This window comes from Amphibalanus amphitrite, unplaced genomic scaffold, assembly GCF_019059575.1.
Source record: "Amphibalanus amphitrite isolate SeventyFive unplaced genomic scaffold, NRLGWU_Aamphi_draft 000374F_arrow, whole genome shotgun sequence".
NCBI classification, from domain to species: Eukaryota; Metazoa; Arthropoda; class Thecostraca; order Balanomorpha; family Balanidae; genus Amphibalanus; species Amphibalanus amphitrite.
In genome coordinates, this window is record NW_024881868.1 from 539232 (window position 1) to 600523 (window position 61292).

General features: G+C 48.1%; 2 protein-coding genes across 20 annotated transcripts; one reads left to right on the plus strand and one right to left on the minus strand.

Moving 5' to 3' along the window:
• Positions 1 to 16873: 16873 nt before the first annotated feature.
• On the minus strand, positions 16874 to 29323 carry LOC122389834. Of its 13 annotated transcripts, none has more exons than XM_043382251.1 (4): positions 25765 to 25806; positions 20389 to 20559; positions 19466 to 19636; positions 16874 to 18850 (listed from the first exon to the last, which is right to left on the minus strand). In XM_043382251.1, the coding sequence occupies exons 2-4, from the start codon at positions 20541 to 20543 to the stop codon at positions 17026 to 17028; spliced, it is 2151 nt and encodes a 716-aa protein (XP_043238186.1). In that variant the 5' UTR covers positions 20544 to 20559; positions 25765 to 25806; the 3' UTR covers positions 16874 to 17025. The 13 variants fall into 13 exon arrangements, with proteins under 13 accessions (XP_043238186.1, XP_043238179.1, XP_043238189.1 ...); XM_043382244.1 differs by having other exon boundaries at positions 25737 to 25777; XM_043382254.1 differs by lacking the exon at positions 20389 to 20559 and adding an exon at positions 20249 to 20325 and having other exon boundaries at positions 25737 to 25771.
• Positions 26287 to 39803, plus strand: LOC122389836 (phosphatidylserine synthase-like). Of its 7 annotated transcripts, none has more exons than XM_043382262.1 (10): positions 26287 to 26306; positions 33602 to 33780; positions 34215 to 34401; positions 35269 to 35343; positions 35662 to 35823; positions 36171 to 36322; positions 36705 to 36959; positions 37114 to 37342; positions 37599 to 37722; positions 38161 to 39803. In XM_043382262.1, exons 2-10 carry the CDS (start codon positions 33611 to 33613, stop codon positions 38265 to 38267), a joined length of 1461 nt encoding a protein of 486 aa, XP_043238197.1. In that variant the 5' UTR covers positions 26287 to 26306; positions 33602 to 33610; the 3' UTR covers positions 38268 to 39803. The 7 variants fall into 7 exon arrangements, with proteins under 7 accessions (XP_043238197.1, XP_043238194.1, XP_043238196.1 ...); XM_043382259.1 differs by lacking the exon at positions 26287 to 26306 and adding an exon at positions 29499 to 29721; XM_043382261.1 differs by lacking the exon at positions 26287 to 26306 and adding an exon at positions 29718 to 29853.
• Positions 39804 to 61292: the final 21489 nt, after the last annotated feature.

A 61292-nucleotide genomic window follows, 5' to 3' on the forward strand; every position in this document is an offset into this window, starting at 1 on the left:
CAGGGACGCAGCAGGCGGGCCGGGTCCGGCCGCAGCCGCTCCACGAACTCGCCGGAGCTGATGTTGCCGGCGCGCAGCTCCTCCAGACTGGCGTTGTAGACGGCGGCGGCCGGCCAGAGAGGACACACAGTCAGCGCCGGCGTTGGGGAGGCCGTCCACAGAGTGTCGGTGGCCACCGGCTCGGAGGCATACAGCACCAGTTCTTGATAGCAGAGCCACAGCAGCACGGCCGAGGACACCAGCTTCAGACCGAGGACGGCGGCGGCGGCGACTGACTGCAGCGCGGCGCGCCACGAGCAGGACAGTGACCGCCGTACGGGGTCCTCCTCGGCCGGAGGTGGGGCCCGTCGGCCGTCACCGGACGTGGGCCGCAATACCACGCGTATCAACATCAGCGCCGACCGAATGAGACGAGAAAGACTAACGCAATCGAAACCGAACGGACCAACGTCGGGTTGTCTGTGATACAGACAGCAGCTTCTTGAACGTCTGCTAATCTGTAATTCTGAAAATATCTATTAACAAATCATCAGTGATCTGAGGGTTATCTCCTAAGAAAATTATGATGTCACAACTTCTCAATGGGTGTCCGGTCCAGTATTCCACCAAGAACAGAGGCTTTACTCTTCTCTCTTCAGCAGCGGGGTGAAGTCTAGTGCTGAGAGAGTGACCGAGCGAAGAAACCAGTATAGACCGCTGCTGACACCGGGCCCGCCCACTGGCGAGTGAACAACTCCGCCCGCAGCTCGCCGTCGCGTGCTGCTACACGGCTCATAAGTGCAGCCTTGCCGCATGCCGTATTCACATTACGTCATCCATACGAAGTTCTATGACCTCGATCCATACAATCTAGCGAGACAGCCATTCACCCATCGGTGGTACTCGAACCAACCTCAATAGGTAGGCCATACCACTGACCACGAGTCTCTGGTAACGAAGACCGTGCATGGTGCCTAGTCCTACCGTTCATAATCAGGATATCGGTGGAGGCTCACTGCCAATGAGCGTACCGCTACCAAACGCCGACACGAGCGCGCTTCAATGGGCACGCACACACTCGTCCATTAGGTATCACTTAACCATTCACTAGGCATTCCCTACATGCTGTGGCGCATGACCAGCTTCGATCAGCGGCTTACATAGAGGACTGAGGTGCTCAAAGATCAGAATGCTAGGCTCACTTCTTTTGGTAAATGTCGTGAATGAGACACCGGCAAAGCGCATGTTATTGGTTGTGCGTGGTCTGTTATTTGGATTGACACATTACGGCATCCTTCATTCAACATCGCCTCCACTATTAGGTACCAATTACCAGCACGGTCTAACCTTCCCTCGTCTTTTTGATGCGCCGTGCCGAAGTCCTCCTTTTCCGCCAGTCCTCGTCCTCGAAGTCCTCGAAGTCCGCCACAGGTATAGTGAGCAAAATGCTGATGCAAATTATGGCTACTACGGACTGAGCGATAAGAACAATAAACCCTAAAACCAATGGCATGTATATCTATGAACGCGGTAATGTGGTGGCCACGACTGTGATAAAGCCAGGGATGGTTGCTTTCCTGTTTTATATTTGAAGCAGGATTAACCAAACAGTGAAAAATGCATCTACCCATCAAAAAGCTCAAGAAAAAAATACTTCTCACCATGGCAATATCATGGATTAGATCGTATAATCTCTTTAAAGTATCGCGTCTCAAAAGTATCGCTATCACTCCCTGGTTTGACAGCCCCTAGCTTTTGAGGGTTGGCCGGCTGGCCGGCCCGTACCAATTTCACGGTTTCACGGGCCGGCCAGGCGGTCAACACTCAAAGCAAGGACATTCAAACCAGGGAACGATAATGATACTGTTACGATTACTTGAACTTTATTGAACTGAATTTAAACACGAAGGTAGCACTGTAACCGCTTACTAATGCTCAAAACTCTCGGCCACACAAGCCGGCCGCCCGCCGCCACACAGGTCCGTCGCGAGAAGGACAAACAGCGCCTCTGGCGGCCGGCCGACAAATTACGATCAGCTGATCGACAAAACTGGGTCACCGGATCGGCGCGCGACGGCCGATCGTCAACAGCGGCAGCTGATCCACAACATCCTCCCCTTCAAAAAGTACGGACACCTAGGTCACAGGTGCACACCCGAGGGCCTAACCTGGCGAATACGGTTGCGGGCGTCGCACTGGGCGGCCATAGCGGCTAACAGCAGTTGGCGGACGGATGGGAGTTCCGTCCGGCTCCGAATCCGAACTATCCGAGTCCGACAGAGCACATTCACTTTCAGCGCTACTCGGCGAGTCCACACGACCGGAAACTTCATCGGAGCGGACCGCCAGCAATGGCCCGACAGCGGTCCGACCTAACAGCGGAATACAGGCACCGAGGTCCGGTTCCTCGTCAGACACACTGACAGTGACAGGAACCGTCACACATGTCGCCCGTTCTGAATCGTCCCGCACAGAACTTTCTACTTTCTTCAGGTTACTACCATGCACAAGCACCTGCTTTCGTCCCCGCTTAATCCTATAATCAGGTCGCTGCACTTTGACGACTACATATGGTCCAGTAAAACGAGCGGACAGTTTCCTGCTCTTACCACGCTTCACTGCCTGCACTTTTAGCATCACCGTATCGCCTACTTCAATGTCACTCGTTCCAGCCACAGACGAGCGCGACTGGCTGTCCTGCAGTGACTGATGGGCCTGGTCGCGGTCCACCTCGAGACGGCGCTTCAGGTCACTCACATAATTCGCGTAAGTGTCACACTGCAGCTTATCTGCGTCATCAATGATCTCACTCACAACGGGCACACGCGGGTAAACACCATAAACCAACTCGAACGGCGAATATCCTGTCGTGGTGTGCTGTGAGAACCGATAGGCTGACACACACACACTGACCCACCGGTCCCAATCAGCCTGGTTCTCACTCACATAATGGGTGAGCATATCGCACAGAGTGCGGTTGAACCGCTCGGTTTGACCATTCGTTTGTGGATGGTACGACGTGCATCGTAGCTTCTGGATCCCCAATAGCTCACAAATCCGCTTAACTAGCGCGCTTTCGAAGTTCGTGCCCTGATCTGTCAAAATGCTTTTCGGCACTCCAAAACGAGCAAAGAGCTCCACGAAACAGTCGGCCACGGTCGTGGCCTTCTGGTCAGGAATACAATAGGTCTCCACCCACTTCGTGAACAAGTCCGACACGACTAGAACGTACCTGTTCCCAGCATCTGAACAAGGTAGTGGTCCAAGAATATCTGCCGACCACTGGGAGAACGGCTCCCCTACGACAGGTACACTACCTACACCTTCTCGGTGAGAACGGTTCGGCCTTTTCACCCGCGCGCATCCGAGACATGCACGGCAGTAGTCGCGCACGGTCACTTTCAGGTTATGCCAGTAGTAATGACGCGTGATCTGACTCATCGTACGCTTCAACCCGAAATGCGCCGCCATTGGCACATCGTGAGCAAGACGTATCACGTGACTCTGCATGCTTAACGGCACGATTATCTGCGGCTCACGGTCTGAAATGGTCTGTCGGTACACGAGGCCATCACGAACAAACAGGCTGTCTCTATCACGCATATAGAACGCACCGACGTCACCAAGTCTCGCATCGTTCGTGCTCCCAGTCCGTAGGCAGTCCATGACAACTGACAGCACCGGGTCCTCCAGCGTCGCCTGCTGCAGCTCTGGCAGGCTGAGCCGGCTAGACGTCGCCTCCGCCCCGACAGCAGCTTCGTCAGCCGCCGAGCTTTTCAGCTCCACAGCTCGGACCGTCGCCGGCACGTCACCTTCGGCCAGCTCACACGAGTCACCATTTGGCACGCAGCCAACACTGACACTGGACAGTCCTTGTTTTGGCACACAGCCAGCACGGTCACCAGACAGTCCCTGTTTTGGCACACAGCCAGCATCACCAGACAGTCCTTGTTTTGGCACACAGCCAGCATCAGCAGACAGTCCTTGTTTTGGCACACAGCCAGCACTGTCACCATCACCACAGTCTCTGGACAGTGCGTCCGCGTGGGGAATCGCAGTCCCCGGTCGGTGAACCACCGTAAAGTCATACTGGGACAACTCCATGACCCAGCGAGCCAGCCGACCAGACGGATCCTTTAGGCTCCAGAGCCACTTGAGCGCCTGGTGGTCCGTCACGACGACGAACTCAGTCCCGAGGACGTACCATCGGAACCTGGTCACGGCCCGAATCACAGCGAGCAGCTCGTGCTCAGTCGTCGTGTAGCGCGACTGACAGTCCGTCCATTTTCCCGAAGCGAAGGCGACTGCATACTCGCCATCACCATCACACTGGCTCAGAGTCGCGCCCCAGCCGCGCGAGCACGCATCGGTCGTGATCCGAAACGGCTGCTCCGGGTCCGGCGGCCGGACCACAGGGAAGGCAGCCACCGCCTTCCGGAGATCCTGGAAGCTCCGCTCTGCTGCCTCCGTCCACTCGAACGAGTGCCGGCGAGTCAGATCAGTCAGACCCACCGCACGCACACTGAAGTGAGGAATCAGGTGACGGAAGTAGCCCGCCATCCCCACGAATCGCAGCACCTCCTTCACGCTGCTCGGCCTCTTGTAGGCCGTGATCGCAGCCACGTTGTCGTACGCCGGCCGGATACACCCCTCAGAGATCACGTGAGACAGAAACGTGACCTCAGACTGTGCGAAGCGGCACTTCTGGGGGTTCAGGCGGATCCCGCTCCGCTCGAGCCGCTCGAACACCTCCCTCAGAACAGCGACATGCTGCTCTAGAGTCTCCGTGAAGATGAGTACGTCGTCCAGATACACGACCACTGACTGGTGCAGCAGGTCCTTCAGCACCGTCGTCATCATCCGCTGGTACGTTGCCGGTCCATTGCACATACCAAAGGCCAGGACTTGGTAGCAGAATTGCCCCTGATCGGTGACGAAGGCTGTCTTCTCTTGTGCCGATTCGTCCAGTTTCACTTGCCAGTACGCAGCCTTCTGATCGAGCTGCGAGAAGACACGGCATTTGGAACCGATCGACGCCAGCAGCGACTCTATCCTAGGTAGAGGAAAAGGGTCTTTCACGGTGCAGCGGTTCAGCTCCCTGAAGTCAGTACATACTCGAAAGCTCTTGCTTCCCTTCTTCTTTACAAGAAGCACCGGGCTCGCGTACGGGCTGGCACACTCCCGTATCACGCCCATTGACAGCATGTCCGCGATCTGCTGGTTGGCAGTCTCTCGCAGAGCCGGCGGAATCGGGTACGGCTTCTTTTTCCGCGGCTCCTCCATCAGCTCTATGCGATGTTCGACAGCTGTGACTCGTCCGAGCTGCCCTGGCGAGCTGAACACGTCCGACTGGTCCAGCACCGCTTTCAGCTTCTCCTGATCCACTGTTGACAGGTGAGACAGGTCAGCCTGTGTCTTCACCTGGTCCAGGAACGGCATCACCTCCTCGTCCAGACTGTCCTCGAAGTCCTCCACCGCACCATCTGTCACCACACACCGGCACACGGTGGCGGCCGGCTCTCTAACCTCCTGTCCAAAACATGAGAGCACACCGGTACTGAAGTTGACAGCCACTTCAGCCGCCTTTAGAAAGTCTGTGCCGAGTAGCACACAGTCACTGCACTCGGCGACCAGGACCTCCATGGTCACCTCACCTGCAGTGCCTGGCACATGCAGAACCACATCTGCAGCTCCGTGAACATGGAGACTTTCCTGTCCAGCTCCCACCACAGCCTTTCGGCTGTGTCGCAGCTGCAGCTGACACCTGTCGGCCGTCGATCGCGACAGAAGCGTCCGCTCGCTGCCGCTGTCCACGACTGCATCCTGCACTAGCCGTCCATTCACCGTCACGTCCAGCTTCAACGTCGAACCGACAACCACTCGCCTGTTGGCCGTCACAGCTCCTGGTCCTGCACCACTGGTGCCAGCACCACCACTGGTGCCACCACTGGCACTCCCCATGGCACCACCTCGGTTACCACCACTGGCACAGTATCGACTGATGTGCCCCACACCTCCGCACTTATAGCACTTGATGCCCTTCGAGCCGCCTGACCGGCTCCCTCCTTTGCACTGTTTGGCAATATGTCCCATCTGGCCACACGAATAACACTTTCGACTCACAGATCTTCCAGTCTCCTGGCAGCGCCTCGCTGCTGACCTCTGCTTGCCATGGAGCAGAGTCATGTGAGTCACCAGCTGGTCCAGCGAGGACAGGTCGCCCTCTCCCAGCTTGTGCGACCAGACCTCTGGCGCACCCTTAATCGCCTGTACGATGGTCATGCGGTCCAGAGACTCGGCTGTCAGCTCTGGCATGACCTGCTGAATCTGACTCTTCAGCGCCTCTACGTACTCCCGCGGAGTCTCGCCTGGCTGCAGACGACGCTGGTCCAGCCCTTGAAGGATCTGCCCCTTCATCACCTCCGGCGTCAGGAGATGCAGCACCTTTTGTTCAGCAGCACTGACTGTAGCCTCCCGTTCAGCAGCCTGTACTTCTGCCTCAACCCGGTCGGCCACCCAGGCCGCCCGCCTGCACGAGCCAAGGGCATAACAGATCAAGTCCAGGGCCACCACGCCCGACAGGTTTTTCAAGCTCGCATAACGCCGAAACTGCTTGAAGAAACGCCGTGGTTCGGCGTACTCGAACACGGGGAGGGGCAGGCTCAGTGCCCCAGTCGCCCCGGCACTCGTGTCCACCGAGTTATCCATCACCGGTCCCGTATCACACAGATTATCCGTCCGGTATCCGTTCACTCAGTTTGTTTACATCATCACACTGGGCGCCGCCATGACACACCTGACCGGTGGCGCCACCCGCGGAATAGTCCCGAAGCTTCCCTGTGACGTCACGTCCGGCTAACGCTCTTCCCGCTGCCGGCCGACGCCATCTTCGATGATCTTCGGCACACTGATCGGTTTCGCTCACGCCGACTGCGGCACGCGGCGCCGGTTATAATCCCACCGCTGAATGTTACGATTACTTGAACTTTATTGAACTGAATTTAAACACGAAGGTAGCACTGTAACCGCTTACTAATGCTCAAAACTCTCGGCCACACAAGCCGGCCGCCCGCCGCCACACAGGTCCGTCGCGAGAAGGACAAACAGCGCCTCTGGCGGCCGGCCGACAAATTACGATCAGCTGATCGACAAAACTGGGTCACCGGATCGGCGCGCGACGGCCGATCGTCAACAGCGGCAGCTGATCCACAACAATACTTTCCGAGACGTAAGGCGCGACACTTCCAAGAGACTAATATTATCTAATCTATGGTTTCATCAATTGTAGTATACTTCGCAGTACTTATCTGACCAAGAAAGTAAACAAACGAAGGGAAGCATTTTTCAATATCAAAAACATTGAAGTGCAAAACATACAACGAAAACATCAAAAGACAGGTCATGTTCCATACAGGGGTGGGCAGATAAATTGGGACAAATTTCAACTTCCTCTAAAACGACAATTTTTTTAGTTATAAAGATAATTTTTTAACATAAATATAGGCTAATGAATACTTTTCCATGTTATGCAGGTTGCGTTGTAATTTTGAGTCGGCTGGTCACGTCCGTGAAGTTAGCGTCGTATTCCGCGACGGATTCAGCGTCGAGTCCGAATTTCAACTAAACCCAACCTATCCGATGCAGTTTGGGACGCTGATTCCGAATATCGTATTCATTTCAAATTTCAAGGTCATCTTCAAGGTCAAATCACGGATTGAAATTGAGACCCCGATTTTTCCTACACCGATCGTCCGATCCGATTTCTGAAGGTCGCATTCGAAAGCTAGGGTCAGAATCTCGAATTCCCTAATATATACCTTATTAAAAATATTTGACCTTCAAGGTCAAATCACGGATTGAAATTTTGAGTCCCCCTATTTTTTCTACACCGATCGTCCGATCCAATTTCTGATGGTCGCATTCGATAGCTAGGGTCAAAATCTCGAGTTCCCTAATATATACCTTATTAAAAATATTTGACCTTAAAGGTCAAATCACGGATTGAAACTTTGAGTCCCCCTATTTTTTCTACACCGATCGTCCGATCCAATTTCTGATGGTCGCAATCGATAGCTAGGGTCAGAAACTCGAGTTCCCTAATATATATCTTATTAAAAATATTTGACCTTAAAGGTCAAATCACGGAATGAATTTTTGAGTCCCCCAATTTTTTCAACACCGATCGTCCGATCCGATTTCTGATAGTCACATTCTATAGCTAGGGTCAGAATCTCGAGTTCCCTAATATATACCTTATTAAAAATATTTGACCTTAAAGGTCAAATCACGGATATTCAACCTTAAAGGTCAAATCACGGATTGAAATTTTGAGTCCCCCGATTTTTTCTACACCGATCGTCCGATCCAATTTCTGATGGTCGCATTCGATAGCTAGGGTCAAAATCTCGAGTTCACTAATATATACCTTATTAAAAATATTTGACCTTAAAGGTCAAATCACGGATTGAAATTTTGAGTCCCCCTATTTTTTCTACACCGATCGTCCGATCCAATATCTGATGGTCGCAATCGATAGCTAGGGTCAGAAACTCGAGTTCCCTAATATATACCTTATTAAAAATATTTGACCTTAAAGGTCAAATCACGGATTGAATTTTTGAGTCCCCCAATTTTTTCAACACCGATCGTCCGATCCGATTTCTGATGGTCGCATTCGATAGCTAGGGTCAGAATCTCGAGTTCCCTAATATATACCTTATTAAAAATATTTGACCTTAAAGGTCAAATCACGGATATTCAACCTTAAAGGTCAAATCACGGATTGAAATTTTGAGTCCCCCGATTTTTTCTACACCGATCGTCCGATCCAATTTCTGATGGTCGCATTCGATAGTTAGGGTCAAAATCTCGAGTTCCCTAATATATACCTTATTAAAAATATTTGACCTTAAAGGTCAAATCACGGATTGAAATTTTGAGTCCCCCTATTTTTTCTACACCGATCGTCCGATCCAATTTCTGATGGTCGCAATCGATAGCTAGGGTCAGAAACTCGAGTTCCCTAATATATACCTTATTAAAAATAGTTGACCTTAAATGTCAAATCACGGAATGAATTTTTGAGTCCCCCAATTTTTTCAACACCGATCGTCCGATCCGATTTCTGATGGTCGCATTCTATAGCTAGGGTCAGAATCTCGAGTTCCCTAATATATACCTTATTAAAAATATTTGACCTTAAAGGTCAAATCACGGATTGAAATTTTGAGTCCCCCTATTTTTTCTACACCGATCGTCCGATCCAATTTCTGATGGTCGCAATCGATAGCTAGGGTCAGAAACTCGAGTTCCCTATTATATACCTTATTAAAAATATTTGACCTTAAAGGTCAAATCACGGATTGAATTTTTGAGTCCCCCAATTTTTTCAACACCGATCGTCCGATCCGATTTCTGATGGTCGCATTCTATAGCTAGGGTCAGAATCTCGAGTTCCCTAATATATACCTTATTAAAAATATTTGACCTTAAAGGTCAAATCACGGATATTCAACCTTAAAGGTCAAATCATGGATTGAAATTTTGAGTCCCCCGATTTTTTCTACACCGATCGTCCGATCCAATTTCTGATGGTCGCATTCGATAGCTAGGGTCAAAATCTCGAGTTCCCTAATATATACCTTATTAAAAATATTTGACCTTAAAGGTCAAATCACGGATTGAAATTTTGAGTCCCCCTATTTTTTCTACACCGATCGTCCGATCCAATTACTGATGGTCGCAATCGATAGCTAGGGTCAGAAACTCGAGTTCCCTAATATAAACTTTATTAAAAATATTTGACCTTAAAGGTCAAATCACGGATTGAATTTTTGAGTCCCCAATTTTTTCAACACCGATCGTCCGATCCAATTTCTGATGGTCGCATTCTATAGCTAGGGTGAGAATCTCGAGTTCCCTAATATATACCTTATTAAAAATATTTGACCTTAAAGGTCAAATCACGGATTGAAGTTTTGAGTCCCCCTATTTTTTCTACACCGATCGTCCGATCCGATTTCTGATGGTCGCATTCTATAGCTAGAGTCAGAATCTCGAGTTCCCTAATATATACCTTATTAAAAATATTTGACCTTAAAGGTCAAATCACGGATATTCAACCTTAAAGGTCAAATCACGGATTAAAATTTTGAGTCCCCCGATTTTTTCTACACCGATCGTCCGATCCAATTTCTGATGGTCGCATTCGATAGCTAGTGTCAAAATCTCGAGTTCCCTAATATATACCTTATTAAAAATATTTGACCTTAAAGGTCAAATCACGGATTGAAATTTTGAGTCCCCCTATTTTTTCTACACCGATCGTCCGATCCCATTTCTGATGGTCGCAATCGATAGCTAGGGTCAGAAACTCGAGTTCCCTAATATATACCTTATTAAAAATATTTGACCTTAAAGGTCAAATCACGGATTGAGTTTTTGAGTCCCCCAATTTTTTCAACACCGATCGTCCGATCCGATTTCTGATGGTCGCATTCTATAGCTGGGGTCAGAATCTCGAGTTCCCTAATATATACCTTATTAAAAATATTTGACCTTAAAGGTCAAATCGGACGATCGGTGTAGAAAAAATAGGGGGACTCAAAATTTCAATCCGTGATTTGACCTTTAAGGTCAAATATTTTTAATAAGGTATATATTAGGGAACTCGAGATTTTGACCCTAGCTATCGAATGCGACCATCAGAAATTGGATCGGACGATCGGTGTAGAAAAAATAAGGGGACTCAAAATTTCAATCCGTGATTTGACCTTTAAGGTCAAATATTTTTAATAAGGTATATATATATTAGGGAACTCGAGATTTTGACCCTAGCTATCGAATGCGACCATCAGAAATTGGATCGGACGATCGGTGTAGAAAAAATCGGGGGACTCAAAATTTCAATCCTTGATTTGACCTTAAAGGTTGAATATCCGTGATTTGACCTTTAAGGTCCAATATTTTTAATAAGGTATATATTAGGGAACTCGAGATTCTGACCCTAGCTATCGAATGCGACCATCAGAAATCGGATCGGACGATCGGTGTTGAAAAAATTGGGGGACTCAAAAATTCAATCCGTGATTTGACCTTTAAGGTCAAATATTTTTAATAAGGTAAATATTAGGGAACTCGAGTTTCTGACCCTAGCTATCGATTGCGACCATCAGAAATTGGATCGAACGATCGGTGTAGAAAAAATAGGGGGACTCAAAATTTCAATCCGTGATTTGACCTTTAAGGTCAAATATTTTTAATAAGGTATATATTAGGGAACTCGAGATTTTGACCCTAGCTATCGAATGCGACCATCAGAAATTGGATCGGACGATCGGTGTAGAAAAAATCGGGGGACTCAAAATTTCAATCCGTGATTTGACCTTTAACGTTGAATATCCGTGATTTGACCTTTAAGGTCAAATATTTTTAATAAGGTATATATTAGGGAACTCGAGATTCTGACCCTAGCTATAGAATGCGACCATCAGAAATCGGATCGGACGATCGGTGTTGAAAAAATTGGGGACTCAAAAATTCAATCCGTGATTTGACCTTTAAGGTCAAATATTTTTAATAAGGTATATATTAGGGAACTCGAGTTTCTGACCCTAGCTATCGATTGCGACCATCAGAAATTGGATCGGACGATCGGTGTAGAAAAAATAGGGGACTCAAAATTTCAATCCGTGATTTGACCTTTAAGGTCAAATATTTTTAATAAGGTATATATTAGGGAACTCGAGATTTTGACCCTAGCTATCGAATGCGACCATCAGAAATTGGATCGGACGATCGGTGTAGAAAAAATCGGGGGACTCAAAATTTCAATCCGTGATTTGACCTTTAAGGTTGAATATCCGTGATTTGACCTTTGAGGTCAAATATTTTTAATAAGGTATATATTAGGGAACTCGAGATTCTGACCCTAGCTATAGAATGCGACCATCAGAAATCGGATCGGACGATCGGTGTTGAAAAAATTGGGGGACTCAAAAATTCAATCCGTGATTTGACCTTTAAGGTCAAATATTTTTAATAAGGTATATATTAGGGAACTCGAGTTTCTGACCCTAGCTATCGATTGCGACCATCAGAAATTGGATCGGACGATCGGTGTAGAAAAAATAGGGGGACTCAAAATTTCAATCCGTGATTTGACCTTTAAGGTCAAATATTTTTAATAAGGTATATATTAGGGAACTCGAGATTCTGACCCTAGCTATAGAATGCGACCATCAGAAATCGGATCGGACGATCGGTGTTGAAAAAATTGGGGGACTCAAAAATTCAATCCGTGATTTGACCTTTAAGGTCAAATATTTTTAATAAGGTATATATTAGGCAACTCGAGTTTCTGACCCTAGCTATCGATTGCGACCATCAGAAATTGGATCGGACGATCGGTGTAGAAAAAATAGGGGGACTCAAAATTTCAATCTGTGATTTGACCTTTAAGGTCAAATATTTTTAATAAGGTATATATTAGTGAACTCGAGATTCTGACCCTAGCTATCGAATGCGACCATCAGAAATTGGATCGGACGATCGGTGTAGAAAAAATAGGGGGACTCAAAATTTCAATCCGTGATTTGACCTTGAAGGTCAAATATTTTTAATAAGGTATATATTAGGGAATTCGAGATTCTGACCCTAGCTTTCGAATGCGACCTTCAGAAATCGGATCGGACGATCGGTGTAGGAAAAATCGGGGTCTCAATTTCAATCCGTGATTTGACCTTGAAGATGACCTTGAAATTTGAAATGAATACGATATTCGGAATCAGCGTCCCAAACTGCATCGGATAGGTTGGGTTTAGTTGAAATTCGGACTCGACGCTGAATCCGTCGCGGAATACGACGCTAACTTCACGGACGTCGGCTGGTCACAGAACGTGGGCTTAAAGGGACCCTCCCACCTTCAAAAAAGTTAATGAATTGGCATAAAAGTGATGTAGCGTGAATCACAAAGAGCGAAAATGAACATCTACCAAATTTTACCGGAAAATATTCACCCGTTTTCGAGATATAAGACTTTTATTTTTGTTTACTTTTTGGGAAATCCGCTGTCTCTATGACGTCACATAAAGGTTTTCTTTACGTCGGCATTTGGAAGCAATAGTTTGGTATCAAAGTGCGACAAATATTGCGCGAATGATGCGTTTATCTTATCAAGGTCAATATATGATGGCCAATAAAGGATTCCAGGACAATTCTTATGGCATTTCTTCGTATCGCAATTCTTCGTCTGCAAATCTTCGTCAGGGCATTTATCCGTACCTATCGCATTACTTTGTCTCGCACCAGGGTATATGAAAATCGGCTCGCATTTCTTCTTCAACGCAAATATATGCAAGAGTAAGCATTGAGGGACAAATAAATGCACCGACGAAGATTTATAGACGAAGAAATGCGGACGAAAAATTGTGCTACGAAGAAATGTCATGCGAGGATTCGTTCTGGTACCATGACATTTATGTGATTTCAAAGTCAAGGTTCACAGCTGAACTGCTAAATCAAGCCAAGAATCCAAACTATCAAAAAACTATAAATATTTGTTTGTCTGTCACAGAGGTCTCAAGCAATATAAGGTTGACATATGTTGAATCAAAAATCTACTGCCACAACTCACATCTCCTGCCTTAGTTTATCATTGTTGTTTTAACTTGCTTTCAAGAGAAACAGAAGCCAGTATCTGATATCACTTCAGATGATTGTTTCAAGATCTGAGTTCAAATGGAAATAAAAGCAAGATCAAGATGAAACAGGGATTATTGCTGTTAAAGTAGTTTGGCCATGATACAACAAGCACATATATCATTAGCCAAATCAAATACTGGTTGGTTTGTCAAGATGTTTGTTGTCTGTCGTCTGTCGAGCTGCTATGAACACTGAACGCTCTCACTCTTACTTTAAAGAGAGTAGTTTAAGTTGAATGGTAGTGAGCTGTAATTAGACAAAGCAGCTATTCAGTGCTCACATCAAGCCAGGCTAGGAAATGGCATCAACTGTGGTGGGAGGAAGCAGGTTCGGCAGCCCTATGTTGTAAACTTCTATTATGTCTTGTGTTTGATCAACTGATGTTTTCTGCTCTGTTTTGTGCAGTGATAGTAGCAGGTAACTGCATGCTTGTCAAATTATGTGAATAAACGAATTCATAACATTGCATTTTTCTCCCCATGCAAGGAACAAGTAAGATGTTGTAGAAAATGTAATAGAGGGCTGCATTGCTGATTTTGCACTTTATCAGAGCTTTATTTAGAATTGCTTTCCTGAAAGCTACACACAGGCCACAGTGCTGAAATTCACAATGTCATTGTCATAGCTTTTGGCAGAAAAAAGAAAAGACTTACCTAGGTAAAATTGGCTGAAAGTATGGCAGAGCAGGTCTTGATGCGTATGCCCATCCGTGTGCTTGCCGAAGCCGAACTGACTGCAACACATTTAACTCTGACCCACCATGGTGGCTGGCATATCCTGAACTTTCACCACTCTAAACAAGACAACTTTCAGCCCTCAGCATTGTATTAAAACACTGTACAAAACACTCAAAATTTGTTTCAGTGCCATCCACGGACAACATCAGTCGCCATTCACCAGGCCAGTAAAAACAGAATAGATAATAGGTTCAAACCCATGTAGTCAGAGTTACTAGGTCTGCACCTCAAAACAAAATCCAGGTGACATTCACCACGCCAGTAAAAAACAGGTACTTAGGTAACGTAACAGCTTCAAATCTGGTAACATGTTGGTCGGACTTTACACTACCATATTTACATGGAATAATATGATACCAAACAATAGTGCAACCATTCTGGACAACAAAAGTGTATGATAAAATTAATTTAGAATACTCTGGCAGCATGATTTACGAGCACAGGCAGGTGTTACCTACCAGCCTTCTCAATGCTCGTAAAACCAACATTGTAGTTTTGATTTTACCTTACATGATAACACACTTGGCTGCAATGGCACATTTAATTTAATACTGTGAAAAGACCAGTTATAACCACTTCACAAGCACAATTGCACCTCATGCCGACATCCTTTTCCAAAGACAGTCAGCAGCGTCTTTCGTCAAAACTGGAAGATAAATCCCCTTTCAACTGTTAACATCAAAAATATTTCTTCATGGTGTGACTGTGATCTCCATATGGAAACCTTGCAGGAAAAGAATTAATGTCAATTGTCAGCTCTTCAAATTTCTTTGGACTTTAACTTGCAGTACCATATCCAGTTTGCTTTGATATTTTGTTTTTTATTCCATGTTGAAGTTGAACACCAAGCTCCAGATATAGCAGGCAGCTTGATCATCTTCGGCCTTGGTATAATATCAGTCCAAGTTCCAGTGGTGGGTATCTTCTAATATTCAAATTAAAATGAAAAGCAATAGGCTTTCTCAGCGCCGACGACGGATTTCACGTTGATAAAAAAGGGAGCTCAAGGTCAGCAAAACTCGGGTTCAAGGAATGGCGGGCGTTGAAATGACTGCTGACGTCATCAACAAACCGCTAATGGTTAAGAGATAGGGACTAAGCTGGTCCCACCCTGCAAGTAAAGGGAAGAAATTTCTTGAACACCATAAAGCTGCGGGGGTTGCGACCAGGATAAATGGTGGTTTCTGAGCCTGGCCGCAAACTTGGCTATCTCAACTCAAAACTAATGTTAAGGTGGGATGGTCCCTTTAAGCAAGCCACTATCAACTTAGTTCGCGCGCACATGCATGCCAATACTCTAATTATGCTCTATCAAATGGCTGAAAGTAGTGTGTATCGAACAGACGTAAACGTTGGAGGAAGAGAAGATATTGACTCATCCTTACATACCTATTGCATTGACACCGGCCGCTCCCCCGGTTTTCCAGGGGGGCTAAAAGGCAAAATTCAGTTAAATCAGAGGATCCTCGCGAAAACAGTGGCGCGAGCTTACAACGAAGGTAGCCGCGCCATCAGAAAGCGATATACCAGCACCTCAAACATGCACTCTTAGGCATTGATGCATATCAACCTGTTAACATGGATGTTGAAGCAGCTGTGACGTTGAAAAGATTGTTTCCTCTTGAAGGGCTTGGAGAAGTGAGCAAGCACGTGCAGGTCATTTCTGACGATAGTATCCCCATAATCGAACATATGAACAACCGCAAACACCATGTAACATCGCAACCAGCCCAGAAGACGTGATCTTAGTTCCAAAAAAAAACATGCAGCAGACATCGGTGATGGCATTCCACTCGGTGACTTCTGACGGTCACGTGGGGCCCCCTTATTTTACGGAATCGGGAGGGGGTTCGCCATTACAGGGTACCTAACCATTACTCCGGCAGTTCGAACCAACAAGATGGAAGAAGGCAACATCCTGCATGGGGTGATGCTCTTCGAGGAGTCAGCTCCCCGACATACAGTAAATTAAATACAAAATCTCCTGAAACGGAGGATCCCGCAAACTGTACCCAAGGGAAAATGCCCTCTTCCTCATTAAACCTCAGCCCACACAAGTTCTGGTTGCTGGGGCGTTTTTGCGGGTGAGTCTAACGAACGTCCCCATGTGACTGTGGCGAGTCTCAGCAGCGCCAGTCGGCTACAATTACGAGCCATTTCAGACGGGAGATCTCGCCGCGCGTGCGGCCAGTCCAGACACCGATAAGGACTGATGCAGGTGCACCACGGTGACCATATTTGGTGATAAATGTGTAAAATTGGTGTGACAATATATGATCCAAATTTGAAATGCCTATGTTTACAAATTTCTAAGCTACGGCGTTCTGAATGGAAATATGCATTTTGTCCCAATTTATCTGCCCAACCCTGTATTCCACCGCATGACAATGGCTATTACGTTGAATATCGATCCCCTAACTGAACTATGCGCTAGACATCTATCGCATCAAACCAAATTAAGGTGATGGCAAACACTTTATATCGGCAGCAACAGCAGCACCCATATCAAGTTGCACTCAACAGGAATAAACGAGCAATACAAAAGATGGAGCGAGATTCCAACTTCAAAAGTCACCGACCAATCTCTTCCGAGAAGTCGATCGCCTGCTTATCTGACGTGTTTGTGTTTCGACTTCTCTTTGGCGCGCTTCTTTTCTGACTTTTCTTTCACGTGCTTCTTCTTCGGCTTGTCTTTCCCGTGTTTCTTTTGCAACTTGTCTTTGCCGAGTTTGGATTTCGACTTACGAAGCGACGCCGACTGCCCACTCCCCGGCTCCGGAGATCGTCGCGACACCGTCCAGTGCTCTCGCGGCGACCAGGCACCCGGAAAGTAGCGCTCTCTGTTGGTCTCATGGTGCCGCGAGGCTCCAGGTGGCGAGAAGTCCTCTACATCCGTCCGACTCCACTCCTCATCCGAAGAATAGCTTACGTCTCCATGGACCGCGTGCTGACCGCCTTCCCACGGCCCTCGCTTCCCCCTTGTCCAGCTGGGGTCCGGGGATGACCTTGCGCCTCGCTGGCGACGTCCCCTGCCTCCACGTCCCCTCCCGCGGCCTCGGACTCTGTTCCGGAGCGGCGAGGTCATCGTGACGTAACTCTCGTTTCCGGACGAGTCCGATCGCTGCTCGGCGTCACTTGCGAACTGATCGACAGTCACCCGCTGATTGAGGTCGCCCCAGCAGGGACGACGCAGGATCGCTGGCGGTGCCTCCGGCTCGATTAAGTCCTCAGTTCGTGCGCGTTTGATGGGCGATCTACTGATCCCGCCACTGCCACCACCGCGTCTCGCCCTAGCCACCGGCCTGTTCGTGTCAGTGCTCTCTGGCTGCGCGATGGTGCCGTCCGCCAAACCCTCGGGGGACTGAGCACGTTTCTTGCGAGACCTACGCCGGTCAAAGTTCAGGTGCTTGATCTCCGCCAGTTCCTGGTAGCGTTCTGAGACCTCCGGCAGCAGACCACAGGCCGCCATACTCCTCACAGAGAACATCGACGGCAGTGGTAGCTTCAGAGTGCCCGTCACATACTGGTACGTGTTGTGACTGCATAGCTTGCGCAGCGATATGGCGTGAAGATAGTCCTCGAGACCCCAGGGCACCGACTTGCCGTTGTCACGCCAGAAAGCCAGCTGTGCTCCACTGAACAACTTAACAAGCTGCTTTATGAGACGCTGCTGCTTGTCCGGGCGAGTTTTTTTAGTGCGCATCTGGATCTCCCCCTCCGTCTTTTCAAGAGCTCGCCTTAGTAGGGCGTTACGTAGCTTCAGCATGTCTCTGCGCAGATCGAAAATCATGCGAGTTGCCTCCGTGAGAGTGGAGGGCAGAGTGAGTAGCTGGTTCATCGTTGGCAGGTCGCCGAGTTCCGGTACTACATCCTCGGAACGTAGCACCAGCAGCTCATTGGCGTCCTTAGCACAGGAGTCATCCTTCGGTCCTTCGGTGACACAGGTTCGGTCGCTACATCCGACTGTCCCTTCATTTGACGTACCATTCTTCGCTTCATTAGCAGTGTTTGGTGTTGCGGCTTCAGCAGCCTTCAGCCCCTCAAGTACCTTGAGACGTTTGACCACCGTTTCAGCTAATAAATGACCGCGGTTCAAAACCTTTTTAACGCGCAGAAGCTCGCCGTAAGTGTTGACACTGTGGAAAAGATTGGCTGGCTTGTGTACAGCTGCAGTGACCGGTGCGCCAGAGCCGTGTTTCGACAGCGGTGGTGGTACGCGCGCGGTGTTCCCGGACACTGGCTCACGGGGAGCGTTCTCCGACAGCGGTCGTGGTGAGAGTAAGGCATTCTCCAGCAGCGATACTGGTGCACCAGCAGCCCTCTCTCGCAGCGACACTGGTACGCTTGTAGTGCTCTTTGGCGGCGACACCGGTGTGTGAGCAGTGTTTTCTGGCCGCGGTAGTGGTACGCATGTCGTCCCCTTTGGCAGCTTCCTGAAAATTACACTGAAGTTAAGACACATAAACTGTTGTAGTAACAGGCGAACAATTGTCTACCAGCCACATGCGTCGACTCATTATTCGTTTGAGATATTACAAACAAACAAAAATGTAAATTGTTAAAAAAAAAACTGCAAGAAAATGTCAATGCATTAGGTGCCAACTATCAAAACCACTAAGGCTGAAACAGACCCTTTTGTCAGTCAGGAACAGCGAATTTTTAGATAGGAATCACATGCGCCTCCGACTTGACTAAAACCGACCTACGTAAATGCGAATGGGACAACATTCCTTAACAAAATAAATGTTAAATTCAGAAACCACACCACCAACATAGCACCGGAAAATCTACCTGACCTGACTTGGGTTATTCACCTGACCTGAAACATCAATAAATGGCCTAAGACCTTGAAATTGGGTACCATTGGCCCTCTCTCTCGTGACGAACAATGCATTTTGCTGAGTTCTAGCTTGATCATGGACCGAGTGACTAGGGGACACGATCGACTCCCCCCCCCCCCCCACATACGTTAGCTGATGTGAAAATGCCAATGCAGGCGAGGATTGGACACCATGCTGAGAGAGCAGTAGTTTCTGAAGAAAACATACCTCGGGCCACGTTGGTTCATTCCGTGCTCAAAAACCTTCATATTTGGGAACGTCTCCTTCCTCAATCGAGCCATTCTTTTCTCCACATAAATCTTTGTTCTCAGCTTTTCATCAGCTGTGGTGCGAACTGGACAGACCCTTGCCTCCTTTGGAAACCCTTTCCTGTAGCTCCTGAAATCAAAATCCCTTGTTACGCACATTAGGTACTTATGAAAATTCAAATAGGTAGTGTGTTAATCACCATGCCTTTCACTGTCTTTGATTCCCTAACAGAAAATATGTTCACTAAAAATGATGGAGTCAGGAATTTTATTGATGTACGGCTGGTTACAAAAGCAACATAAGAAAAAATAATAAAATAGTCATTTGAGGTACAGTGAATCAACTATTGTGAACTGTTGTTTACATCTTATTGCTCAGTGCTATCAAAGGGGTTGCAAAACAAAGGACAGCATGCTTTACTGAACTAATTAGAATCTCAAGATCAAATAAAGGATGGGTATGATCCCTGACTCTCCTACAGTAAAAATGCTTCAACGTATTTATCCACAAAATAAAAATAAAACAGGTGGTAATAAGTAGAATCTAACAATAAACAAACACAAGACGTTGAATGAGGCATCTGTGATGGTAGTGACTATTGGTTATTGGTTAAGTAGAAGCGGAAGTCGGGAGGATGGCCCGTGTCGGTCTGAGGCCGGGCTGGATCGCGAGATCGGGCCTCTGCGGCCCCCGTGGGAGGATGGCGTGCCAGCTCGCGTGCGGGACGGTGTCTCGACGAACCCTGGCCGACATCTGCACGTTGGGAGGAGCGGAGACGGCATGGAGGCGGATCTTCGGCTCCCGTTCCGTCGACGAAGCTGTCGCCGAGGAGTAAGTAAGTAAGGTTAAGTAGGAAGCACTGTATCCCATATCACACTTACTGCTTACGGACAGAAGAGAGCTGTGCGGCAAGGTTATTTTTAGTCTTAGCATAATCAACAGGCTTGCAAGTCTTCAGCTTTTGATCATCACTAGGTGATCCCATTGTTCTTTGAGTTGTCTGAAGTGAGGTACCTTTTCCCTCAGCATTCTGCATGGTGCACTGCTAACCTCTGAAGTGTTGACACACAGCTTGTCATTGGGTGGGTAAGGCTTACGTCAGAATGAGCAGTGGTCTGTTTCACCATCTCCTTTAATTTGAATAATGTATTGCATTACTAATCACAAAGGTTAAGGCATTACCTTGCAGTCTGGAATGTTACCTGTTATGGCACACTGGACCCTGATTACATAAAAGCTATAGGACTTTTGGACAAAGTTCAGTACACTGTGCAAGTGAACTGAGTGAACTGATAAGCTAGTACCACTGAGCTACACAGATCGCTCAAAGGAGCTGAACTTGAGCTGAACACTGAGTGAGTGAGATGAGTCAGGTGTGTTTGCTGACCTGAACTCACCTCACTCATCATTGGATAGGTACATACTAAGCAAAATGGTAAGGAACAATAAATCAACACAGAAAATTCTTGAAACATGCACATTACTCCCCAAAAGTACGATACCTATCTTAACACGCGCCCCAGTGACGGTCTCAGCCAACTTCGCCCTAGTTGGGGGGGGGGGGGGCATATGTTACCACCCACCTCTAACTCAAAAACTAAGAGGGCTAGAAAGACGCAGTAAAAAGCAGTCGATAGCTCTCAATGCGTACGTTTGAAAGTATTTCAGTCATTTTTCATCTTAGAGCAATATTAGGGTCACCAGAGGTCATTTTAGGTGAAAATTTGCCACTTGTCATAATATTTTTCAGAAAACATGCCTTTATCTCAGGAACTATGGTAGCTAGAAAAACGCATGGAAAAGCAATCGATAGCTTTTGAACTCTTCTTTTGATAAGGGCATTATCAAAATTGACCTCAGGTCAACGGTTTAGCCTCTAGAGGGCAAAACTCCAAAAATAGCTGTTTTTACAAAGTGTTTTTCGACAATAACTTTCGACTACAAAAAGCCACGACATTTCTATTGCCAGAATCATGTTCCTCTCGCCGAGACGCGTGGCCGTGGAATGAACTATAATTTGACCTCAGGTCAAGGTCATGACCTGACCGGAAAAGGTCATGTTGCATATCAGTCGATGCGTCTCAATAAGACAAACACAATGAGACCATCCCCAGCGTTCTATCTCTTTCCAATCGCGAATTATTGGCAAAAATCTGTTTGTAGCCTCAAATGACCTTGGATGACCTTTCTAGAGGCTATCAGCAAAAATGACACCTTGGTCATCACGGGTGGTCCAAATCATTGTGATTCTGAAATATTTGGACTGTTCCTATGCGTACACACGGATCTAGAGGCTTTTTCATTTTTCTCCATTGACTTGTAATGGAAAGGTCACGCCACTGACCTGACCTTAGGTCACAGATATAAAAAATATGAGATATACAAATTGTAGGCGCCCATAACAGCATGCAATCCACCAAGTTTAACCTTTCTGACAAACATTGCAGGCTGGACATGATTGCAAACTTTTTTAGGCTTGGTCAGTTAACTTGACCTGGTGACCTGACCTGACATGACCTGACCTGGGGTAAAAAATTTCATACATTGTCCAAAATTGATGTACCAAAAGCTACCCCAAGCGGCGCGGAGCTACGCGCCGCGGTTTTTTATTCACACGCAAAAAACGCGACAGGGTGGTAACAAATGCCCAACCCCCCTCTCCCCACCCACTGGGGCGAAGGTTAAATACAATTATTTAAAAAGGAAGTCATTTAAGTGCACCATCCATCACCACCATCGCAAACTTATAACAATTGGAATGCCCAATATTGAGTGAGATTAGAGAGAAATGTCACGAACTACAGCAGCCATACTGGGATGATAAGGAAAAAGTAATTATGAAATTTCTATGAGATGATAATAGAATGAACATGGAAAAAAAGAAACATATTCTGTACAGCATGTAGAAACTAAAAGAATAGGAGGAGCCATTGCAAAGGCAAATACTCTAACCCATCATCATCATCATTATCTATCATAGGTATTACCTACATTCAGGATTTTCATTTTAACCTAACATAAAAAATAGCCATAACCTTACTTATCCTATGAAACCAAACGCATAAGGGATATAAGTTATGACTATTTTTTTATAAATTTAGTGCGAACCTTTTGATAGGAAGGATTCACAAGGACAGAGCCACCGCTAAGTGAAGCTTGTTGCGGTGACCCTGCCCTCTACCCTCCGATCGCGCAATTCCAGTTCTATGGCAGAATTTAGAGTCCAAAGTTTAACGTGCGCACATAGCCGCGCACGGCCGGTCCCCTCACTGACTTCGCTTGGCTACGGCCTGCCACCAACCACAACCATACCTGTCAGGAGGCCCATAAATGTCGAGCGCCCGTCGTGCTTCGAACCCGGACTGTTATAACCGGGAACGCGTGCTCTCACCACGCGGAGTCCAACGCTCTACCAACTGAGCTACGGGACCATTTTTGTTCGACATCCTAACGTTACAGCTGACTGCGCCAAAATGTAGGTTAACAAGGTATGATGTAAGCAGTAAGCACCAAATTTGAAGGCAGTGCAGCCTGTGCAGGTGATGGGTGCCAGTGTCTTACGAGCTATGATTGAATGTAGAAAATATTTTAATATGGTATTAGCCCTAGAACGCCTAGGGGGGGGGTTGTATCAACCCCCCCCCCCCTGAGGTTTTTCGAAGTGCACGCTAAACGGCTTGTCGTAGCGGCCTGAAATTTTCAATACCCTCTGGGGCAACCTTTGCGCATCTTTTGCCGAAAAAAAATTGATCGGGTCATGTCAGGTCACGGAGTTATGACGTCATAAGAGGTACAGCCTCCGGCCGGATTTTCACAAACTGAGTGCCAACGCCCGAGGTTTCCTGCCGGTGGTACGGACATCGGTTGATGGATCGTGATGAAACTTCCCATGCATGTTGGGGCAAGTATTGGCTATCATATGGTATAAGAAATTTGACCGGGTCAAGTCAGGTCACGGAGCTATGACGTCACAAGAGGAACAGCGTCCGGTACTATTTTTGAAAAGCGCCCGAACCACTATTTTGCTAATTCTTGTCACCTCAATGGGAATATGCAGCAATATTAGCTTCTATAGGGAGCAAATGGACCTCCCAAATCCAAAAATACAATCAGATTTCAAACATTTAAATTTTGATTTTTCGAATTTCTGCCGCCGACTGTGACCTTGCCGACTTCCGGCGCTCCCAACGCGCCATTTTTAGAGCTAGGGAAACGAAATACATACCAAACGATAGAGAATTGATCAAGGAACACGATAGTGAAGGTTTCAAGTCGATATCTCCCACCGTTTTGCCGCAATCGCCGCCGAAAGTTGAAAAAAGTCTATTTTTCCGAAAATTTGACCTTTGACCGGTCAAAAGTAGGTCAAATGTTGACCTAGGACCAAAAAATATACCACCAATCGCGAGATCTCGTTGAGAGCAATCCGTTGTTTTTTTCCGCTAAGCTCTACGACCTTCCGTTTCGAAACGCCAGGGGGGGGTCGTAACAGCCCCCCCCCCCCCTGGTCGTTCGTGTTATGAGAAATGGCCTGGTCGTGCGAGGGTTAGTAAGCCTGGCGTCCAAGGAAGTATTGTATTGTATTGTATTACCTTCATGGACAATCCACACGGGGCATGGCGATAACAGTCCAGAATGCCAGATTGGGACGATGGAGATAGACAAAAACAAACCTAACCTGATGTGACCGTCACCTAGCCTTACCTACAACCTACAAACCTAAAACCTACAAACCTACAACATACCCTACAAACCTACAACCTAACCTACAAACCTACAACCTACCCTACAAACCTACAAACCTACAACCTACCACCAGCCTAAGCAAAAATGTATTCATTCTTTCCTTAGTCACGCGGCACAATCCATTGCATTCAATCGCAAAATATGTGAGTGGGCACTTTCACCTACCACCGTATCACCGTATCACCACCTACCACCGTATCTGGCATCTTCCCGGCATGCCAGTCGATGTTTTTATATCAGCGTACTGTCGGTTTTTCCCATATAAGGAAGTTATTGCTGGTGCGTCTTGGCCTCTCATTGGTCTAACGAATAGACCACTTGAATTCGACCAATGAGGAGCCAAGAAGTAGCAGCCTGGTCGCAGCCTGCTGATAAATAAATGGGGGGGCAAACAGAGCTCAGACTTACTCAAGGCTTTATAAACCAAGGGCTTACTTATACCAAAAAACTGTAAGCACTTGAGTCTTCTGTGGCTTTGTCAGTCTATTGAGGTGTGTTTTTCTTTGAGTGTAGGCATTTATTATGCAAATTCCTGCAGTTCTCACTTCTCAGGGTGTTCTTGTTCTCAAGACGGCTTAACGAACAAATCTCGGTATTAGTAGAGCAGACGTCAGACGAAGGTTTTCCAACCAAGGAGAGGCGCAATGCCTGGAGGTAGTTCTTTCTAACAAAACCTAAACAAATCCAACCTAACCTGACCTAACCTAACCTACAACCTACAAACCTACAAACCTACCCTACAACCTACAAACCTACAGCGCCTCTCCTTGGTTGGAAAACCTTCGTGTGACGTCTGCTAGTCTACTAGGTAATGCCCAAACCTCGAACTCTTTTACAAAATGCTATGAAGTCGTACATCAGTCGAAAGAACAATTCATTGTGGATATTTACTGACAATACGCTCCACTCTAGTCTCTAAGCCATAAGCATATATGGTTGATGGCTGTGATGAGCATTGTTAGTATTATAGTTTTAGTGATGATGAAATAGCCTTTGCTCATACTTAATCGAAAAATGACGAAAAAAACAAAATATATATAAAGACACTGATATTTTGCCCTTGTGGCTTCTTCAGAGTGAACATTTAAAACATTCATATTTGAAGCAGAGATGGCGAACGTGCGGATAACATTCTTTGCACCACCGATCACAAGTTGTTGCTACCATAAATAACAATAATCCAATTTTAACACTTTACCCTAAGTACTGATGTACTTAGGGTACTGATTTATGGTAGCAACAACTTGTGATCGGTGGTGCAAAGAATGTTATCCGCACGTTCGCCATCTCTGCTTCAAATATGAATGTTTTAAATGTTCACTCTGAAGAAGCCACAAGGGCGAAATATCAGTGTCTTTATATATATTTTGTTTTTTTCGTCATTTTTCGATTAAGTATGAGCAAAGGCTATTTCATCATCACTAAAACTAAGCCATAAGCAATAAAAAACTATATACACTGTGTAAAAAACGTAAAAAACTACCTAAGCCTCCTCCCCAACTCCCACTCACTGCGCCGTTTTCGTCAACATTTATGCTTCAAAATTCGAATGCTTTCAGTCTTGATCAACTAGATATGATATGACATCATAGAAACTTAAAGGGCCCCTCCCACCTTCAAAAAAGTTAATGAATTGGCATGAAAGTGATGTCGCTCGGTTCAGAAAGAGCAAAAACGAATATCTACCAAATTTCATCGAAAAATATTCACCGGTTTTCAAGATATTAGACTTTTACTTTTGTTTACTTTTTGGGATCTCCACTGTTCCTAGCGACTTTATTTGAAAGTGCGGCATTTGTTGCGCGCAAAGCAGCATATACAACCGCGTGCTACAAAACGTTTTAGTCAAACATTTAACGGACGTTCAAAAACCTGATGACGTCATCAGATTCCCGTAATGGTTAAGAGATAGGGACCACGCTGGTCCCACCCTGCAAGTAAAGGGAAGAAATTTCTTGAACACCATAAAGCTGCGGGGGTTGCGACCAGGATAAATGGTGGTTTCTGAGCCTGGCCGCAAACTTGGCTATCTCAACTCAAAACTAATGTTAAGGTGGGAGGGTCCCTTTAAGTCTAACGACGCACCAATTAAAATAAAAAAGTTTTGGTTATGTTTTGGAGAAGCTGTTATGTTTTATCAGATGAGGATGGTTCAAATGTCTTTCAGTGAGGAAAATATCAGGCAAAAAAGTGTTATCGACTATGTCCTTTCAAACAAAGAATGCTATAGATACTTTCAAGGGATGCAAGTGGATGAGGGAAAGGAAATAACTGATGTATCCGACCATAATGTGGTTACAACTACTTTTAAGCTACCACATGTTGACAACAACTTCAAAAAGGATAAAGTAATCAGAGAGAGCTACATGAAAACGGACCAAAAGTCCATGCAGAAATTCGGAGAAGAGATGAATAGAAGGCTGAGGACAACAGAAGTCCAAAAATTTGAAGTGCTTAACAGCATGATGAAAGAGGTGGCAGAGACTCTACTTGTAGCTGTCTACAAAAGGAGATTGAGTAGACAATATTCAAGGAAAGAGCCACCATGGATTACGGAAGCTATCAGAGAAGCAATAAAGAAAAGAAAGGACCTGAACCGCATGAAAAGAAATGCAATAGATGATGCTAAAAAAGTCACCCTTGAACAAAAGTACAAAGAGCAAAAACAGAAGACACAGCGCCTGATTAAAGAAGCAATAACAGTGACAGAAAAAAAGATAACAAAGGAAATTCGAAGCAGTGAAAACAAAAGTAAATCGCTATGGGAAAATATAGACAAACTCAGGAAGAAAGAGCGTATTAAAGAAGAAGTACGTCTATATGACGAAAATGCCAAAATTCTCGACCACCTTGAGGAGAAAGAAAAACTTATCAGCTACTGGACCAGCATATACCAGCAGCATAATAACGATATTGACGAGCATTGGAATGAAGAAGAAAGACGAAGTTATACCGAGGAAATGAAAGAACAGGCACGGAACAAATGCTTTCCTAGGCATCTATGCGAACATATGGACATGGCCATGTACATCAACAATGTCGTTGAACCAATGGAAGATCCTCAGCCTGATGGAGCGCAGGTGAGGGCTATAATAAATAAAACGAAAACAAAAACCACTCCTGGGCCAGACGGGCTGAAGAACGAGCTGTACAAAGAGTTAATCAAAAGCGACAAAGGCCTTAAAGTGCTAACAACATGTATGCAAAACGAACTGACATCTGACACGAAGCCGGATTCATGGAAAGGATCACATACAAAGATGATACCTAAAACAAGCAAACCAACAGCACGGCAACTACGACCAATAGCACTGACCAACGCATCATATAAGATATATATGAGCATGATCAAAAACGAAATCGAAGAACATCTACTGGTGAACGGAGCCTTAATGGAAACTCAAGCAGGCTTTACTGCTGGAGGACGTGTTGAGGACAATCTCTTTCTTCTAAGCTACTGCGTCGAACAAAGTTATAAAAGAAAGAGACCGCTATATGTGACAGCCATTGATTTTGAAAAAGCCTTTGATTCAGTCAAGAGAGGCCCAATGATCAAAGTCATGCAAAGATATAAGATCCATCCCGATATTATCTCATCGGTAGCAAGTATATATCACGGCGACTTCACAACGATTAGGCTCAGTAGTGCTACAGAAGAAAAACTCAAAGTAACCAGTGGTATAAGACAGGGCTGCACTGGTAGCACCACGCTGTTCAAGCTGATCACGTATGAAATTGCAAGGAAGCTGATGGCCACAAGAATGGGATACAATGATAGGAATATCTATCTCCCCTTACTTCTGTTTGCAGATGATGGTTTGATGCTGTCTCATTCAAAGAAGGAAACAGAGCTAATGCTTGAGGTACTTGTAGCATCAAGTGAAGAATACGGAATGAAAGTAAACAAAAGAAAAAGTGAGATATTGATCGTAAATGAAACTTGCGAAAACAGTGAGAACATCACAGAAATCGGAGGGATACCTGTTACAACAGAAGTCAAATACTTGGGAGTGACGATTCTCAACAAGAAGGATGTATTCAAGGAACAGAAGAACCTAATGATCAAGAAAGCCCATAAGCTGTCAAATATGACATATAGCATCATAAGTAAAAGTTGTAATAAGATTATGATTGGGAAAACCTATTGGAAAAGCATTGCCCTACCAGCAATCCTATATGGAGTCAATGTTATGACACTTACAGAAACAGAAATCAAGCAACTACAGACTATTGAAAACGGGGTCTACAGGAAGATTCTAGGAGCACCGAAATATGCACCAAATTGCACATTAAGAGGAGAAATCGGTTCATCACTAATGAAGACAAGAATAATGAAAAGTCACCTTCAATATATAAGAACGACACTGCAAGGACGAAATGAACTACTAAAGAAAGTAATGGAAATAGAGCTTGAAAGGAAAGAAAGCAAATGGGCGAAAACAACCGAGAAGTACCTGTCATCACTGCAAATAAGATTACATGCCCTAAAAGATAAAAGCAAAAAGGATATAGACAAAGAAATAAACAAATGGGATGCAAAACAATGGATGGAAGAAATAGGAAGCAAAGTAAGCCTACAGCTATACAAAGCAAGCAAACAACGTATAAGAGAAGAGACTATCTATGACAACACCCCAGCAGCGGTCACTCTCTTTCGAGCTAGAACGAATTCGCTACCCCTACAAGAAAGAAGACGACACACCGATGAAGACACATTATGCCAACTATGTGGAGAGGAGAATGAAGACATGGAGCACTTTCTATTGAAATGTAACAGACTCATGGATGTTAGAAGTAATATCGAGTCCCTACAACGACCTCACATAGAAGACACTCAGGAGATCATGAGAGACTTTCTCTTCAATGACGAACGGGAAGAGGATGCGGAAGAGAGGAAGGAGAAGCTGCACTGTCTATGGAGAACCCGTCAAAAGCGTCTGGAAGGAACATGAGCAAATGTAGAAAGACATGCAGCCTCCATCCTCATCCTTTTCCCAGTATCCCTATAACCAAATAGGGCACCTATGGGGGAGCCGATGCAAAGGCTATTCCCCCGAAGACTCATCATCATCATCATCATCAGGCAAAAACTTTGAATGAGCTTTTGCCAAAACGTCACAGTACAGCTATGATTGGCTGTGAGAATATTTTTCATGACGTCAATATTAAATACATTTAAATAAGCAGACCAAGTTTGTCACTATTTATTTTATCAGAAGACAGCCGATTTCGCAAACCCGGCTGACGCAGGATCTCGTCATTTCATTGGTGAATAGCATGAGCGACTTGAAGTTCACCAATGAGAGCCGAGAAATCGTAGCACGCTGGTAAAAGACGATTGCGAGCGAACAGCGCTCGGTGTTGCCGGCTGCTTGCCTGCTATTCATATGTAAAATTTTTATTATGCTGATTATGGTTCTCTTGTCATAAAGGGTGTGAAATTTTGAAAGGCTAGGTCACTGGTCAAGGTAATTGAGTTCTCTATATACCCAAGGCCATATATACCTATATACCGTGTGTACTTTAGCTTGGTCTCAAGGATCCGGTCTTACGGAGCTCAGCTTGCTGTGTGTTTTGACTCAGCCAATCATAATTGTAATGTGAGTTATATAGGAACAGTCCACAGTCATCATCATCATCATCATATTTATTTGACATCCTTTGAGGACAAAACAAGGAGAACATATCTTCATAACATAACCGTGACACATGAAGATACAAACACAGCACGGCACAACAAAGTCACGTTTGCAAAGCACGGGCAGCTTTTTACATCAGGCGGACTAGGAGAATCAGTTTGAATGTATTGTTACAAGCAGCCTTACTAGCTGCCATGACTCGGCACTGTTGCTGTCCATCAGCCAGCTGAGCGAGTCCGCAAGGCCACACTCGGGCCTGGGCGTGTGCACCCAGTCTCCGTGTATATGACCGCTGGCAGCCTCCAGTACCCACATGAAGTTTCCCCCACATAGTGACATTAGATGGCACACAATAGAAGCAGATGTTTCCGCGAATCTTGCATTGGTCGCCAACTGGGCCAGGCTACTCACCAGCACACAACGGAGGCGGTGCTGGCCACGAAAAGCGTTTTGAGTAGCGCGAAAAATAGACCGCCGAACGAGAGCTTGTACACTTGGGATGTGAAGTGCCGCCATTAGTGCGGAGTGGTGGGCAGTGCGCGGTAGGCGTAGCGCGCTTTTGACAGCCAAGGCTTGCCAGCCTTCGAGGCGAGCAATATCTCCAGAGCTTAAAAAACAGACCTCACATCCATAAATCAGAACAGGAGCGACAATCATCCGCCATAGAAATGCCTTATCAACAGCAGAGAGGTGCTGATTAAACATGCCGGCCGGCGTTAGGCCAAAGAACGCACCCCTGCTCCGCTGAATTCGGGCAGTCACCTGATCGGCACCGTGTAGCTGGGAGCGCAGCTCAACACCCAAGTGTGTGGTTTCCTGTCGGTGCTTCAGGATCTGTCCACATAGCTGCCACTGAGGCGTCCGAGAGAGGAACTCGGCCCCGAATATAAAGCTGTGACTCTTGGTCAAGCTTTGGTTCACATGTACAAAATCTATCCTCCACAACACTGAGAAGGAGGAGACGATATGAAGCATTGATTGAAGATCGCGTGCGCTACTAGACATAATCAGAATATCATCAGCATATGCAACTGCTGGGATGTGGTGGCCATACAGCGTGGCGCCCAAGCGACAGTCATTGAGCTGTTGGATGAGCGGGTATAAAAACATATTGGTGAGGCACGGCGATAAAAGCGCACCCTGTCTCACTCCTCGGCGCACACAGAAGGCGTCTGACAGCTTCCCACCAAAACGTACTCGGGCTGACAGGTGAGAGTACCAATAGGCCAGAAGCGCCCAGCTCCGGCGTGGGAGGTGCTCACTCGCTCGGAAGAGGACGCCATCATGCCACAAACGATCAAAACATTTCCTAGCATCGAGGTTAGCTGCAAACAGCGGGAGTTTATAGCATAGGTAATGTTGCGCGGTCTCGTGTACAAGCATAGACGCTTCGCTGGTGCCCCTATGCCCTAAGAACCCAAACTGAAGTTCAGAGGCCTCAAATGACGTGTCGATCTCTTCCTGAAGGATCAGTTCCAGAAGTTTGGAGATAGTCGACACGAGAGAGATGGGGCGGTAGCTATCGGCAGAGTCGGGGTCCAGTCCGGTCTTCTTCATGATAGGCACCACTGTGCTGCATGTGAAACTGACAGGGACAGGGACACAGTAGAAGTAATGCGCGGTTTCAATCATGGGTATGTTCTCCTTCTGAAGCTTAAGAACAACTAGCCAGACTACAATGAAACTTTGAATGTAGTTTTCATGCATTGTCACCCTCGCAGCTGCAATTTTATCTATTAATGTCTTCTTTTCAATCACTCCGCATTAAAAAAATCGCCAGTCAAAGCCATTTGTTGAGATTGTTAAAACTGCATATTACTTTAGCAATTAGCGGTCCCGGAACGCCCTACCAGAGGAAATTGTCAAATGTTTTCCAGAACCAGCCGGACAAGCACTGGATGAACTATGCCTTCATCGCTCCACAATAGAGAAGACTGTTGACTGTTGCTGTTGGTGAGGTGATCCTTCTGCTGCATGGATGCAGTCATATTACTCTTTTTCTGGAGACCGGTTAATGTGGCCCTATTTGGGGTATAGGGATCTTAATTGTGGTCAATTGAATTGAGTTGATAGAAAAAAATACCTACAGTTGGGAATGACTAAAGTAGTACCTGAACTGAGACATTTGTCAATATAAAAGCATCTTCAAAATCCTAAAAGACTACCATCTCTTAAAGAAAAAGAAGAAGGTAAATGGTTGACACAATCACCATTTGGCTTGGTGTGTTCAAGACCTTACCAGGTGGTGTCAACATAGGTAGACTGGACCAGTTCTACCGTCTTCCAGCCTGCACTCGCAACTGTTAGCAGAGCTCATATGTTTAAGCTGCAGAAGCTCTGAGTCTCAGCTACCTCAAGAGCCAGAAGAAGTTGTCTTTTAGTCAGAGATATTCACAACTGAAGCGCTTCCACCGTCCTATTCACTTCAGTCAATCAATTTCAATCCAAATTCCAAACTCGAATGTTACTGTGGTGATACATCCCAGTTCAAGATAATTTCTGCTACACTAGGAAGGAGCTCAATGTATTTGAAAACCACTAGGCCAAGTGTAGCCTTCTAGATTCTGTATTCATTAAAACAAATAAAAGATAGAGCATTTCCTTTTATCTTATATTGTTGCTAGCAGAGATTTTCAGGAGAAATTAATTACAAAACAATAGATTTACATCGATGCCTGTGAACTGTTACGACTGCATCCAATCTGACTAAAATTTTCCCCACTTCTAGCAGATGGGCTAGGCACAAAGTATGGGCATTGAGCATCAGCAGGCATATTTTTATATCATGCATGTATCTGGTGTCGTGGTACGTCATGCATTAAGCATCTAGGTTCTGCATTCGGTCAGTTGAAACGCCCTGCTCCCCAGTCTTTAAGTTAATTGGACTCTGATCCGAGCGACTGTACCGCACGCAGTATGATGCTTTGGTATCGTGGATCGGACTTTCCGCCGGACCGTCGACTCAGCAGGGCCACGCCATGGCGCCACCACTGCACACCGGTCATAGTGGCCAGGTGGGCTGTCGGCACCCAGCAGCGGCGACCTTTGGCGCTCCGGCAGCGGCCGACGCGGTCTGCAGTGGCGTGGCGCCGCCGCCGACCGGTGCTGACGCGTCCCCACTGTCGCCTCCCCCCCCCCCCTCCCTTCCCTCGGTGCGCGCCGCCGCCGATAGCGGTCCATCAGTCGCGCGCCGGACCACGGTGGCGTGAGCGCCGGACGGACCGGTCGCGTGGCCAGACGGTGTTTATTTCCGTGGCTCGGACAGCACGTGACGGGTCGGTCGGCCGGCCGGCGCTCGCTCCGTCTGGCTCGTCGCCCTTCCGTCGAGCACGATCGACTCGACGCTCTCCGCCTCTTAGTGAGAAATTAGACGTGTCTCCCTAACGGATTCTACCCCGCTACCCTTTGGGCCGCCGTGTAGTTGTGCCACTCGATCTGCGAGAGGAGCTGCTCTTTGAGTTGTGAGTGTCATCAGTGGACGCATTCATAGGCTCCGGTGTTACTTGAATAATGGTTAGGAAGTTCTGCTGCCGTAGGTGTTTGTGGTCTTACGGCACTCTGGCTGTATTCCTTGAGAAGCCACAGCCCAGGTAGTTCCTGTTTCATTGTACCACGCACGCCACTTTGACGGCACTTCCGACACCCGTCCAGCCCTGTCGGCTACCGTGCGTGGTCTTGTGCTGTGTGCTGACGCCGGGCGCGATTTCAGAGCGGCACCATGGGCGGCCGGACGCGCACTGTGTCGGCTTCGTCCGACTTCTCCGAGTACTTCCACGAGATAAACGACCGCCAGGTGGACGACATCTCCATCGAGTTCTTCTACAAGCCGCACACCATCACGCTGTTACTGCTGTCCGTCGGAACTATGCTCTATATGGCCTTCACCAGGTGGGTCTCCGCGGGGCCTCGGGCTGCCCGCTATGACCGGTTGCTTTGCAGGGATAGGGAGGAGTGGCGGCGAGATGATGATAAATGATCGTGTGTGGGGTGACCCGGTGAGGAAGGGTTGGTAAATTACGGTGGTCGCCGTCTTCGGGAACTTTGTTGGCCTTATTCGCTTGAAGTGTTTATTTAACTTTGTTGATAGTCAACAGAACACCGTTGGATATCGTACCATTTGACTCCGGTGTCCATGGATCGTGTTCGTATAGTGCGAAGGTCATCAGTGTGGTGATGCTAATTGTTTTATCAATTTTGTAATACATCTTTCTCCTATTTGTGCCGCCACCGACCACCGCTCGGCCCTACAGCTCCGTCGTACTCGCCCCTCCTCTGTTCCCCTTCGCCCGGCCCCGTGACCCTACCTCTGCTGCCGCCGGCAGGGATGAGACCGTCAGCCATCAGAATAACATCTGGACGGGCATGTGCTGCGCCACATTCTTCTTCCTGGTGATATCCGTTCTGACGTTCCCGAACGGACCGTTCACCCGGCCGCACCCGGCCCTCTGGCGGCTCGTCTTCGGCTGTAGCGTGCTCTACCTCATGTTCCTGGTCTTCATACTCTTCCAGGTCAGTGGACGTGCGAGCTTGTGCGGCTGCTTGACATCGCTCATCTTGTCACAGTGCTGAAAGTCATTCAGGGGCGGATCCAGAAAATCTCCAAGGGAGGGGCCATTAGAAACCAGGAGGCCCCCCCCCCATAATCCCACCTGTTGGAGGCCCCATCTTCCCACTTGTTGGCCCCCCCCCCCCCCAAAAAAAAAAACTGCGTCTATTGAGCTTATCTAGCTGTTCAGGCAACATCTCAACATCTGTGCAGGCTTGGAGGCCCTCTGTGCAGGTTAGGAGGCCCTGTAAAAGTGGTCATCTCTGTGAGTATAAGAGACCTCCAAGTTATGAAAAGCTTTACCAATCTTCTAACAAAGAAGTCTTCTCAGCTAGTCTTCTAAGAAATAACTAAGTGGGTAGGTTAAAAAAAACTCATCGGATTTCGGCCACTTTATTTTCAGGAGGCCCCCTTTTCAGCTTTTTAACTTTTTAACTTTTTATTTTATTTTTGAAAAAAATCGGCCAAGGGGGGGGGGGGCCATGGCCCCCATGGCCCCCCCCCCTTGTATCCGCGCCTGAAGTCATTTGTGCTTGAATGGGAGTGTAGCTTGTCAGGCGTTTTCTGACCGATTTTAATTTTTATTAATTGTACCGATGGTTGATTTAAGTACTTATTGTGTGTAATTTTGCTGCACTTGATTCAACAAAGCGACTTTTTATCATATTTGAAAATAATGTTAATATTCATGTTATGCGCTCGTTTTCATTTAAGTTATTAAATTCATCGGCGTTCATTTATCGACATATCAATCAACTTAATTCCGACAGAAGCAGCAGCTAGTCCGCTATCCATAGTAGAGTTTTCTCAAACTATCGTCTGTATTTCAGGATTACGAGACTGTGCGGAGCATTTTGGTTTTCTTCTACCCGGAGCTGCAGAACTTCACCATCGACATGGACGAGGTATGTAGCTCCCGCCAGTAGAACGCCCTTAGACTAAGGTTATTCTCACCAAACTAGCATTTAGATTATTGACCAAAGGCGCTTTGACCCTTTGTGTCTCTCAGTCTCGACACTACCTACATCGTACACAAGCGGTACGTTGTAATCACAAATTACAATTCGGTCACAATCTGGCCTTGTTAGCGTCATTACGGACCAACATATCAAACACAAGCCAGTGTAAATGCTGTCCTTTTACTGTTCTCCCACCGTGCCAAACCCTAATGAGCACTCAGTGTTCCAAGCCTAACCTCCCCTCTTCTTTACACCAATCCTAAGAGCAACTGGGGACAGAACTGCAACCCACTGACGTTCGACAAGATCTGGAGCAGCCTGGACATCTTCGCGTTCGCGCACCTGTTCGGCTGGATGATGAAGGCGCTGCTGATCCGGCACTACGGCCTCCTCTGGACCATCTCCATCATGTGGGAGGTGACTGAGGTGAGTCTGTGGGACAGGGAAGGGGTCAGGTCAGCCAATGTGGAGAGGTCAGTTTGTGGAATAGTGGAAAGGTCAGGTTAGTGACAGTGTCCGGTCAGTCAGTGTGTGAGAGTAACCTGTCCAGTGTGGTCGCGCGCGATTAGAATTGGAACCGTTTATCGTGGTTTGAAATTGTATGGATATCCGATGAGTCAGCCTACTGACCGCCCAGATATGCCCGCACTTTGTTCAGTCTGTAGGCGCGCGTCGGTTATCGGCTTTCAAGATATTTGTTCAGGAAGGATGACGAATTGAATTGTTGTGAACGTGACTTGTCCGCTTGTGTGACGCTCGCCGGCCCGTTTCAGCTGCTGTTTGCCCACCTGCTGCCTAACTTCATCGAGTGCTGGTGGGACGCCATCATCCTGGACATCTTGCTCTGTAACGGCGTCGGCATCTACATCGGCATGAAGGTGTGCCGCTGGCTGGAGATGCGGGACTACAAGTGGGAGAGCATCAAGTGAGTCGCCGCGGCCGCCGCAGGGACACAGTGGGCTCGGTGGGATGCCGCCGTGTCTGATCGGCGAACGATGATAGGGGTAATCTGAGGCAATAATGCGTTCCCTGGTTATGAGAATAAGTAGAGCTGCCTAATGCCCATGGGCCTTTTACTGCATATTTGGTTAATGTTGGATTCGAAGGAGGTGTTTCGTTCTGACTTCTGTTGTACTGTATGATTCCCTGTGATGCACATTAGTAGTGCTTGTTTAATTTCAGCGTACATTAGAGAAAGGGATGACGCTATTATCCCCGCAAGTCGGTAGGCGGTCCCGCTCTAACTGCGCCTGGGTCGTCCCGTGAAGCGCTTGCCCACCTAACCGTACGGCTGTCTGCCTCCCCAGGGACATTTCGACCACGAGTGGCAAGGTGAAGCGCGCGCTGATGCAGTTCACGCCCGAGTCGTGGATCCAGGTGCGGTGGATGGACTCGGACAGCCCGGCCAAGCGGGTGCTCTCCGTGTCGCTGCTGGTCATCGCCTGGCAGCTCACCGAGCTCAACACGTTCTTCCTGAAGCACGTGTTTCAGATGCCGCCGCACAACCCGTTCAACGCCATCCGCATCCTGTGTCTGGGACCGATCGTGGCGCCCACAATTAGGTAAGAACCGACGGCCGGCGGCGACGTCAAGAGATATCCGGGAGGGAAGTGTTGTCCTTTATTGATGTGTCCTACCTACCTACCCAGCTGATGACCTGCCCCCAGCAGCAATTTCTCCTCCCCCTGACAAACTTCATCTCTTTCACTTCCACAGGCAGTACTACCTGTACGTGACGGACCGTCGCGTGAAGCGGATGGGCACCCAGTGCTGGGTATACATCTGCATCACGCTCTCGGAGGCGTTTATCTGCTTCAAGTTCGGCCGCGAACTGTTCAAGCAGACGGTGGTGACGAACGTGCTGATCTGGCTGCTGCTGCAGATGGTGATCACGTTCGTGTGCGTCTACCTGTGCGTCACCTGGAACCGGCGACGGGAGATCAAGGTACGAATGAACCGCGGCGGTTGAGAGGGGTGCGATGAGGGACGGGATGTTCCAAGGGGACGGAGAGGGACAGGCTGAGGTGCGGACGAACCGTTGTGGGTGAGAGGCAGGACAGAGAGCAGACAAATTGCGGTAGAGGGTGAATGAAGGGACGAAGAGGCGCGAACTTGTAAAAAAGTGTTCGAGGCTTATCCAGGTCTGCACATTCGTTCCAAGCACCCAAATCCCATCTTATCAGCACCCCTGTTCTCCCCAGGACGTGGGCAATGACTCTGGTCTGGGCCTGAACTCCAGTGTGCTGGACACGCCTCAGCCAGGGGAGGGCGGTCGCCGGCCGAGCCCCTCTGCCGACCGGAGCGCCGACCTGCGCCGACGCGCTGGTGAGTGCCACAGAGGCGGGTCTTTGGACAGATAGGTAGCGCTGGCCAGTCGGGCGAACAAATGCCACACGAAAACGATGTCGGAGACTGCGTACCGTCGTTCAGTATATCAGTCATTGCGCTGTCATTTTATCTTCGTATAGTGGCTTCAATAAGACTTACTGTTTGTTGGCTGGTTGTCCACTGACATATCGCGTTTACGGAGAAAATGTGGTTTACAGGACATGTACCCTGGTGAAACTGACGGATTTTCGAGCTTTGTAGAGTGTAGACGCTGTCCTCACGCGCTGCTCCGTCCTCTGTCCTCAGCCGGCTGTGCGGGCAGCGCTGTGTGTCCCTCCGTCCCTCGCGCTGCGTCACCAGTCTCGTCCTGACTCGTCGCTCCTTCCCCAGTCGCTGTGTCACCGATCTCGCCCTGACACACTACTCCTCCCCCAGGCGGAGTGTCGGCGCGGGACCGGCTGAACGCAGTGGCCTCCGGCGCCGCACCGCGCCGCTCGGTGCGGCTCGGCGGCGCTGTGAGCGAGGACGGCGACCGCTTCTGAGCGCGGCGCGGACGAACGGTCTCGCATCCAGCGCGTCCGCCGGTCCGGCTCTAGTCAGTAGAGGAGGCAGTGAGAGGTGTGCGGACGGCGGAGGGCGAGGATGAGCGAAGTGAACCGAGCCGGGAGGGACGATGGGAGGTGCAGCAATGAAGGGACTGCCAGCTATCATAGTCGAATTACATCGTAGGCATTTGTATCGTCAGGGTGCGTCACGCGTGTCGTGCCCGCGCTTGTGGTGGGAGGACTGGATGGCGGCGCCGCGTGGCGGATGGACCCGGGGCTACCAGCTCTGCGGCTAACTGCCCTGGTGATGCGCCTTGGTGTGAAGACCTAATGCCACCGCCGACAGCTCCCGTTCGACCAGTATTTCCTGACGTCCATCATCCAAACGATCGCTCTTCGCTGTTCCTATAGCGTTGTATGGCTGGCTTTGTCGTCACGTGTTCAGCTAGCTGTCAACAAGCAATCGTGTTTTGACTGCGAGCGTGTCGGTGGTATGGAGACCAATCATGCGCTGTGTTTTGTATCGGGTGGGAGGGCCGGCGGGGACGGCCCGTATCGGGTCCACTCGGCGACCGGAGACCTCGCGACTTCCTCTCCTCTCCTGACTTCTCGGACCATATAATCATGCAACCGAGCTCAAAGGTACCCTCTTGTGCACCGTGCCGTGACTGAGCCTCTTCTGCGTCTGTCACTCTGTATCACTCCCATTGCTCACCGTACTGTGTCGAATGTCCCGCTTCTTTTCACCTGTCAGTGTCACCGTGTTGTACCAATTTCGCACTGTCCGCGTCGCTGCTAGTTTACTTATCCGTGGGGCTCGGCGTGCCATTGTCGCTCAGCCTCTGATGGCTGTGCTGTGACGATACTCACGTGTGTTTTGCATGTTCTCTTGCCAATTGCCATACTGGGAGACATCTCTGGAACGCGAACCGCTTTGTGACTGGGATGCGGCTGTTTTGTGGCAGCCACTCGAATCTCCCGGCACTGGATTAGGCTTTGTATCACCGTTGTATCGCCGAACGAAGTCAGTCGCGGACTCGCGGGACGCGGTATCACTGTGTAGTGCGTATTGAGCGCAGCCACAGCGGGCTTGGTCATGGGTGTTCGAACGCTCATACAGTGAATCCATCGTGGCTGGAAGGATGCTGAGAGTGACTTTTGCACGCATATCTGCCTGCGTGAGAGTGAAGACCAAGTCGAGGGTACTGGGCATGCCGCCCGCCGGTAGCCGAATGTATGAGGCGGCAAGCCCTGTGTCCTGACGATGTCTAGGGGTCCGCTGTGTCCTGGATAGCCGGTCGTATAATGTCTGTGTCTTGACGATGCCGGGCCCCGCCGGCCAGTGACGCGGTGCCCACTGGCGTCTCCCGGCGGGGTGGTGTCGGTCCGAGGCACCTGGGACACTGCTCGGCGACCGGCAGTGGTCCAACACAGCCACAGTGTGATGTGTGCCGACCGGTGCCCCGTGACGCGATATGAGGTTCGATATCATATTGCCTGTCCAGGCGGGAAATACAAGTGTTCTCGCTCACACTTTTTGTCGCCTTCCTGCTAATGAGATGCGCTCTCCGCGAAGTGGGCGGGACGTTGTCAAGGCTTTTTTAGACCGGCCGTCGCGGGTGCTATCGGGTACTATCGTCTTTTGATTCTTCCATCTGTCTCCAGGTGCGTCTAGTTGGTTTAAAGTTCTATCGTATGGTTTCGGATTTACTCATCGAGCATGCCATTGGCAGGCTCGAGGAAGTGCTCTCTGCCCTGACCATCACGCCTCCGGGCAGGTCTCATCCACAACTTGCCTTGTCCCCTGTCGGGAGCAACTCTAACTCGTAGTTCGGCCGACACTCGCGGATGGCGCTACAAGTCCGTACCCCTCTGACGTGCGTGGCTGACCAGTGACCAATGACCGCGGCTGGTTCCGCGGGTTCGGCCGGTCTCGGCGCGGCGCCGACCACGTGGCCGTGACGTCACGGCCCGCCTGCGGGTGCCCAGGGCCGGCGGTGGCGCCGGGCGGCGGCGGCGGCTCTCAGACAGGCGCCGGTGGTCGGCGGGACTGTGGTTAGGAGCGGTCGGCAGGCGGTGGCGCGTGCGGCTTGACCCTGCCACGCCCCCCGTGACCCCGCGCCGGGCCGGACCGCCGCTGTGGTAGCGACGGTGCGACTTCGATGGGAGGCCGGTGAAGAAGTTGACGATCTCCAACAGAGAAGGACCGGAGAGCAGCCGCTGAGAGGTAAGTGGAGACGGCCAAGCTATGGAGACCTGACGTCGGAGAGGCTGTGGCTCGTGTCCGTCCGTATCAGTATTTACCTAGTACGTCCACGTGACCTGCGGAAGGAGCTCCTGGGACTCGATTTAAGAAACTCCGTGCAGCATGAGCAGATTTACAGGCCAACTCCAAGCAGATCGTAAACTAACAGCGGGGCCCGTTCAGAATAAAAAATGGGAAAAGCGGGATGAAAATCACTTCACCCATGGTCGAGACTTGTTGCATTAAAACTTAGTACCTACTCTACCGTTCTGTCCTTTGCGCCGTTTATGGCCATGAGCTACGGCAATACAGCAGAAGGTCACAAGTCGCGACCTTCTGTCCGAGCGCTCAGTTGCAGACAGATTTGCAGCATTAGTAAGCATACTTTCGGCGGCTCGTTTCAAGTCGCCGCTTTTATAATTGGCCAATTAACGTATTTTTCGCTATTATTGGCATTGGAAATGTATCTAGGCATCAAAGACAGATTTAGCAGGTGGACTCGGGCCAAGCCTCCATCCCAAAACAGGGAAGGAAAGCTTTATCATGAAATTAGAGAGTCCATTGATGCCCACTGATTTGACGGTTTAGGCCCACCCCGGCCTCACTACCGATGAGTCCGTCTCCGAAGACAATTCGAATTCAGCGCACCGGTTACGAAGTTCAATGTGCATTGTTGATTGTGGAGTGTCGTGACGCGACATACCCGTGTCGGATCGTACTGCTCCTCCTGGCCTGCTGCCAATCATACCTGTCCGTTTCGACCGGTGCCGTCTGAATTCATCTATACCTGCGACTGAACGGTGTCATCAATGTCCCTGCTTTGCATGAGCTGAGGCGTTATTTTACCGACCAATACCGTCTCTACTTGGCCATTAGTGTGGCTTGCTGTCATGCCTGGGCCAGCAGTCAACTATCCGTATAGTCTTACTGTGTAGTGGGGTATCATTCAACCGCGCCTTTTAAATTTGGTAATGCGAGTGCCCGAACCGTTTCGGATGGGTCATCAGTGTGTCAGTATCATGCAAAGTTCACTTGTATGTCATTCTCGAAGTGATTGGACATGAATGCCTTACCTACTTTGCTACAGTTTCCAGTGTTTGTTACCCGCACCGCATTAGCTTAGCCATCAGAAAGTCGAGCTTGAAATTATAACACTCAAAGACAATAAAGGACAGTTTATTTAGCCTAATATAAATGGATGGTTTGTCATGCAGGAGGCATCTATAGCAATGTTCCGATGCATCCATTTCTGTCCCGGTCGCCTGTCCCTCTCTACTCCACCTCCCGTCAGCAGCCAGTGCGCTCAGCCTGTCCGCCTATACAACGCGTCCACTATCTGAGCCATTCTCTATCAGACGGCAGTGCGTCGGCCCCGTGTCTGTGGAAACTGCGATAGCGACTGCGAGACGCCGCGTCGTCGGTCCTGTCCTTCGAGCTTGCTGCTGCGAGGACGGTTTTAGATCTTTTCGAACCACCAAGCTCCCCCAGTGAGCACGATGGGCCAGTCTCGATCCAGGGCATATTGAAACGACATTTCGATCTCCAGATGGCGGCTGGTCGGCCCCTGAGCTCGCGGTAATCGGTGCCGAGGCGGCCGGCACGTGGTGTTTGTTGGCTGTTTGTGCCGCTGGAAATGGGCGATGGTTATCGGTGGGACGCCGAGTATGAAATATCCGAAGACCATTGGCTCGTGAACAAAGAATCTTCGGGCCCGAAAACCTGTGGGTGTTAGCGTGAACGGTGTGGAATCTCAAATCACCGGACAAGTGAGCCGTCGAGCCGAATAGTTAGTATTTTGTCGAAACGGGTAGGCCCATGTCTGCGCCGAACAGGCATGCTCCCGGAGAATCACTCGGTTACTCAGCCTGGTCCGCTCTTGTCTAGCCTACTGTCGCCGCTCCCGCTGTCAGCTCTGTCGCCACCAGAGCGCTCCAGGGCCGGGTGAGCGACCGGTCAGCGGACGAGGTCGTCGGTTACAATCACAAACACCGTCCGGTGCCGGCCGGCGTCTGATGGATGGCGTCGCGCGCTGGACCGTCTACGCACGGCTGGAGCGCGGGGTCGGACTCTGATGGTCTTTTCTCCCGATGGACCGATCCGGCGCAGTTCCGCCAGCGCTGCGCGCTGAAGGAAGCTCGATAAATCCTTGCGTTGGGAAATATGAATTCATGCGGTGAATTATGGCCAAAGGAAAAAGAAAGCTATGACAGGTAATGCCTTTTAACTCCTATGCTCGATGCCTAGCGTAATATTTGCAATGCATATACCTAACAGATTAGTAATTTGTGGTGTTGCATGTACTAAGAAGGGGTTTTCAGTGGCCTCCGATTGATTTGATTGGTAAACTCTTATGACTCTTATGACTTATGATAAACAAAATACAAGCACCGTACCACGATTGCGCGGATTATCCCTTTGCGCATATATCCACCTATAGACCTTTAAAGGATCTCCAAGCCCCATCAAAAGGTTCGTCGGCCGCAGCGGTCTGTTCGTGGCCATGGGACCACTCGGCGCACACCAGCGGATCACCACCGACCGGCAACAGCTGCGGGCCGCCTCCTGCGGCCACTTCTGCGGTGCTGATTTTCTCTTTGGTTATCTAGCTGTATGAGTGGCTGTGACGTCATAAAGCTAGGTTACCAAAGTTAAGAACAGCGCCTGATCATCGCGTCGGACGGAGAAGGAGAGGCCGAGGGAGACGGCAGCGAAAGCGGGCGTCGCCGGCTGCTCGGCCGGCGGACGGAGGGAGGGCTCCTCAGGGAGAGAGAGCGGGCGGGCGGCGCGGGTCGGCGCGCATTGTCCGGCCGGGGAGCCGCCAGGTTATGGATGCCGGTGTCAATGAGGAGAGAGCCGCCGCCCCCTGACGGTGCGCCCGGCCGCCAAAGGAAGACTGACGGATGAGAAAGGAGCCGCGGTCCGGGCCGGCTCGGCTCAGGAGATGGATGGACAGATACCGGCCGGGGAACAGAACGGCAGAGAAATTCGGAGAGAATGGACGACAGGACGCCATGTGATGAAACGAGCCCGCTGCTTGGTAACCCGATGGAAGTCAGACACTTTGACATAAACATTTAAAATAAACCACGCATGGCTGGGGGATGTTCCTAACTGCGGGTGACTGAGGGGTGGATCTCCGAAACAACTGGTTTTAAAATTCAAACAACGTTTGGTACATAGCTCTGGTAACCCTCTCGAAAAGAAAATATTGACTAGTTTTTTTTCTGAATAACTCGAGTACAAGCGAAACGAAATTAAAAAAAAAAATAATTGACCTCAAGACGTTTCAGGTTGCCTTACGTCAGTTCTAAGCAGAAATTATCAACAGACATGTTCACATCCGGCTCGAGCCATCGCTTCGCACGTTACATGAGCTCATTTTAGCTTGAACCCGTAACCAGACATTTCTTTGGCTCAGACTAGATGGATATGAAATTTAATCCCCATGAATGTTACCTCTGGTCCGATGGAATTATAGCTCCAGCTTTCTAATTTGTTTAGAGATCTATTGGAATCATGAATATGGACCCACTTTTGTCATGACGCATGACGCATGAAATGGTGGATGCATGTGCCCACATGCCAAGTTTCTGCGCAAGTGCCCCGGTAATTGCCGAGTTATTGTGATAGGAACAAACTTGGAACTTCTTCGTTTAGCACGTGGAATCATTCGGCCCGGCGGTTGCTGAGCTATAGTTAAGCCTCTCAAAAGTGTTGCAGGCCGGGCGGGGCTGCTCATACTGAAATTTTCCTGTAAGGTTTATTCAAAAGCATCGCTTCGCGCTCACTCGTAACCACACAATACGGTCGCCTGAATATAGGCTGTACCGCACGACACGGTCGCCTGAATGTAGACTGTACCGCTCAACACGACTGCCTGAATGTAGGCTGTACCACACAAGATTGCCTAAATGTATCCACTGCATTTAAAAACGCGGGCCGGCTAGCCTTGTTACTCAAACTCAAAGTGTGCAGTTGGAAGCGTGCAATAGAAGCACTAAGGTAATCTAGACCGTACCTACCCGTAGTCTGCCCTCACGTAGATTGTCACTGCTGTGTTTAGTTTTATCAATCACATAACCGTAATGATATACAATACTGAACGAGGCCGGTGTAAATAAATTTTCAAGACCGAGGTCCTTACTGAATTTTTGAACGAGGCCGAAGGCCGAGTTCAAAAATCAGTAAGGACTGAGGTCTTGAAAATTTATCACCGGCCGAGTTTGGTATGCATTTTACTGTATGCCAACGATAAAATAATTGTCTAGACCGAAGCTCTTAGCCATTTTTTGAACGAGGCCATCCCAAAATGTTGACTTGGTAATTCGTTTTTGACCGTGGTCACTTTGCTTACACCAGTTATTACCACACCCCTCAGACTTGCCTCCAGGGGGATGTCACTACTTTGCTTCGCCATAGGTCCAGTACTGATGTCGTCGGTTTCGATCCCGGTGACGTCAGTGCTGTCTACATCCGGGAACTTCTTGCACTTGGTTCTCATTAGAGGTGGCCATATTGTTTTGTCTCGTGACGACACATTTGCGTCATCGGGATCGAAACTGGCTGTAAACAAATCGCTCAGTGTCGCTACCTACTATATATGGCCTTGCTTGCCTCAGACTAATGTATTTGAATAGGCCAGGCATACAGTAAACGTATAAACCCACCATGCTGATATTACAGAACTAAGGGAAAGTGGTATCTGCCTCTCTCCCTTAGTTCTGCAATATCTTCCAAATGCTTTAAATGTATGATGTGAGCCCTATGCGAAACGCTGTGTGAAAGCTTCAGCAGTTCCAGCACCTTATTCTCTTCTACATTAATGTCCAGTCCATGATCTCAGAAAAAAAACGGAATCCTTCCAGAACGTTTTCGTTTTAGTGCCGTCACGTCGCATCATTTTTGCTATAGGTAATTAGGTACCTAAAAAAGTAAGTGCATACGCGTATAAAAGTGTTACGTTTAAAGGGACCCTCCCACCTTAACATTAGATTTGAGTTGAGATAGCCAAAATGGGGTCCCTGGCTCACAATTACCGGTTTCGGCACTCACAACATCGAGAAATGCCTTAAATCGGAAATATTGAATTTCAAAATTGCAGCATTTTGATTCAGAGGGGCTAATGCATAGGAATACCCCTCTGAATGTGTGACGTCAGCGCAGATATCTAACGATTTTTAAATGTTTGACTAAAACGTTTTGTAGCACGCGGTGGTATATGCTGCTTTGCGCGCAACAAATGCCGCACTTTCAGCTGCCTCCAAAAAAGTCGCTAGGAACAGCGGAGATCCTAAAAAGTAAACAAAAGTAAAAGTCTAATATCTTGAAAACCGGTGAATATTTTTCGGTGAAATTTGGTAGATATTCGTTTTCGCTCTTTCTGAACCGAGCGACATCACTTTCATGCCAATTTATAAACTTTTTTGAAGGTGGGAGGGTCCCTTTAAGGACAGCAAGACATAAACATATTACCTACTACTTAATAAGTTTTTGTGCTATCATCGTGTAATTTAAAAAAACATTGTTTTCTTACCCAAAATTTAGGGAACCGATTTTGAAGACAACCACTGAAACGGTACGTCAAAGAAATGCCTAGGTCTTGAGGACTGCAGTAAAATTAGCAGACACATTTTTTCAATACTTTGGGAATAAAGGGCGTTTCGGTGAGGTAACGACACACAATCTTCAATAAAAAATATGATTTTTTTTCGTAGATATCTCCTAAACGGCTGCAGATATTGCCACCATACTTTCAGGACCCCTCCGGGCATCAATTTTACACATTGTGACTACATAAATATTTTTTTCCAGAGGCTATGATAGTTTGGCCACAAATGACGTCAGAATGACGTCATGTTCTCCCATTTTCTACCCAAAAAAGGTTTCGCCAAAAGAGCTGTTGCAGGCATACAGCTTTGAAGCTACAAAAACACGTTCAAGACATAAAAGGCGAAGAATTGACAGGGCTATAAAATTGCTGTCTCGGAGTATTTGAGTTTTCGGTTTTTAACTCCCTAAAACAAAAGTTTTTTTTTTGTATAATTGTCAAAAACATACAAAAGTTTTTTTTCGAATTTCGAAAAAACGGAATATATGTGATAGTACCTATCGTCTTCTATCCACATACCTGATTTCGGATCGATACCTTTTTTGGCCAAGTTATAGCGAAAAAAAATCAAAATGAAGACGTCAAATTTTCAAACTCAATTTTTGGCAATTCTAGACCTCGTAGCGCTAAACGAAGACTACCATTAGACTCACCGTGACAAGCTGCATCGAATCGATACCCATGGTATGCAAAATATCAACTTTGAAATTTGACCTGACCTTGACCTGACCTTCACCAGAATATAACCTTAACTGGCCCCAAAGGTTGCCTGTCCCACATAATCGCATTTGTCATTTAGAATAGACCATAAAACTTGTACTACACGACACTTGCACATTTTGACCCTCAGTAACCTGACCTCTGTGTCCTGACCTGGTATCAGTGACCTCAGATAGCAAGATATGTGTTCTACGAACAAGTCTGCATCGATGATTTTCAATAGCATACCTATTTCCTCGATTTCACAACACATTTCTTGAAATGCCTGTAAACGGTGAAAATGCGACATTTGACATGACCTGTTACGTCATTGGTTGGACCAAGTTCAATGAAGTTGGGCCACAAAGTAGTTCCCAGATGGGGCTATCGAACGCCGTTTGAGTTTTGAAAATCGGCCGGTAAATTTCCGAGATCTTAGGGGGGTCGAAACGCCCCCATCCCTCCCTCCCTACGGGTGGTAGGGTCCACCGATAGCCCTACGGGGCTCGGGTTAACCCTTGCCAGTCCAGGATATTTTTCATAACGCGGACGACCTATATACGAACCCCTTCCGCATACGACCTCCCCCCCATGGCAACCCCTCTGGTTGGTACACGAACTGCCATAGCAGCCTCTGGCAATTGGCACTTAGATATCCCGCGCCCTGGTGGGGTCTGTTTATAACGCGACCTGGTGGGGGGGGGGGGCATTTTTTGCCCCCCCCCCCCTCGTATCTCCGAAACTACTGGACGGATCCGCAAAATTCAAACGGCGTTCGAAAGGTCTGTCAAATTTGTCGAAGGAAGCCAAATTTCATTGACCTCGGGGTCACCGATGACGTCACAGGTCAGGTCAAAGATGAAATGTTTCACCGTTCACGGGGCTTCTAGGGAATGCGCTATAACACCGAGGAAAACGCATTTTGTCGAGAATCAGCGGTAGGGCGTCAGTTGCCTAGAAGATATGTTGCTATTAGAGGTCACTGGCAATACCAGGTCAGGTCACAGGTCAGGTCACCAAGGGTCACAGGTCAGGTCACATGAGCCCAACTTTACTAAGGTTGTGTGATGCATGTTTTATGGCCAATTTTTCATTTCCAACTCAATGGTGTTGGTTATAAGACTATCAGGTACGGCTTAGGTCACTTTCTGGTGAAGTTCAGGTCAAGGTCAGGTCAAGGTCAGGCCAAAAAAGGTCAAATTTTAAAGTTGATAGTTTTGCATAAATGGGTATTGATTCGATGCAGCTCGTCACGGAGAGTCTAATGGTGGTCTTTGTTTTGCGCTACGGGGTCTAGAATTGCTAAAAATTGAGTTTGAAAATTTGACGTCATCAATTTTTAACAGTTCTTTCGCTATAACTTCGCCAAAAAAAAGAGGTATCAATTTCAAATTTGGTATGTGGATGGAAGGTGGTAAGGACTATCACATATATTCCGGTTTTTGCGAAATTCAAAAAAAAAACTATTTGGATTTTTCGATTATTATATCCAAAAAATCTATTTTTTGATTTTTGGTAGTCAAAATCCAAAAATTTCAAAAATCCGAGATAGCAGTTTTGTAGCCCTGTCCAATCGACAGCTTTTATGTCTTATCATTTTTCTGTATTTGCAAAGCTATAGGCCTGACAGCTCTTCCCGCGAAACCCTTTTTTTGGGTCGAAAACGGCAGAACATGACGTCACTCTGACGTCATTTCCGGCCAACCTATCATAGCCTTGGAAAAAAATTTTGGTCACAATGTGTAAAATTGATGTCCGGGAGGGTACTGAAAGTTTCGTGACGATCGGCGCAGTGGTTCTGGAGATATATCGAAAAGTCTGGAGGGGGGCAAAAAATAGCCCCCCCCCCCACCAGGTCGCGGGATATACAGGGTAGGTGGACCAATAAGAAATCTCGTCCCTGCGAAAAGTTGGTAACTCTAGGTCAATATTTACGGGGTTCAGGGGTATAAATGTAAAAATTATCGCTAAAACACGCCAAATGTTTTCGCCTTTTTACCTTACTTCCGGTAAAGAAAGAGGAAATACAAAAAGCAGCAATATCTTCAGCTCGTCAATCCGCATCGAATGGATATAGGGGAGAGTGAGGCAAAGCGGCCACCCTTCGTATAAACCCTGCACAACTGGCGTCAGATCCTGTTAATGTTGCCCAGTAAACCCTTTCTTCGCTGCAGTTCGAATGAGCCAGACTGGTATTTCCGACGCGTTATTCCGGCCATTTTTTCGTGACAAACGAAAAAGCTCTTCTTATTATTATTCCCAGGCTTTTCGTATTATCCCATTATTCTTTCGCTTTTTAAATGTTATTTTATGCCAAAATCGTTTGATAGCTCAACTGGCGCTGCCGTTCGAATGACCCAGACTGGAGTTTCCGACGCGTTATTCCGGCCTTTTTTCCGTGACAGACGAAAATGCTCTTCTTATTACCTATTATTCCCAGGCTTTTCTTATCATCCCATTGTTCTTTCGCTTTTTAAATGTTATTTTATGCCATAACCGTTTGATAGCTTATGTAAGTGTTATCATTCCTGCATTGAGTGGTTATCGTACATTTCCTTGCCCCTCTAATAGAGCAGAGCAAAGCTTGAACGGGGGGAGTGGACAGCTCTTAACCCGCGCCCCGCTGGGGGGGGGCAGAATCTGCCCCCCTCCCGTTTTTCGCCAATAACTTCTAAACGCGTTACGCCAACGACGTCAAACGTTCAGTACCTTATCATACATCAATTTGACACGTTCCCTGAAAATTTGAGCGAAATCCGTCGGAAATTTTGAGAAATTGACGTTTTAGTGACGTCATGTTCGCCATTTTCGCCTCAAAAACGGCAAAATTTCAAACGCCGCTAACATCTTCATTTTTAAAGGAATCAAGACGTAACAAAAAAGGTTATACGTGATTCTACTTTATCTATCGAATGGATATCTCGGTTTTTTGAAAATTTTGGATTTTGGCCCAATTTTTTTTTCTTCAAAAATTGACTTTTTTGGGAAAATAATTATAATATCCAAAATTTTGAGTGCATCAAAAAACCCGGAATATATGTCAGAGAAGTGGTCTATGTGCACCTACATACCAATTTTTAGAAGAATCGGTTCAAAAATGTGGGAGTTATTCAGAATTTTATGACGTCACGACAAACAAAAATTTTGAAAAATGATTTTTTGGGAAGTTTTAGACCTCGTACGGACACGAAAATAGCACCATTCGATTCGCCGTGAAAAACTGCATCAGATAGACACCTTTTGAGGCCTTAACAACCAACTTCAAAATTTGACCTCACTTGACCTGACCTTGACCTGACCTCGACCTGACATTTATCCAGAGGTGGTCCATATCACTTATTGAGTGTGCCTATTGAATTCTATGAGTAAATGGCCCATGAAACATGTGTCGCATATGCCCTTTTCTATATTTTGTTTTTGGTGACCTGACCTGACCTGACCTGACCTGGCCTTGACCTTGACCTTTGAATGACATTGTATGCAACGAATATTGTCTTGGCAGTCTAAGAACACGTTTTGGGCAATCAGTCTCAGTCCATTCTTCGGCAACTACGGTGCAGGGCCGATACTGTAGAAACTTGCATTTTGTACCCTTGACCTGTCCTTGACCTGACCTCTGACCTACTTAAGCAAAAAAATTTGGACTCTTTAGATCCGCCTTGTTGAGAGCTTACGATTGCCGTTTTCCCCGTCTTTCTACGACCATCGGTTCGGAAGTTAGACAAGGGGGCAGAATCTGCCCCCCCCCCCCCCAGCAGAGCGCGTATGGCTGAATAGCCCAGCGGGGCGCGGGTTAATTCCGTATCTTGCTTCAAATTGGACAAGAAACGTTATTGATATTGAAATGTATCGTCATACACTCATCACGGCCACTTTTCGATTACATGAGTTGCCCAAATATTGCAATTCAATGCTTTTCCATAAATGTCCTTGCATTCATAGGCAGCGGAACGGTGAAGGCACCGGGGCACCGTGCCCCCTTTGATTTTGGCATTTTAACATTAGCCCTATGGGCGTTGCATGGAAAGAATGGGACCAAAAGTCGTCAGTGCCCCCCCCCCTTTAACTGAAGGTGTTCCGCCGCCACTGCTTGCAGTGTTTACCTGCAGGCGAACGATGACAAAATAAACATCCATCTTCTTTCAAATCTTATTACAATCAAAACTGTATTCCTACATGAGGCAACTATCCTGCATCTCATCTTGGGGCAAGGAAGTCACCGGTGTCCGCTTGCCTATAGGTTCAAAGCTTTGCCAATATCTCCCATACGTTAAGTTCTTTAGAAAGGAAACGAAGTTGCATTAGAGGGCAGCTAAATGAGGATCACATTGGCATACATAGAAATAATCTCTCAAAATTTAACCCGGTGGCCGCTGGGCCTCCGCGCCACCCGCCGGCCGCTGGGTGGGGGGGGGGGGGCATATAGTTACCCCCCTTTACCTCTGCGAAGATATGTACGGTTCTCCAGTAAAAGTCTTGTTGGTTTTGCTTTTCCGGACATATCTGGTCCTATATAATGTTCAAATGCATAAGTCTCAACCCGAATTATGTGTATGCACATTTACCACGAGACTGTGAAATTGCATCGTTGTATGCCAAATACTTTCCGAGATATTCACCAAAAACCTCATTTTCTGCCGTTTGGGGTATTCTGGCCGCAATCTTCCTGGGATCGCCTATATGACATCAGTAGAGCCATCTAACGACAGGAACGCGGAAATACAGAATCATGAATGAATCGAGCGCGTAGTAAACGGTGTATGAAAGGGAGACTCGGCAGAGGCTATCCGGGTGGCCGGCGCGCGGCGCGCCCTTAGGCATCGGCCGACCCTTCGGACCGCGTGGGGTCAGAGGTCGCGCTCGGGAAGTTTCGGCTCTGGATTTTAGCGCTGTGCAGTCAGGAAGGGAGGATAGGATGGCGCTAGCCCGACTGACTGGTATCTCGGCTGATTCGTGTGGGGTGGAAGGGAGCACAGAACGGGATGGTGGCTAGTGGTGGATGATGGCATGGTGGTTAGGTTAGTGCGTACTGCGTAGAACGTAGCTGAACATGCATTGTTTTTTTCATGGCAAACAACATGCAGCATAATGGGCGGGATTATGCCAGAACTCATACAAAAAGGAAATACAATTTCGGCCGAGGGAGTGGATGAGTGCCGTGACAAAGCATGACGATGCTGCCAAAATCGGGATGCTTTTTTAGTTTTTGTCACCATTTTTTTACCCCTAACATGCAGCGCTTGATCCGAACTTAGAGGTCCCCGACTGACCTTAGACCTTAAAATCGCACCCGTCCGGTGCGCCACCTTTTCTTCAGGGGCGCTCTTTGGTTGTATCTGTTCTTACCAATAACTAAAGCAAATCGAATGTAAAGTAAAAAAGGCATACCTCAAACACAGTTTTATTCACACCCGCTGGTGTGCATACTCGTTTTGACCTATGCCTTCTCGCATCATAATATATCACTTCAGTGCTTAACCCTCAACGGAATTTTGGGTTTTCTGCATATACCCCGGCCGAGGGGGGGGGGCGATTACGACCCCTCTCCGTCTTTTTGCCCCTAATTGAGTTAGCGCCTTGCGGATAAAACTGAGCGCGTGCGTCGTATGAGATGCAGCAACTGGTACCCGAGTTGAATGTCTCAGGTCAACCGATAAACTCTGAGGTCAGTATAAGTGCTCCAAATCGCGGGATCGGTTTTTGGTAAACAACCAGCATAAGTGGTTACGGAGCCAAGATAATGGCACCATCGAGTTTTGCATGCTCAAGCGCGTCGAATAGTATACGCTTTGCTTTTGTTGAGGTCAATTTAAGGTGTTCACATCAGGTCACGGTCAGGGCAGAGCCACTCAGGCCACGAAGCAGGCCCAAGGACTAAGGAGGTCATATTGCTTCTTAGATTCGGTAGGTCCTCACAAGTCCACTGGTGGCTTCCCGACTCGCTAGCTCAATTTGATCGGGACTTTTTGGGGAAAACTCCTGTGACCTTAGTGACGTCATAAATGAAGTCGCCTAACTTTAAGAATGGAAAAGTGAATGCTGGCCACTGGGGCTTGCAAAGATTGTATAAAATTGCGAATTAATGCGCTTGATACAGCTCTAGATGGCTCCCGGCGCCAAAATAACAGCTTTCATATTTCCCAATTGATTGATAATCGTGAGGTTGCGTGACCGACCTGACTTCAGGTGACTCTTGAGAAAAATACGAGAAAGCTACATACAAGTTGTGAGGCCTCTGGGAGATTGTACTAGATCATATAAGCTTCATTCCCCGTTGAAAAGTCCCCTGACACGAAGGGTGCTGCGACGTCGCGACATTTTGGGACCTTACAGAGGTTCACTTTTGACGTCATTGGTCAACGGCCTGACCTTAACCTTCGCACTTGTAGGAGGGTGTCGAACAGACCTCCTACCCTCAGTTTTTTTTTCGCAAATAACTCGCGCAAAAAGCGACTGATTGCGACGAAACTTCCAGTACCCTCGAGTTAATCAATATTACGCCTACCCTATACCTAATTTGTATGACCCTGACTTAAAAGACCTTTGACTTGTGACCTGTTTTCCGAGACCATGTTTGGCCGGAATCGCGTTTTGGCGTATTTCGAGAAGAGCGCGTTTTGTTGTCTTTTTGTGGCTTTAAGCGATCAAACATGTGAAAGGATGTCGATCCCATGGATTCTAGTGGGTATCAAGGTCACGTGAAAGTCAGTCAGGTCACTGACCTTTGATGACCTTTGTTCACTCTTTCGAATCCTACAAGTTTCTAGGGTAGATTTTGGAGTTGATTTTGCATTTAGAAACAGTTTGAACATTTAAGAAGTAGTTTTGGTTCCCTCGTAACATGTGACCTGACCTGACCCGACCTGGCCTAAATGCACGAAAACATCATCTGTGATCAAAACTAGCTTGAAATTCGTGATCAGCACCCCGCAACCCCCTTATAACAGCTTCACTTTACGAAGCTCTGACAGGTCCCGATTCCCCGACTTTTGAGTTATATTGACCTGTCAACCAATGACCTAGGACCCTAAAATTGGGTATCATCGGCCTCCTCTCGTCACGGGCAACACGCCCTTTTTCCGCGAAGCTCTAGCTCGATCAGGGGCCGAACGACAAAGGGGTCCAACGGACCCTCCTCCCCCCCCCCCCTTTACGATAGACGCTGGCAAAACACCAATATGGGCGAGGGTGAAAATACAGCTGCTGTCATAAAAACTCAGCTTGAATCAAAGGTCAGGCTTGCCAAATTTCAGCTCTCGCAGCTATCAACAAAAATAAACATGTGGAGGCGACACCCGCCTCCCCCCCCCCCTCTCCTCTCGGCCACTGCCAGCGAGGTTTTAAGCGTATCATACGCGTTACAAAGCATCATATCAAGATGACACACCTCAGCAGCCATATGCACTGAACAAAAACTTGTTACCACGCTAGTCTATCGGCACCATAGCACATGGTAGAGACTGTCGTCAGCCACGGACACGCACTCGACCAACGCTCTGAGCCCGTTGACTGCGGGTGACCTTGACATGTCAAGCCTGATCGGCGGCCGGCCGCTGTCGTGCGGTCGTTACACGCGGCGGGGAGGGAGACACGAAGCTCTACGTTATAGCTGACCTCTGACCTTTCCCTGCGCCCTGGTCACTGACCCCGCTCCATGTCGCTGGGCGGTGGAATGGCGGTGGAAACCGGTTCTAGCCTCTACACATGCCACCATTCTAACCCTCCCCACGCTACTGCGCGGCGTGGAGTACGCTCGTGCGTAACTGGGCGGAGCAAGGGGTCACGCGATACAGGGGCGGAACTGGTTGCCCTCCCGCTCGCCGAGCGACCAACGACTAATACCCTGGAGAACCGTACGTCGCAACGCGAAGAGATAGAGAAGCAAAATTTTGCACACATCTTCCTGAATACCTAGCCGAGGTTGTGTCTACATTTGGTGTCGATCCCATTTGAAATGACGTCACAGTGACGTCAGAAGTCAAATTATAGATTGGCGACTCTCAGTTTCCTCACGATATATCCGATATATGAGACCGAATATGGAGGACAGATAAACCCGCACCGCACTGGGGGAGGGGCTATTCATAGCCCCCCTCCCGTTTTTCTGCAATAACTTCCAAACCGCTTGACGCATCGACGCCAAACTTTCAGTACCTTCGGCTTCATCAATTTTACACCTTGTGTCAAAATATAAACTTCGTAGCTACCATTGGTCAGCCGGAAATGACGTCAAAGTGACGTCATGTTCGGCCGATTTCGACGCAAAACATTGAACCACGGCAATCGCTCCCAAGAGCTCAGTTTTTAAGGTAGTTCCAATTTCTTTGCATGAGAGGCCTCAGAATAGACTGCGCTATCAAACTGCTATCTTGGATTTTCAAAATATTGAAAATTTCGAAACTTTTATATAAAAAAATTCAAAATTTATATTTTTATATTTTTTCATAAAGTGTTTGACTTTTCGAAAAAAACGGAAAATATGTGATAGAACGCATGCTTATTACTAACTCTAGCAAGTTTTAGCTAAATATCTTCAAAAACGGCTAAGTTATACGCATTATTGCAAAAATTCATAATTATTAATTTTTCAAATCAATTTTTCAGTACGTATTTGACATCGCACACCAATATAAATAGCACCATCGTGTTCCTGAGCTCAAACTGCATTCAATAGACACCTTTTTTGTTGAAAAAAATTTAACTTCAAAATTTGATCTTTTTTGACCTGAAAGTGACCTGACCTAAGCTCAATTCGACTCAAAATGGCCTCGAATGACACAGACGACATCAACTTCAAAATCTATGGCCTAAATGGACCATAAAACGTGTGTCACGTGACCGACGCATGATATAAGATTTCCGTGACCTGTGATGACCTGACCTGACCCTGACCTGAAAATCAAAGTACAAATTTGGTACCCTCAGGGTATCTAGAGTATCTGTTCACGAGTGTGTAAACCAAAAATGAGCCCGCTCTGACTTGTAAGACGGCGGCCAGAGCCCGAAATGTGAACAAGCCAAAATGCTAATAATTTTTACTTTGACCTGACCTGTGACGTCATCGGTGACGTCGAGGTCGATGAAATTAGGTTTCCCTCTACAGTTTTCCGGGACTATCAGAGGCCGTTTGAATTTTGACGATCGGCCCAGTAGTTTCGGAGTTAGGAGGGGGCTATGAAGAGCCCCCCCCCCCCCCAGTAGGGCGTGTTATACGCAGACCCCAGTGGGACGCGGGTTAATGGTCAAGAACTAGTTGTTAGTGTATTTAGATGTTTTAGGATTACAGCAGATGCTGTTTAGTTCATTTACAGCTGAGTTTCATGTTCAGCGACATCATGGAAACGACCCATATCGGAAATCGACAAAAAATTGATGTCACTGTGACGTCATCTTCAGTACTACAACCACCATACTTCCCTCAAACCTTGCCTAGGTATTCTTTTTAAGCTATGCCATGCTATGCCAAGTTTCACGTTCGTAGCTCATCAGGTTTCGGAGATATTTTACAAAACGTAAAGGGGGCAACTTGCGCCCTTTACGTTTTGTAAAGGGGGCAATGTTTCTTTATGCCCCCCCCCCCCCCACCGGCTCGTGGGTTAAAAAGCAAGCGTCGGCATTGTGAGAAGCGTTACGGTGGCCCATTGTCCCAGTCTCCCAAGTCCACGCAAAATTAAATGAACGTGAATTCATAAGCTCACATGTAAATCCATTTTTATTGAAACTCACATGTTCAATGTTCATAAATTCACATAAATGCATCATATCACATAGCATTTGACTCGGCTGTTCAAAAGGGACATAACGACACAGTTTTTGAAGCTCTGGCCTCACTGTGTGCCAAAACATATCTTGACCCCATTTGACCTCAGTTGACCCGACCCAAGCGTTCTTGCAGTAAACAAGCATAAACTTAGTCACGTTTTAATATAAAATGAGGCAGTACAACACAAAAACGTTAAAATGGAGCGGGTATGACTCATGTTTTGATAATTGGAGCCATTAGAAAATTATCTTCTAGAAGTTTTAAGTCGTCATGATCTCTAACTGGCCTCGGGTCAACTGAAAAAACGGTGTACATGTTACTTAGGGAACTTAGCACATCAGCAAGTTTGAACCAAATGAATACAAAACTCTTGCTTTCGTAGAAAAATACGTGCATTTCACTGTCATTTTGATGATGCATCGGTTTTCGTTACCTGGCGACCTGACCTGAGGTCACTTGAACTCAAAATTTTTATGCCGGAGGAAGGGCACCTGCAGAACTCTGAACTATGTATTGCGGCATTTGAAGCATTGTCCCTCCCTCAGCGTCAGATAATGAAGACAGTTTGTCGTTTTGCTAGCAAATAAAGAAAATCGAGCAGCTGGTTTGAACAAGGTTTGTTTTAACCTGCGCCCTGGTGGAGGGGGGGGGGGCTATTCCCCCTCCAGACTTTTCTATATATCTCCAGAACCACTGCGCCGATCGTCACCAAACTTGTACCTAGTACCCTCCCGAACATCAATTTTATAGATTGTGACCAAAACATTTTCCAACGGCTATGATAGGTTGGCCGCAAATGACGTCAGAGTGACGTCATGTTCTTCCGTTTTCGACCCCAAAAAGAGGTTTCGCGGGAAGAGCTGATATGCAACATGACCGGTCCAGATATATGATTATGATATGCAACTTTCCGGTCAGGTCATGACCTTGACCTGAGGTCAAATTTTCAAAATGACCCTACATGGTCAAAAAATAGTTCATTCGACGCGTCTCGATGAGAGGAACACGATGCTGCCAAAAGTAATGTCGTGGCTCTCTTGAGCAAAAATTATTGCCGAAAAACAGCTTTCGTGAAAACTGCTATTTTTACAGTGTTTGCCCTCTGCAGGCTAAACCGTTGACCTGAGGTCAAATCTGAGGACAATACGCAGAAAGGTCTGTAAAAGGGCTATCGAATGCGCTTTTCCGCGGTGCTGTATGCTCTATTGGTTCCCGAGTTAGCCGTTGGCAGTTTCCAAAATTGTTGAAATGGACTACATTTGACCCTTGATGACCTCTGGTGACCTGACCTTTGACCTGACCAAAAAATGACTGAAGTGTTTCCGTCATTATCTTTGACGCGCTCTCGAATGCCGCTTACTGCGTGTCGCTACGTAGCCCAGGAGCCGAGTTAGGCAGGGGGTTGTTCAGACCCCCGGCCCGGCGCGGAAGTCGCAGAGCACCGGCCCGGCCGGCGCGGGTTAAGCTCTATCCCAACATATTGGGAAGTGTAACATCAAAGGAAGTCAATTTGAATTACGCGGATCTTTTTTGCCCTAATTGTTTTAATCGCAATGTTATACGCTCACATTTAATGTGTGTGATGGATAGCTCAGTCGTTTTCAAATTGCTGATAAAAATAGCCGTAAGCTTAGCTCATAACTTTTGCCTATCATCGCGTTATAAGGGCAAGCCTATATGCTGCCTTGAATGTCACGTTGTTTTATCAATTTTTCTTTGTTTCTCAACAAATCAGGCTGATGTTATTTAGGTTGTAAGTTACTTTCCAGACATCTTTTATTGGGTACAGCAGCGGATCCCATAAAAACGTGTCACTTTCTAGCATGAGACCTGAATTCAGAGCACCACTGGCGTGGCACGTCCCCTCTGCTGGACCCTCATTTCGAAACGGCGCCGCTCGCGGAGATTTGTGACAGGGCTCCAAAGCGACACATCTCTGGAGGCCGTCACGCCGCTTTCACGTGTCGCAGACGCCTGTCGAGCCGCGCGTCGGACGGCCCGGGACGCTGGTGGCGGCGCCGCCGGCTCCCCGGCCGTCGACAGTGATAAATTCACACCCGTCCCGACCGGCCGACCCGGCCCGGCCCGGCCCGGTCCGCTCCGGTCCGGTCCGGTCCCTCATGTCCAGTCCCATCGGCCAGAGGACTCTCTCTCCTCCTCTCTCTCTCTCTCTCTCTCTCTCTCTCTCTCTCTCTCTCTCTCTCTCTCTCTCTCTCTCTCTCTCTCTCTCTCTCTCTCTCTCTCTCTCTCTCTTTTCTCTTTCTTCTTCCTTTGTAACAAGATTTCGGAATGCCGTGATTGTACCGAAAGTTATTGGCACTTATTTTTCTTTTGAAAACGATTTCCTTTCCCCTCTTACACACGCTCTTTCCAGTCCCATGACTGCGCTATCTCACTGTAGGGCGTTTGCTACCAAAGTCCGGTCCTATACGATACGCCGGATTATAATTAGGCCACGTCGGCAGTGGAATTAGCCCACAACGCGCGTGTTCGGTTCAGCTCGGTGCCCTCAATGCTCGTCTGACAGGGGCCAGACGCTGGACATCAGTATCGGCGTGGTCCAAATAGGAGTCAGGCGCGCGGCCCGGCGCACCGTTATGTCAGCACTGGTGACCCCGATCGAACAGTAGGGTCAGCGGCCCGCTGTACCCGCGTCTCGGTACGCCGGTCCCGGTACACTGTATCCCGGGGAAGGCTATTTGTCCAACTCAGTTCATACTACTTTAATATGTTTCCGCGACAAAGCATTGTAGTCCGGTCTCCGGTGGGTGTGGCAGAAACGCTGCCGTTTCAAAATACGTTAGACGAATGGATGTTCGAGTGAGATTTGTCCAGTTGAAGTCCATTTGTCTGTTGCAGTTTGTCGATGCCAAGCTGTCCAGTGGACGGTGTCCGATGTAACTTCTATGCCCAGTGGGTGGGTGTCAATCGTTCGTATATCCAGTTTGTCAATGCTTATAGTGAAACGTCCAGTTGGCCAGTTTTTGAAAAGCCGAGTTATTCGGTGCATGGTTCAGCCGTCCAGCTCTCCACTCTCCGTCTGGTCCAGGTCTGCCGTTCGGTGGACGTTGTCCGGTGTCCGGTCAGTGTCCATCCCGACGCCTGTCGGCGGCCGGCGTGGGTCATTGACCCGGCACCGGTCGGATGAGACGCGACGTGACGCACGTCACCGTGTCAGCCGGTCGGTCGGTCGGCGGAGCCCTCTGAGACGCCGGCCGGCCGGTAACCGGAGCGGACCGACCGCCTGACGGACGCCCGGCCAGAGCCGCCGGCTGGTCGGTCGGGGCGGCTGAACGGACGGCCCGCTCCAGACAGGCACACATTCCAGCCGGGCGCGGCGCGGCGCAGCCGGACCGGTCAGCACAGCGGCTGAACCGCCGGCCATTCATTGGCATAGAGGAGTGCGGCGTGCGGCGCTACTGCTGGAGAGCTGGAGAAGACAATATTGGCGATGGGCTGCGTTTGGAGCCAAGGTAAAAAGTTGCCTTGCTGCTGTTTTAGAGCTTTGTAACTTCAGACGCCAGCTCCGAGAAAAGCCGTGTTCAGTTTATTTTCGCTGTCAATTCTGTTAATTTTCGGAGCGGTAATTTCTGACGGTTCTCTCGGCCGTCGCCTGTGACCGGCCGTATCGGAGAGCTGATGGGAGCCAGCTGGGCCGTGCCCCGGCTCTCACGGTCGGCCGGCCGCGCGGCTGCCTGCTCGGTCCGTGTCGGTCCGTGCGCGCCCCACGTGGTGGCCGCGCGGCGCGCCGCTCCGCCGGCGGATCGAGGCCATCTCGGCGGCTGTGGCCGCGCCGCCGGCCGGCCGGCCGCTCGGCTCGGCTCTGTTTACACAAAGCGGGGAGCGAGGGCCGGCCGTGCCCTCGGCCGGAGAATGTCGTTTGTCGTGAGACGGAGACGCGCCGCCTGGATAAACAGCCGCCCCGACCGGGCCGGGCCGCTCGGTGCTCACTGCTCGGCTCCGTCCGCCGACTGCGGCGCGCTCCCAGCGCTCCGGGATTGGAGCTGTGACCCGGCTCAGACGTCGCCCCGAACCCCTAAACCCGGTACCCGATCCCCGGCCTCAGATGTTCAGACTTCTTTGTCTAGCGATACGTGTGTAAAAGAGTAAGAACAGGCTCTCAATCTCCACCACCGTTCCCGGTATCAAATTTTGAACGTTTATCAAGTTTGCTAGTGTCTATGGGCCTTTTCGTCCGTGGTTAGTCCTAGTCCTGCATTAACAATTTACATATGTGCCCGGGTGTTCCGTTCTTCAGTCTTCAGTGTCCATGGCATGGTGGACCGTCATTGATTCCAAGTTTCCCGTTTGAGCTGGAACGCCCCCGATCGTCCCTCTGTGCTATATCATGGCTTTCCCCCTTTTCACCCCCTCCAGTACCCGGCCCGTCCTAGCTGACCCTGCACCTGCCCGTACCCGCGGGGTACGGGCAGACCCCACGTACCCCTGCAGGCTCGGCACTGACCCCACGCTGGCTCAGTCCCAATCGGGCGCCGCGTGCCGGCCCGAGGAGCGTCCGCCGGCCGCCGGCAGCCGTAACCTGTCCAGACGGCACAAATATGCCGTCTGGACAGGTTACGCAGCCAGAAAACTGGCAGAAACCGGTCTGAACCGGTGCGCCAGCAGATGTAAAATGACGCGGACCGTCAGATGACAGCCGTACTGTCATATGACAGAATGACATGACCCAAAAACTGCAGACATGGC

Excerpts from the sequence above, each read along its gene's own strand:
- LOC122389834 (XM_043382251.1), bottom strand. The coding sequence starts at position 20,543 with ATGCAGAATGCTGAGGGAAAAGGTACCTCACTTCAGACAACTCAAAGA. Across the intron at positions 19,637-20,388 it reads CTCTCTTCTGTCCGTAAGCA|GAGCTACAGGAAAGGGTTTC; the intron begins GTAAGTGTGATA and ends TTTTGATTTCAG. Across the intron at positions 18,851-19,465 it reads ATGAACCAACGTGGCCCGAG|GAAGCTGCCAAAGGGGACGA; the intron begins GTATGTTTTCTT and ends TGTAATTTTCAG.
- LOC122389836 (XM_043382262.1), top strand. The coding sequence starts at position 33,611 with ATGGGCGGCCGGACGCGCACTGTGTCGGCTTCGTCCGACTTCTCCGAG. Across the intron at positions 36,960-37,113 it reads ATCGTGGCGCCCACAATTAG|GCAGTACTACCTGTACGTGA; the intron begins GTAAGAACCGAC and ends TCACTTCCACAG. Across the intron at positions 37,723-38,160 it reads CGACCTGCGCCGACGCGCTG|GCGGAGTGTCGGCGCGGGAC; the intron begins GTGAGTGCCACA and ends CTCCTCCCCCAG.